Genomic DNA, 72,089 nt, shown 5'->3' with positions numbered 1-72,089 from the left:
GTACGCGCTAGCTGCATTTCCTAGTCATGTACGCTCACTAGCTGCATTCCCTAGTCATGTACGCGCTAGCTGCATTCCCTAGTCATGTACGCGCTAGCTGCATTCCCTAGTCATGTACGCGCTAGCTGCATTCCCTAGTCATGTACGCGCTAGCTGCATTACTTAGTCATGTACGCGCTAGCTGCATTCCCTAGTCATGTACGCTCGCTAGCTGCATTCCCTAGTCATGTACGCTCGCTAGCTGCATTACCTAGTCATGTACGCTCGCTAGCTGCATTCCCTAGTCATGTACGCGCTGGCTGCATTCCCTAGTCATGTACGCGCTAGCTGCATTCCCTAGTCATGTACGCGCTAGCTGCATTCCCTAGTCATGTACGCGCTAGCTGCATTACTTAGTCATGTACGCGCTAGCTGCATTCCCTAGTCATGTACGCTCGCTAGCTGCATTCCCTAGTCATGTACGCTCGCTAGCTGCATTCCCTAGTCATGTACGCTCGCTAGCTGCATTCCTTAGTCATGTACGCTCGCTAGCTGCATTCCCTAGTCATGTACGCTCACTAGCTGCATTCCCTAGTCATGTACGCTCACTAGCTGCATTCCCTAGTCATGTACGCGCTAGCTGCATTCCCTAGTCATGTACGCTCACTAGCTGCATTCCCTAGTCATGTACGCGCTAGCTGCATTCCCTAGTCATGTACGCGCTAGCTGCATTCCCTAGTCATGTACGCGCTAGCTGCATTCCCTAGTCATGTACGCGCTAGCTGCATTCCCTAGTCATGTACGCTCACTAGCTGCATTCCCTAGTCATGTACGCGCTAGCTGCATTCCCTAGTCATGTACGCGCTAGCTGCAGTCCCTAGTCATGTACGCGCTAGCTGCATTCCCTAGTCATGTACGCGCTAGCTGCATTCCCTAGTCATGTACGCGCTAGCTGCATTCCCTAGTCATGTACGCTCGCTAGCTGCATTCCCTAGTCATGTACGCTCGCTAGCTGCATTCCCTAGTCATGTACGCTCCCTAGCTGCATTCCCTAGTCATGTACGCTCACTAGCTGCATTCCCTAGTCATGTACGCGCTAGCTGCATTCCCTAGTCATGTACGCGCTAGCTGCATTCCCTAGTCATGTACGCTCGCTAGCTGCATTCCCTAGTCATGTACGCGCTAGCTGCATTCCCTAGTCATGTACGCGCTAGCTGCATTCCCTAGTCATGTACGCGCTAGCTGCATTCCCTAGTCATGTACGCTCGCTAGCTGCATTCCCTAGTCATGTACGCTCGCTAGCTGCATTCCCTAGTCATGTACGCTCCCTAGCTGCATTCCCTAGTCATGTACGCGCTAGCTGCATTCCCTAGTCATGTACGCTCACTAGCTGCATTCCCTAGTCATGTACGCGCTAGCTGCATTCCCTAGTCATGTACGCGCTAGCTGCATTCCCTAGTCATGTACGCTCGCTAGCTGCATTCCCTAGTCATGTACGCTCACTAGCTGCATTCCCTAGTCATGTATGCTCATTAGCTGCATTACTTAGTCATGTACGCGCTAGCTGCATTCCCTAGTCATGTACGCTCACTAGCTCCATTCCCTAGTCATGTACGCGCTAGCTGCATTACTTAGTCATGTACGCGCTAGCTGCATTCCCTAGTCATGTACGCTCGCTAGCTGCATTCCCTAGTCATGTACGCTCACTAGCTGCATTCCCTAGTCATGTACGCGCTAGCTGCATTCCCTAGTCATGTACGCTCACTAGCTGCATTCCCTAGTCATGTACGCGCTAGCTGCATTCCCTAGTCATGTACGCGCTAGCTGCATTCCCTAGTCATGTACGCTCACTAGCTGCATTCCCTAGTCATGTACGCTCGCTAGCTGCATTCCCTAGTCATGTACGCGCTAGCTGCATTCCCTAGTCATGTACGCTCACTAGCTGCATTCCCTAGTCATGTACTCTCACTAGCTGCATTCCCTAGTCATGTACGCTCACTAGCTGCATTCCCTAGTCATGTACGCTCGCTAGCTGCATTCCCTAGTCATGTACACTCACTAGCTGCATTCCCTAGTCATGTACGCGCTAGCTGCATTCCCTAGTCATGTACGCGCTAGCTGCATTCCCTAGTCATGTACGCGCTAGCTGCATTCCCTAGTCATGTACGCTCGCTAGCTGCATTCCCTAGTCATGTACGCTCGCTAGCTGCATTCCCTAGTCATGTACGCTCACTAGCTGCATTCCCTAGTCATGTACGCGCTAGCTGCATTCCCTAGTCATGTACGCTCACTAGCTGCATTCCCTAGTCATGTACGCGCTAGCTGCATTCCCTAGTCATGTACGCGCTAGCTGCATTCCCTAGTCATGTACGCTCGCTAGCTGCATTCCCTAGTCATGTACGCTCACTAGCTGCATTCCCTAGTCATGTATGCTCATTAGCTGCATTACTTAGTCATGTACGCGCTAGCTGCATTCCCTAGTCATGTACGCTCACTAGCTCCATTCCCTAGTCATGTACGCGCTAGCTGCATTACTTAGTCATGTACGCGCTAGCTGCATTCCCTAGTCATGTACGCGCTAGCTGCATTCCCTAGTCATGTACGCGCTAGCTACATTCCCTAGTCATGTACGCGCTAGCTGCATTCCCTAGTCATGTACGCGCTAGCTGCATTACTTAGTCATGTACGCGCTAGCTGCATTCCCTAGTCATGTACGCGCTAGCTGCATTCCCTAGTCATGTACGCGCTAGCTGCATTCCCTAGTCATGTACGCGCTAGCTGCATTCCCTAGTCATGTACGCGCTAGCTGCATTCCCTAGTCATGTAAGCTCACTAGCTGCATTCCCTAGTCATGTACGCGCTAGCTGCATTCCCTAGTCATGTACGCTCGCTAGCTGCATTCCCTAGTCATGTACGCGCTAGCTGCATTCCCTAGTCATGTACGCGCTAGCTGCATTCCCTAGTCATGTACGCGCTAGCTGCATTCCCTAGTCATGTACGCTCACTAGCTGCATTCCCTAGTCATGTACGCGCTAGCTGCATTCCCTAGTCATGTACGCGCTAGCTGCATTCCCTAGTCATGTACGCGCTAGCTGCATTCCCTAGTCATGTACGCGCTAGCTGCATTACTTAGTCATGTACGCGCTAGCTGCATTCCCTAGTCATGTACGCTCGCTAGCTGCATTCCCTAGTCATGTACGCTCACTAGCTGCATTCCCTAGTCATGTACGCTCACTAGCTGCATTCCCTAGTCATGTACGCGCTAGCTGCATTCCCTAGTCATGTACGCGCTAGCTGCATTCCCTAGTCATGTACGCGCTAGCTGCATTCCCTAGTCATGTACGCGCTATCTGCATTCCCTAGTCATGTACGCGCTAGCTGCATTACTTAGTCATGTACGCGCTAGCTGCATTCCCTAGTCATGTACGCTCGCTAGCTGCATTCCCTAGTCATGTACGCTCACTAGCTGCATTCCCTAGTCATGTACGCTCACTAGCTGCATTCCTTAGTCATGTACGCTCGCTAGCTGCATTCCCTAGTCATGTACGCTCACTAGCTGCATTCCCTAGTCATGTACGCTCACTAGCTGCATTCCCTAGTCATGTACGCTCACTAGCTGCATTCCCTAGTCATGTACGCTCACTAGCTGCATTCCCTAGTCATGTACGCGCTAGCTGCATTCCCTAGTCATGTACGCGCTAGCTGCATTCCCTAGTCATGTACGCGCTAGCTGCATTCCCTAGTCATGTACGCGCTAGCTGCAATCCCTAGTCATGTACGCTCACTAGCTGCATTCCCTAGTCATGTACGCGCTAGCTGCATTCCCTAGTCATGTACGCTCGCTAGCTGCATTCCCTAGTCATGTACACTCACTAGCTGCATTCCCTAGTCATGTACGCTCACTAGCTGCATTCCCTAGTCATGTACGCGCTAGCTGCATTCCCTAGTCATGTACGCGCTAGCTGCATTCCCTAGTCATGTACGCGCTAGCTGCATTACTTAGTCATGTACGCGCTAGCTGCATTCCCTAGTCATGTACGCGCTAGCTGCATTCCCTAGTCATGTACGCGCTAGCTGCATTCCCTAGTCATGTACACGCTAGCTGCATTCCCTAGTCATGTACGCGCTAGCTGCATTCCCTAGTCATGTAAGCGCTAGCTGCATTCCCTAGTCATGTACGCGCTAGCTGCATTCCCTAGTCATGTACGCTCACTAGCTGCATTCCCTAGTCATGTACGCGCTAGCTGCATTCCCTAGTCATGTACGCTCGCTAGCTGCATTCCCTAGTCATGTACGCGCTAGCTGCATTCCCTAGTCATGTACGCTCGCTAGCTGTCTTCCCTAGTCATGTACGCTCACTAGCTGCATTCCCTAGTCTTGTACGCTCGCTAGCTGCATTCCCTTGTCATGTACGCTCGCTAGCTGCATTCCCTAGTCATGTACGCTCGCTAGCTGCATTCCCTAGTCATGTACGCTCGCTAGCTGCATTCCCTAGTCATGTACGCTCGCTACCTGCATTCCCTAGTCATGTACGCTCGCTAGCTGCATTCCCTAGTCATGTACGCTCACTAGCTGCATTCCCTAGTCATGTACGCTCGCTAGCTGCATTCCCTAGTCATGTACGCGCTAGCTGCATTCCCTAGTCATGTATGCTCGCTAGCTGCATTCCCTAGTCATGTACGCTCGCTAGCTGCATTCCCTAGTCATGTACGCTCGCTAGCTGCATTCCCTAGTCATGTACGCGCTAGCTGCATTCCCTAGTCATTTACGCTCACTAGCTGCATTCCCTAGTCATGTACGCTCGCTAGCTGCATTCCCTAGTCATGTACGCTCGCTAGCTGCATTCCCTAGTCATGTACGCTCGCTAGCTGCATTCCGTAGTCTTGTACGCTCGCTAGCTGCATTCCGTAGTCTTGTACGCTCGCTAGCTGCATTCCGTAGTCTTGTACGCTCGCTAGCTGCATTCCCTAGTCATGTACGCTCGCTAGCTGCATTCCCTAGTCATGTACGCTCGCTAGCTGCATTCCCTAGTCATGTACGCTCGCTAGCTGCATTCCCTAGTCATGTACGCTCGCTAGCTGCATTCCCTAGTCATGTACGCTCGCTAGCTGCATTCCCTAGTCATGTACGCTCGCTAGCTGCATTCCCTAGTCATGTACGCTCGCTAGCTGCATTCCCTAGTCATGTACGCTCGCTAGCTGCATTCCCTAGTCATGTACGCTCGCTAGCTGCATTCCCTAGTCTTGTACGCTCGCTAACTGCATTCCCTAGTCTTGTACGCTCGCTAACTGCATTCCCTAGTCATGTACGCTCGCTAGCTGCATTCCATAGTCTTGTACGCTCGCTAGCTGCATTCCCTAGTCTTGTACGCTCGCTAGCTGCCTTCCCTAGTCATGTACGCTCGCTAGCTGCATTCCCTAGTCATGTACGCTCGCTAGCTGCCTTCCCTAGTCATGTACGCTCGCTAGCTGCATTCCCTAGTCTTGTACGCTCGCTAGCTGCATTCCCTAGTCATGTATGCTCGCTAGCTGCATTCCCTAGTCATGTACGCTCGCTAGCTGCATTCCCTAGTCATGTACGCTCGCTAGCTGCATTCCCTAGTCATGTACGCTCGCTAGCTGCATTCCCTAGTCATGTACGCTCGCTAGCTGCATTCCCTAGTCTTGTACGCTCACTAGCTGCATTCCCTAGTCATGTACGCTCCCTAGCTGCATTCCCTAGTCATGTACGCTCGCTAACTGCATTCCCTAGTCATGTACGCTCACTAGCTGCATTCCCTAGTCATGTACGCTCGCTAGCTGCATTCCCTAGTCATGTACGCTCGCTAGCTGCATTCCCTAGTCTTGTACGCTCGCTACCTGCATTCCCTAGTCTTGTAGGCTCGCTAGCTGCATTCCCTAGTCGTACGCTCGCTAACTGCATTCCCTAGTCGTACGCTCGCTAGCTGCATTCCCTAGTCATGTACGCTCGCTAGCTGGATTCCCTAGTCATGTACGCTCGCTAGCTGCATTCCCTAGTCATGTACGCTCGCTAGCTGCATTCCCTAGTCATGTACGCTCGCTAGCTGCATTCCCTAGTCTTGTACGCTCACTAGCTGCATTCCCTAGTCTTGTACGCTCACTAGCTGCATTCCCTAGTCATGTACGCTCGCTAGCTGCATTCCCTAGTCGTACGCTCGCTAGCTGCATTCCCTAGTCATGTACGCTGCTAGCTGGATTCCCTAGTCATGTACGCTCGCTAGCTGCATTCCCTAGTCATGTACGCTCGCTAGCTGTATTCCCTAGTCGTACGCTCGTTAACTGCATTCCCTAGTCATACGCTCGCTAGCTGCATTCCCTAGTCATGTACGCTCGCTAGCTGGATTCCCTAGTCATGTACGCTCGCTAGCTGCATTCCCTAGTCATGTACGCTCGCTAGCTGCTTTCCCTAGTCATGTACGCTCACTAGCTGCATTCCCTAGTCTTGTACGCTCACTAGCTGCATTCCCTAGTCTTGTACGCTCACTAGCTGCATTCCCTAGTCTTGTACGCTCACTAGCTGCATTCCCTAGTCATGTACGCTCGCTAGCTGCATTCCCTAGTCTTGTACGCTCACTTGCTGCATTCCCTAGTCATGTACGCTCACTACCTGCATTCCCTAGTCATGTACGCTCACTAGCTACATTCCCTAGTCATGTACGCTCACTAGCTGCGTTCCCTAGTCATGTACGCTCAGTTGCTGCATTCCCTAGTCATGTACGCTCACTAGCTGCATTCCCTAGTCTTGTACGCTCACTAGCTGCATTCCCTAGTCATGTACGCTCACTACCTGCATTCCCTAGTCATGTACGCTCTCTAGCTGCATTCCCTAGTCATGTACGCTCACTAGCTGCATTCCCTAGTCATGTACGCTCACTAGCTACATTACCTAGTCATGTACGCTCGCTAGCTGCATTCCTTAGTCATGTACGCTCGCTAGCTGCATTCCCTAGTCATGTACGCTCACTAGGTCCATTCCCTCGTCATGTACGCTCACTACCTGCATTCCCTAGTCAGGTACGCTCACTAGCTGCATTACTTAGTCATGTACGCTCACTACCTGCATTCCCTAGTCGTGTACGCTCACTAGCTGAATTACCTAGTCATGTACACTCGCTAGCTGCATTACCTACTCATGTACACTCACCAGCTGCATTGCCTAGTCATGTACGCTCACTAGCTGGATTACCTAGTCTTGTATGCTCACTAGCTGCATTCCCTAGTCATGTACACTCACTAGCTGCATTCCCTAGTCATGTACGCTCACTAGCTGCATTCCCTAGTCATGTACGCGCTAGCTGCATTCCCTAGTCATGTACGCTCATTAGCTGCATTACTTAGTCATGTACTCTCGCTAGCTGCATTCCCTAGTCATGTACACGCTAGCTGCATTCCCTAGTCATGTACGCTCACTAGCTGCATTCCCTAGTCATGTACGCTCACTAGCTGCATTCCCTAGTCATGTACGCGCTAGCTGCATTCCCTAGTCATGTACGCTCATTAGCTGCATTACTTAGTCATGTACGCTCGCTAGCTGCATTCCCTAGTCATGTACGCTCGCTAGCTGCATTCCTTAGTCATGTACGCTCACTAGCTGCATTCCCTAGTCATGTACGCTCGCTAGCTGCATTCCCTAGTCATGTACGCTCGCTAGCTGCATTCCCTAGTCATGTACGCTCGCTAGCTGCATTCCCTAGTCATGTACGCTCACTAGCTGCATTCCCTAGTCATGTACGCTCGCTAGCTGCATTCCCTAGTCATGTACGCTCGCTAGCTGCATTCCCTAGTCATGTACGCGCTAGCTGCATTCCCTAGTCATGTACGCTCACTAGCTGCATTCCCTAGTCATGTACGCTCACTAGCTGCATTCCCTAGTCATGTACGCTCGCTAGCTGCATTCCCTAGTCATGTACGCTCGCTAGCTGCATTCCCTAGTCATGTACGCTCACTAGGTCCATTCCCTCATCATGTACGCTCACTACCTGCATTCCCTAGTCAGGTACGCTCACTAGCTGCATTACTTAGTCATGTACACTCACTACCTGCATTCCCTAGTCATGTACGCTCACTAGCTGCATTACCTAGTCATGTACACTCGCTAGCTGCATTACCTACTCATGTACACTCACCAGCTGCATTGCCTAGTCATGTACGCTCACTAGCTGGATTACCTAGTCTTGTACGCTCACTAGCTGCATTCCCTAGTCATGTACACTCACTAGCTGCATTCCCTAGTCATGTACGCTCACTAGCTGCATTCCCTAGTCATGTACGCGCTAGCTGCATTCCCTAGTCATGTACGCTCATTAGCTGCATTACTTAGTCATGTACTCTCGCTAGCTGCATTCCCTAGTCATGTACGCGCTAGCTGCATTCCCTAGTCATGTACGCTCACTAGCTGCATTCCCTAGTCATGTACGCTCACTAGCTGCATTCCCTAGTCATGTACGCGCTAGCTGCATTCCCTAGTCATGTACGCTCATTAGCTGCATTACTTAGTCATGTACGCTCGCTAGCTGCATTCCCTAGTCATGTACGCTCACTAGCTGCATTCCCTAGTCATGTACGCTCGCTAGCTGCATTCCCTAGTCATGTACGCTCGCTAGCTGCATTCCCTAGTCATGTACGCTCACTAGCTGCATTCCCTAGTCATGTACGCTCGCTAGCTGCATTCCCTAGTCATGTACGCTCGCTAGCTGCATTACCTAGTCATGTACGCGCTAGCTGCATTCCCTAGTCAGGTACGCTCACTAGCTGCATTACTTAGTCATGTACGCTCACTACCTGCATTCCCTAGTCATGTACACTCACTAGCTGCATTACCTAGTCATGTACACTCGCTACCTGCATTACCTACTCATGTACACTCACCAGCTGCATTGCCTAGTCATGTACGCTCACTAGCTGGATTACCTAGTCTTGTACGCTCACTAGCTGCATTCCCTAGTCATGTACACTCACTAGCTGCATTCCCTAGTCATGTACGCTCACTAGCTGCATTCCCTAGTCATGTACGCGCTAGCTGCATTCCCTAGTCATGTACGCTCATTAGCTGCATTACTTAGTCATGTACTCTCGCTAGCTGCATTCCCTAGTCATGTACGCGCTAGCTGTATTCCCTAGTCATGTACGCTCGCTAGCTGCATTCCCTAGTCATGTACGCTCGCTAGCTGCATTCCCTAGTCATGTACGCTCGCTAGCTGCATTCCCTAGTCATGTACGCTCGCTAGCTGCATTCCCTAGTCATGTACGCTCGCTAGCTGCATTCCCTAGTCATGTACGCTCGCTAGCTGCATTCCCTAGTCATGTACGCGCTAGCTGCATTCCCTAGTCATGTACGCTCACTAGCTGCATTCCCTAGTCATGTACGCTCGCTAGCTGCATTCCCTAGTCATGTACGCTCGCTAGCTGCATTCCCTAGTCATGTACGCTCACTAGCTGCATTCCCTAGTCATGTACGCTCGCTAGCTGCATTCCCTAGTCATGTACGCTCGCTAGCTGCATTCCCTAGTCATGTACGCTCGCTAGCTGCATTCCCTAGTCATGTACGCTCACTAGCTGCATTCCCTCGTCATGTACGCTCACTAGCTGCATTCCCTAGTCATGTACGCTCACTAGCTGCATTCCCTAGTCATGTACGCTCGCTAGCTGCATTCCCTAGTCATGTACGCTCACTAGCTGCATTCCCTAGTCATGTACGCGCTAGCTGCATTCCCTAGTCATGTACGCGCTAGCTGCATTCCCTAGTCATGTACGCTCACTAGCTGCATTCCCTAGTCATGTACGCTCACTAGCTGCATTCCCTAGTCATGTACGCTCGCTAGCTGCATTCCCTAGTCATGTACGCTCGCTAGCTGCATTCCCTAGTCATGTACGCTCACTAGGTCCATTCCCTCGTCATGTACGCTCACTACCTGCATTCCCTAGTCAGGTACGCTCACTAGCTGCATTACTTAGTCATGTACGCTCACTACCTGCATTCCCTAGTCATGTACGCTCAATAGCTGCATTACCTAGTCATGTACACTCGCTAGCTGCATTACCTACTCATGTACACTCACCAGCTGCATTGCCTAGTCATGTACGCTCACTAGCTGGATTACCTAGTCTTGTACGCTCACTAGCTGCATTCCCTAGTCATGTACACTCACTAGCTGCATTCCCTAGTCATGTACGCTCACTAGCTGCATTCCCTAGTCATGTACGCGCTAGCTGCATTCCCTAGTCATGTACGCTCATTAGCTGCATTACTTAGTCATGTACTCTCGCTAGCTGCATTCCCTAGTCATGTACGCGCTAGCTGCATTCCCTAGTCATGTACGCTCACTAGCTGCATTCCCTAGTCATGTACGCGCTAGCTGCATTCCCTAGTCATGTACGCTCATTAGCTGCATTACTTAGTCATGTACGCTCGCTAGCTGCATTCCCTAGTCATGTACGCTCACTAGCTGCATTCCCTAGTCATGTACGCTCGCTAGCTGCATTCCCTAGTCATGTACGCTCGCTAGCTGCATTCCCTAGTCATGTACGCTCGCTAGCTGCATTCCCTAGTTATGTACGCTCGCTAGCTGCATTCCCTAGTCATGTACGCGCTAGCTGCATTCCCTAGTCATGTACGCTCACTAGCTGCATTCCCTAGTCATGTACGCTCGCTAGCTGCATTCCCTAGTCATGTACGCTCGCTAGCTGCATTCCCTAGTCATGTACGCTCACTAGCTGCATTCCCTAGTCATGTACGCTCGCTAGCTGCATTCCCTAGTCATGTACGCTCGCTAGCTGCATTCCCTAGTCATGTACGCGCTAGCTGCATTCCCTAGTCAGGTACGCTCACTAGCTGCATTACTTAGTCATGTACGCTCACTACCTGCATTCCCTAGTCATGTACGCTCACTAGCTGCATTACCTAGTCATGTACACTCGCTACCTGCATTACCTACTCATGTACACTCACCAGCTGCATTGCCTAGTCATGTACGCTCACTAGCTGGATTACCTAGTCTTGTACGCTCACTAGCTGCATTCCCTAGTCATGTACACTCACTAGCTGCATTCCCTAGTCATGTACGCTCACTAGCTGCATTCCCTAGTCATGTACGCGCTAGCTGCATTCCCTAGTCATGTACGCTCATTAGCTGCATTACTTAGTCATGTACTCTCGCTAGCTGCATTCCCTAGTCATGTACGCGCTAGCTGTATTCCCTAGTCATGTACGCTCGCTAGCTGCATTCCCTAGTCATGTACGCTCGCTAGCTGCATTCCCTAGTCATGTACGCTCGCTAGCTGCATTCCCTAGTCATGTACGCTCGCTAGCTGCATTCCCTAGTCATGTACGCTCGCTAGCTGCATTCCCTAGTCATGTACGCTCGCTAGCTGCATTCCCTAGTCATGTACGCGCTAGCTGCATTCCCTAGTCATGTACGCTCGCTAGCTGCATTCCCTAGTCATGTACGCTCGCTAGCTGCATTCCCTAGTCATGTACGCTCGCTAGCTGCATTCCCTAGTCATGTACGCTCACTAGCTGCATTCCCTAGTCATGTACGCTCGCTAGCTGCATTCCCTAGTCATGTACGCTCGCTAGCTGCATTCCCTAGTCATGTACGCTCGCTAGCTGCATTCCCTAGTCATGTACGCTCACTAGCTGCATTCCCTCGTCATGTACGCTCGCTAGCTGCATTCCCTAGTCATGTACGCTCACTAGCTGCATTCCCTAGTCATGTACGCTCGCTAGCTGCATTCCCTAGTCATGTATGCGCTAGCTGCATTCCCTAGTCATGTACGCTCACTAGCTGCATTCCCTAGTCGTACGCTCGCTAGCTGCATTCCCTAGTCATGTACGCTGCTAGCTGGATTCCCTAGTCATGTACGCTCGCTAGCTGCATTCCCTAGTCATGTACGCTCGCTAGCTGCATTCCCTAGTCGTACGCTCGCTAACTGCATTCCCTAGTCGTACGCTCGCTAGCTGCATTCCCTAGTCATGTACGCTCGCTAGCTGGATTCCCTAGTCATGTACGCTCGCTAGCTGCATTCCCTAGTCATGTACGCTCGCTAGCTGCTTTCCCTAGTGATGTACGCTCACTAGCTGCATTCCCTAGTCTTGTACGCTCACTAGCTGCATTCCCTAGTCTTGTACGCTCACTAGCTGCATTTCCTAGTCATGTACGCTCGCTCGCTGCATTCCCTAGTCTTGTACGATCACTTGCTGCTTTCCCTAGTCATGTTCGCTCACTACCTGCATTCCCTAGTCATGTACACTCACTAGCTACATTCCCTAGTCATGTACGCTCACTAGCTGCATTCCCTAGTCATGTACGCTCATTTGCTGCATTCCCTAGTCATGTACGCTCACTAGCTGCATTCCCTAGTCTTGTACGCTCACTAGCTGCATTCCCTAGTCATGTACGCTCACTACCTGCATTCCCTAGTCATGTACGCTCACTAGCTACATTCCCTAGTCATGTACGCTCGCTAGCTGCATTCCTTAGTCATGTACGCTCGCTAGCTGCATTCCCTAGTCATGTACGCTCACTAGGTCCATTCCCTCGTCATGTACGCTCACTACCTGCATTCCCTAGTCAGGTACGCTCACTAGCTGCATTACTTAGTCATGTACGCTCACTACCTGCATTCCCTAGTCATGTACGCTCACTAGCTGCATTACCTCGTCATGTACGCTCACTACCTGCATTCCCTAGTCAGGTACGCTCACTAGCTGCATTACTTAGTCATGTACGCTCACTACCTGCATTCCCTAGTCATGTACGCTCACTAGCTGCATTACCTAGTCATGTACACTCACTAGCTGCATTCCCTAGTCATGTACTCTCACTAGCTGCATTCATTAGTCATGTACATTCACTAGCTCTATTACCTAGTCATGTACGCTCACTAGCTGCATTACCTTGTCATGTACGCTCACTAGTTGCATTGCCTTGTCATGTATGCTCACTAGCTACATTACCTAGTCATGTACGCTCACTAACTGCATTACCTAGTCATGTACGCTCACTAGCTACATTACCTAGTCATGTACGCTCACTAGCTACATTATCTAGTCATGTACGCTCACTAGCTACACTGCCTATTCATGTACGCTCACTAGCTACATTACCTAGTCATGTACGCTCACTAGCTACATTACCTAGTCATGTACGCTCACTAGCTACATTACCTAGTCATGTACGCTCACTAGCTACATTACCTAGTCTTGTACGCTCACTAGCTGCACTGCTAAGTCATGTACGCTCACTAGCTGCATTCATTAGTCATGTACATTCACTAGCTCCATTACATAGTCATGTATGCTCACTAGCTACATTACCTAGTCATGTACGCTCACTAGCTGCATTGCCTTGTCATGTACGCTCACCAGTTACATTACCTAGTCATGTACGCTCGCTAACTGCTTTACCTAGTCATGTGCGCTCACTAGCTACATTACCTAGTCATGTACGCTCACTAGCTGCACTGCCTAGTCATGTACGCTCACTAGCTACATTACCTAGTCATGTATGCTCACTAGCTGCACTGCCTAGTCATGTACGCTCACCACTTGCATTATTCATCCTGAGCCACCAGTTTCATGAATAAAGTACTAGCAGTGGAGACTGACCAGGATGCAACAAATGCATGTATAGAGCCGTTGGATATGAACATTGGCTTTTAAGCTGTGCAGGATCTGTGGAAAACCAGCCTTAATTTTATGTCATTTTAGGGGGCTTCTCAAGGGGTCTTATATCCAGAAAAGCAGGCATATTCTCCTCATATTTTAACCCTGAGGGTCCTGAAGCAGGAATAGAATGCCAGATGTGCAGTGTGGACTGACACACACCAATGCAAGTATTAAAACCATAGCAAGGGTATAACAGATGCATCTGACACTCTGGGCAAGGGACATGGCAAGTTACAGTCCCCTGTGGCGACAAGTATTCAACTGTTTTACATATATCTTTATTTTATTTCTATTGTTTCATTATTTTTATTTATTTATGTTTATTTTTACTAATTTATTTAGTTTATTGTATTTACATATTTATCTTAACTAAGTTTTTTGGTTGTTTATTTTCTATTTTTTTAATTTATTAATTTTTTGTTATTTTTTCATTTGTTTTTTATTTATTGTACTTACATATTTATTTTATTTATTTTAATTATTTTTTTTAAAGTTTATTGATTATATTTTTCTCATTTTAGAAAATTCAAGAATGTGTAGAAAAGAAAGAGTTAAAGGGGTATCTCCCAGGCTGGTGGATGACTGGCATCAGGAGGAGGAGGAGAGCGACTCCGCCATTGTTGATCCCGGTTACCATGGGAAGCAGAGACAAAGCAAAATGATCTCCTCCAGGAAACTCAATAGGGCTCAGCCATAGAGGCCAGGAGTTTGCGAGGCGGGGACCACGGCTGCAGTTCCTGCCAGGACACTGGTATGTGGTGCCCAGACCCTTGATAATGCTGCCTCACCAAGCCACCTGCTATATGGGTGCATCCGAGGTGGGACTCCGCAATTTTGGGGTCTCCATTTCTTCCTTCTATGACATGTTGCCCACTGTCACCCAGTGGCATTTCTTGGCACCAGCTTGGGCAAAATATGGGAACTGTGTTTGGGTGTGATTATAATTGGGCACTGTATGGCAGTATTATTGTTTCGGAGCTATCACAATTGGGCACTAAATGGCAGTAATATTTTTAGGTGCTATTCTAATTGGGCTCTGTATATCAGTATTCTGTTGGTGCTGTTTTAATTGGGCATTGTATGGTACTATAATATAATTATGCATTGTATGGCGGTATAATTCTTTCAATGCTGTTTTAATTGGGCACTATATGACACTTTTATTCTGTGGATGATATTATAATTGGGTATTACATGGCAGTATTAATGTTTTGGAGCTATCACAATTAGGCACTGAATAGCAGTAGCATTTTTTTAGCTGCTATAATAATGAGACACTGCATGGCAGTATTATCCTTTTAGTGCTTTTTTCTATTAGGCACTATATGGCAATTTCAATTTTTCAGTGCTATTATAATTGTGATCTATAGCTGTATCATTCCTTTGGAGCTACCACAATTGGGCACTGTATGGCGGTAGTATTTTTAAGTCCTGTTATAATTTGGCACAGTATTATTCTTTTGGTGCTATTTTAATTGGGCGCTGTATGACGATATTATGATGTTCTAATTGGGCACTGTGTACTGTATATATGGCAAGGTGGCTTGTTTGGTTTTCTTATTAGGCCCTTTTATATTTGTGCTCTGAATGGCAGAGTTACAACGGTAAGTTAATTGGCCCTGCATTGTAAAATTATTACGGCACTAATATTGGGACACTATTATGTCCACAATGGCATTGTTTCCTTGGATTTTATGTGATCTTTGTTGTATTTTTATTTGCTACTATATGGTGGAAGTCTTCAACAGGGTAAATTATTAGTACATTTTTTATGTTGGTATCATATACAGTTGTGGCCAAAAGTATTGACACCCCTGCAATTCTGTCAGATAATACTCAGTTTCTTCCTGAAAATGATTGCAAACACAAATTCTTTGGTATTATTATCTTCATTTAATTTGTCATAAATGAAAAAACACAAAAAGAATTGTCCTAAAGCCAAATTGGATATAATTCCACACCAAACATAAAAAAAAGAGGGTGGACAAAAGTATTGGCACTGTTCGAAAAATCATGTGATGCTTCTCTAATTTGTGTAATTAACAGCACCTGTAACTTACCTGTGGCACCTAACAGTTGTTGGCAATAACTAAATCACACTTGCAGCCAGTTGACATGGATTAAAGTTGACTCAACCTCTGTCCTGTGTCCTTGTGTGTACCACATTGAGCATGGAGAAAAGAAAGAAGACCAAAGAACTGTCTGGGGACTTGAGAAACCAAATTGTGAGGAAGCATGAGCAATCTCAAGGCTACAAGTCCATCTCCAAAGACCTGAATGTTCCTGTGTCTACCGTGCGCAGTGTCATCAAGAAATTTAAAGCCCATGGCACTGTGGCCAACCTCCCTAGATGTGGACGGGAAAGAAAAATTGACAAGAGATTTCAACTCAAAATGGGATAAAGAACCTCGACTAACATCCAAACAAGTTCAAGCTGGCCTGCAGTCCGTGGGTACAACAGTGTCAACCTGTACTATCCATCGGCGTCTGAACGAAAAGGGACTGTATGGTAGGAGACCCAGGAAGACTCCATTTCTTACCCCGAGACATAAAAAAGCCATTCTGGAGTTTGCCAAAACTTACCTGAAAAAGCCTAAAACGTTTTGGAAGAATGTTCTCTGGTCAGATGAGACAAAAGTAGAGCTTTTTGGGCAAAGGCATCAACATAGAGTTTACAGGAGAAAAAAAAGAGGCATTCAAAGAAAAGAACACGGTCCCTACAGTCAAACATGGCGGAGGTTCCCTGATGTTTTGGGGTTGCTTTGCTGCCTCTGGCACTGGACTGCTTGACCGTGTGCATGGCATTATGAAGTCTGAAGACTACCAACAAATTTTGCAGCATAATGTAGGGCCCAGCGTGAGAAAGCTGGGTCTCCCTCAGAGGTCATGGGTCTTCCAGCAGGACAATGACCCAAAACACACTTCAAAAAGCACTAGAAAATGGTTTGAGAGAAAGCACTGGAGATTTCTAAGGTGACCAGCAATGAGTTCAGACCTGAATCCCATAGAACACCTGTGGAGAAATCTAAAAATGGCAGTATGGAGAAGGCACCTTTCAAATATCAGGGACCTGGAGCAGTTTGCCAAAGAAGAATGGTCTAAAATTCCAGCAGAGCATTGTAAGAAACTCATTGATGGTTACCGGAAGCGGTTGGTCGCAGTTATTTTGACTAAAGGTTGTGCAACCAAGTATTAGGCTGAGGGTGCCAATACTTTTGTCTGGCCCATTTTTGGAGTTTTGTGTGAAATGATCAATGTTTTGCCTTTTGCTTCATTCTCTTTTGTGTTTTTTTCATTTAAGACAAATTAAATGAAGATAATAATACCAAAGAATTTGTGTTTGCAATCATTTTCAGGAAGAAACTGAATATTATCTGACAGAATTGCAGGGGTGTCAATACTTTTGGCCACAACTGTACCAATGTTATGACGGGTTTTCCACTGAGCACTATATGGTGGAACAATATACAAATGTTATGGAGCTATATATTTAAGACTATATGGTGATAATATTTAGCAAATGCATTTTGGGCACTGTATTGCACTATTATTTGAACATTTTTATGTTGGTACCAAATAATATTGTTATTAAGCTTTTTATTCAGCACTATGTGGTGGTAATATTTATTGAATTTCGTTTGGGCACTGTATAGCACTTTTATTTGGACATTTTATGTTGGTAAGCTATACTAATATTATGGAAGTTTTATATTCAGCACTAGATGGCAGTAATATTTATTAAATGTATTTTGGGCACTGTGTAGCTCTATTATTTGGCCACTTTTACTTTGGTGCCATATAGTAATGTTATTAGGCATTATATTTAGCACTATATGGCAATAATATTTATTAAATGTATTTTTGACACTGTATAGGACTATTATTTGGCCAATTTTATGGTGGTACCATATACTAATGTTATGGGGCTATATGTTTCAGATATTAGTCATGGCTTCTGAGGACTTGCAGACCGAGCCACCAAGCCCTGATGACTCTGGGCTGCCACCTCAGCCTCGACCCATCAAGAAGAAGAAGGTAAATAAGGAGATGAAACTGTCTGGAGAGGAAGGTGGGCGGAAAGATGAGGGCTCCTCCAATTCTAAGGCTGAGATTGAAGGTTTGACCAAGACTGGACACAAGGCGCTGACGGCCGGGGACCTCTCGGTGGCCATGTCCCATTTCAAGAAGGCTTTCCTACTGTCTATCAGCACCAAACAGAAGGCCGTCCAGCGGGCCTGTGCCTTTAACCTAGGGGCCGTGTATGTAGAGACTGGGAAACCAGAGAAGGGGCTGGAGTTCCTCCTAAAGTCCCAACCAAGGGATGGAGAAGAAGAACCCAGTGGAGACCTCTACTTCAACCTTGGCTTGGCCTACGAATCTTTACAAGACTTCCCCAGGGCACTTGAACATTTTAGGAAAGCGGTGCTCCTGTACAAGCCCTCACAGCGAGGCCACAAGGCGGACGCCCACATGAAGATGGGCTACTGCTACCTGAGCATGAAGGACAAGGCCCGGGCTGCTCAGTGCTTCCAAGAAGCTGCAGACTTCTACATGGAAGCCCAGAATCTGGATATGGCCGCCGTAGCGCTCAATGAGGCCGCCAACTACATGCTGCAGAGTCACTGCTACGACTCGGGACACGTCCTACAGATCCTTAACGAGGCCCGTATGGTGTGCGAGCAGCTAACGAGGAAAGACCTGCTAGGTAGGATTAGTATATGTGGTAGAGAATACAGTGTCATGGTGGCGAGCTGGTATAACCTAAGCATCTTCTATGTAATAATATGGACCATACTGGTATAACCTGTGCATTTTTGTATATAATTATATATGCACAGCTGGTATGACCTGGACATCTTCTGTATATAATTATATATGTACAGCTGGAATAACCTAGGCATTTTTTGTATATAATTATATATGCATAGCTGGTATAACCTGGGTATCTTCTGTATATAATTATATATGCACAGCTGGTATAACCTGGGGATCTCCTGTATATAATTATATATGTACAGCTGGTATAACCTGGGCATCTCCTGTATATAATTAATTATATATGTACAGCTGGTATAACCTGGGCATCTCCTGTATATAATTATATATGTACAGCTGGTATAACCTGGGCATCTCCTGTATATAATTATATATGTACAGCTGGTATAACCTGGGTATCTCCTGTATATAATTATACATGTACAGCTGGTATCACCTTGGCATTTCCTGTATAATTATATATTACAGCTGTTATAACGTGGGTCTCTCCAGTATAAATATATATGCACAGTCGGTATAACCTGGGTACCTTCTGTATATAATTATGTACAGTATGTACAGCTGGTATAACCTGGGTATCTCCTGTATATAATTATATATGTACAGCTGGTATAACCTGGGTATCACCTGTATATAATTATATATTTCTAGCTCCTGTATATAAGTATATATGTACAGTTGGTATAACCTGGGTATCAGGCCGGTTTCACATTAGCGCTTTTTCAGCGCGCGCACGGCCGGGGGTAGCTCCGCCCCCGAGCCGGCTCTCTGCCCGGCGTGCCCGCCCCTTGCTTGTAGCGCCGCCTACTAGCGGACAGCGGCGCCTGCGATCGGCGCACCCTATCTTTAGCATAGGGTGCGCAGATCGTGCGCAGGCCGTGCGCTAGTTGCGCTTTGACCTGTGCTGCGCACTTTTGACGGTGCGCCGTGCGCGCCAAAATCAAACTTTTCGGATTTTGGCGCGCACGGCGCACCGTCAAAAGTGCGCAGCGCAGGTCAAAGCGCAACTAGCGCACGGCCTGCGCACGATCTGCGCACCCTATGCTAAAGATAGGGTGCGCCGATCGCAGGCGCCGCTGTCCGCTAGTAGGCGGCGCTACAAGCAAGGGGCGGGCACGCCGGGCAGAGAGCCGGCTCGGGGGCGGAGCTACCCCCGGCCGTGCGTGCGCTGAAAAAGCGCTAATGTGAAACCGGCCTCACCTGTATATAATTATATATTTACAGCTGATAAAACCTAGGTATGTACAGTCAGTATAACCTGGGTACCTCCTGTATATAATTATATATGTACAGCTGGTGTAACCTGGGCATCTCATGTATATAATTATATATGTACAGCTGGTATAACCTGGGCATCTCCTGTATATAATTATATATGTACAGCTGGTGTAACCTGGGTATCTGCTGTATATAATTATATATGTACAGCTGGTGTAACCTGGGCACCTCCTGTATATAATTATATATGTACAGCTGGTATAACCTGGGCATCTCATGTATATAATTATATATGTACAGCTGGTGTAACCTGCCTGGGCACCTCCTGTATATAATTATATATGTACAGCTGGTATAACCTGCCTGGGCACCTCCTGTATATAATTATATATGTACAGCTGGCATAACCTGGGTATCTCATGTATATAATTATATATGTACAGTTGGTATAACCTGGGCATCTCCTGTATATAATTATATATGTACAGCTGGTATAACCTGGGCATCTTATGTATATAATTATATATGTACAGTTGGTGTAACCTGGGCATCTCATGTATATAATTATATATGTACAGCTGGTATAACCTGGGCATCTCATGTATATAATTATATATGTACTGCTGGTATAACCTGGGCATCTCATGTATATAATTATATATGTACAGCTGGTATAACCTGGGCATCTCATGTATATAATTATATATGTACAGCTGGTATAACCTGCCTGGGCACCTCCTGTATATAATTATATATGTACAGCTGGTATAACCTGGGCATCTTATGTATATAATTATATATGTACAGCTGGTATAACCTGGGCATCTCATGTATATAATTATATATGTACAGCTGGTATAACCTGGGTATCACCTGTATATAATTATATATGTACAGCTGGTATAACCTGGGCATCTCATGTATATAATTATATATGTACAGCTGGTATAACCTGGGCATCTCATGTATATAATTATATATGTACAGCTGGTATAACCTGCCTGGGCACCACCTGTATATAATTATATATGTACAGCTGGTATAACCTGGGCATCTCCTGTATATAATTATATATGGACAGCTGGTATAACCTGGGCATCTTATGTATATAATTATATATGTACAGTTGGTGTAACCTGGGCATCTCATGTATATAATTATATATGTACTGCTGGTATAACCTGGGCATCTCCTGTATATAATTATATATGTACAGCTGGTATAACCTGGGCATCTCATGTATATAATTATATATGTACAGCTGGTATAACCTGCCTGGGCACCTCCTGTATATAATTATATATGTACAGCTGGTATAACCTGGGCATCATATGTATATAATTATATATGTACAGCTGGTATAACCTGGGCATCTCATGTATATAATTATATATGTACAGCTGGTATAACCTGGGTATCACCTGTATATAATTATATATGTACAGCTGGTATAACCTGGGCATCTCATGTATATAATTATATATGTACAGCTGGTATAACCTGGGCATCTCATGTATATAATTATATATGTACAACTGGTATAACCTGCCTGGGCACCACCTGTATATAATTATATATGTACAGCTGGTATAACCTGGGCATCTCCTGTATATAATTATATATGAACAGCTGGTATAACCTGGGTATATCCTGTATATAATTATATATGTGCAGCTGGTATAACGTGGGCATCTCCTGTATATAATTATATATGTACAGCTGGTATAACCTGGGTATATCCTGTATATAATTATATATGTACAGCTGGTATAACGTGGGCATCTTCTGTATATAATTATATATGTACAGCTGGTATAACCTGGGTATCTCCTGTATATAATTATATATGGACAGCTGGTATAACCTGGGTATATCCTGTATATAATTATATATGTGCAGCTGGTATAACCTGAGCATCTCCTGTATATAATTATATATGTACAGCTGGTACAACCTGGGCATCTTCTGTATATAATTATATATGTACAGCTGGTATAACCTGGGCATCTCCTGTATATAATTATATATGTACAGCTGGTATAACCTGGGCATCTCCTGTATATAATTATATATGTACAGCTGGTATAACCTGGGCATCTCCTGTATATAATTACAGTATATATGTACAGCTGGTATAACATGCCTCGGCATCTCCTGTATATAATTATATATGTACAGCTGGTATAACCTGGGCATCTCCTGTATATAATTATATATGTACAGCTGGTATAACCTGGGCATCTCCTGTATATAATTACAGTATATATGTACAGCTGGTATAACATGCCTCGGCATCTCTTGTATATAATTATATATGTACAGCTGGTATAACCTGCCTGGGCACCTCCTGTATATAATTATATATGTACAGCTGGTATAACCTGTACAGCTGGTATAACCTGGGCATCTCCTGTATATAATTATATCTGTACAGCTGGTATAATCTGGGCATCTCCTGTATATAATTATATATGTGCAGCTGGTATAACGTGGGCATCTCCTGTATATAATTATATATGTGCAGCTGGTATAACCTGAGCATCTCCTGTATATAATTATATATGTACAGCTGGTACAACCTGGGCATCTTCTGTATATAATTATATATGTACAGCTGGTATAACCTGGGCATCTCCTGTATATAATTATATATGTACAGCTGGTATAACCTGGGCATCTCCTGTATATAATTATATATGTACAGCTGGTATAACCTGGGCATCTCCTGTATATAATTATATATGTACAGCTGGTATAACCTGGGCATCTCCTGTATATAATTACAGTATATATGTACAGCTGGTATAACATGCCTCGGCATCTCCTGTATATAATTATATATGTACAGCTGGTATAACCTGCCTGGGCACCTCCTGTATATAATTATATATGTACAGCTGGTATAACCTGCCTGGGCACCTCCTGTATATAATTATATATGTACAGCTGGCATAACCTGGGCATCTCATGTATATAATTATATATGTACAGTTGGTATAACCTGGGCATCTCCTGTATATAATTATATATGTACAGCTGGTATAACCTGGGCATCTTATGTATATAATTATATATGTACAGTTGGTGTAACGTGTGCATCTTCTGTATATAATTATATATGTACAGCTGGTATAACCTGGGTATCTCCTGTATATAATTATATATGGACAGCTGGTATAACCTGGGTATATCCTGTATATAATTATATATGTGCAGCTGGTATAACGTGGGCATCTCCTGTATATAATTATATATGTGCAGCTGGTATAACCTGAGCATCTCCTGTATATAATTATATATGTACAGCTGGTACAACCTGGGCATCTTCTGTATATAATTATATATGTACAGCTGGTATAACCTGGGCATCTCCTGTATATAATTATATATGTACAGCTGGTATAACCTGGGCATCTCCTGTATATAATTACAGTATATATGTACAGCTGGTATAACATGCCTCGGCATCTCCTGTATATAATTATATATGTACAGCTGGTATAACCTGCCTGGGCACCTCCTGTATATAATTATATATGTACAGCTGGTATAACCTGTACAGCTGGTATAACCTGGGCATCTCCTGTATATAATTATATCTGTACAGCTGGTATAATCTGGGCATCTCCTGTATATAATTATATATGTGCAGCTGGTATAACGTGGGCATCCCCTGTATATAATTATATATGTGCAGCTGGTATAACCTGAGCATCTCCTGTATATAATTATATATGTACAGCTGGTACAACCTGGGCATCTTCTGTATATAATTATATATGTACAGCTGGTATAACCTGGGCATCTCCTGTATATAATTATATATGTACAGCTGGTATAACCTGGGCATCTCCTGTATATAATTATATATGTACAGCTGGTATAACCTGGGCATCTCCTGTATATAATTATATATGTACAGCTGGTATAACCTGGGCATCTCCTGTATATAATTACAGTATATATGTACAGCTGGTATAACATGCCTCGGCATCTCCTGTATATAATTATATATGTACAGCTGGTATAACCTGCCTGGGCACCTCCTGTATATAATTATATATGTACAGCTGGTATAACCTGCCTGGGCACCTCCTGTATATAATTATATATGTACAGCTGGCATAACCTGGGCATCTCATGTATATAATTATATATGTACAGTTGGTATAACCTGGGCATCTCCTGTATATAATTATATATGTACAGCTGGTATAACCTGGGCATCTTATGTATATAATTATATATGTACAGTTGGTGTAACGTGGGCATCTTCTGTATATAATTTTATATGTACAGCTGGTATAACCTGGGTATCTCCTGTATATAATTATATATGGACAGCTGGTATAACCTGGGTATATCCTGTATATAATTATATATGTGCAGCTGGTATAACGTGGGCATCTCCTTTATATAATTATATATGTGCAGCTGGTATAACCTGAGCATCTCCTGTATATAATTATATATGTACAGCTGGTACAACCTGGGCATCTTCTGTATATAATTATATATGTACAGCTGGTATAACCTGGGCATCTCCTGTATATAATTATATATGTACAGCTGGTATAACCTGGGCATCTCCTGTATATAATTACAGTATATATGTACAGCTGGTATAACATGCCTCGGCATCTCCTGTATATAATTATATATGTACAGCTGGTATAACCTGGGCATCTCCTGTATATAATTATATATGTACAGCTGGTATAACCTGGGCATCTCCTGTATATAATTACAGTATATATGTACAGCTGGTATAACATGCCTCGGCATCTCCTGTATATAATTATATATGTACAGCTGGTATAACCTGCCTGGGCACCTCCTGTATATAATTATATATGTACAGCTGGTATAACCTGTACAGCTGGTATAACCTGGGAATCTCCTGTATATAATTATATCTGTACAGCTGGTATAATCTGGGCATCTCCTGTATATAATTATATATGTACAGCTGGTATAACCTGCCTGGGCACCTCCTGTATATAATTATATATGTACAGCTGGTATAACCTGTACAGCTGGTATAACCTGGGAATCTCCTGTATATAATTATATCTGTACAGCTGGTATAATCTGGGCATCTCCTGTATATAATTATATATGTGCAGCTGGTATAACGTGGGCATCTCCTGTATATAATTATATATGTGCAGCTGGTATAACCTGAGCATCTCCTGTATATAATTATATATGTACAGCTGGTACAACCTGGGCATCTTCTGTATATAATTATATATGTACAGCTGGTATAACCTGGGCATCTCCTGTATATAATTATAGATGTACAGCTGGTATAACCTGGGCATCTCCTGTATATAATTATATATGTACAGCTGGTACAACCTGGGCATCTTCTGTATATAATTATATATGTACAGCTGGTATAACCTGGGCATCTCCTGTATATAATTATATATGTACAGCTGGTATAACCTGGGCATCTCCTGTATATAATTATATATGTACAGCTGGTATAACCTGGGCATCTCCTGTATATAATTATATATGTACAGCTGGTATAACCTGGGCATCTCCTGTATATAATTACAGTATATATGTACAGCTGGTATAACGTGGGCATCTCCTGTATATAATTATATATGTGCAGCTGGTATAACCTGAGCATCTCCTGTATATAATTATATATGTACAGCTGGTATAACCTGGGCATCTCCTGTATATAATTATATATGTACAGCTGGTATAACCTGGGCATCTCCTGTATATAATTATATGTGTACAGCTGGTATAACCTGGGCATCTCCTGTATATAATTATGTATGTACTGCTGGTATAACCTGGGCATCTCCTGTATATAATTATATATGTACAGCTGGTATAACCTGGGCATCTCCTGTATATAATTATATATGTACAGCTGGTATAACCTGGGCATCTCCTGTATATAATTATATATGTACAGCTGGTATAACCTGGGTATCTCCTGTATATAATTATATATGTACAGCTGGTATAACCTGGGCATCTCATGTATATAATTATATATGTACAGCTGGTATAACCTGGGTATCTCCTGTATATAATTATATATGTACAGCTGGTGTAACCTGAGCATCTCCTGTATATAATTATATATGTACAGCTGGTATAACCTGGGCATCTCCTGTATATAATTATATATGTACAGCTGGTATAACCTGGGCATCTCCTGTGTATAATTATATATGTACAGCTGGTATAACCTGGGCACCTCCTGTATATAATTATATATGTACAGCTGGTATAACCTGGGCATCTCCTGTATATAATTATATATGTACAGCTGGTATAACCTGGGCATCTCCTGTATATAATTATATATGTACAGCTGGTATAACCTGGGCATCTCCTGTATATAATTACAGTATATATGTACAGCTGGTATAACCTGGGCATCTCCTGTATATAATTACAGTATATATGTACAGCTGGTATAACATGCCTCGGCACCTCCTGTATATAATTATATATGTACAGCTGGTATAACCTGGGCATCTCCTGTATATAATTACAGTATATATGTACAGCTGGTATAACCTGGGCATCTCCTGTATATAATTACAGTATATATGTACAGCTGGTATCACCTGGGCATCTCCTGTATATAATTATATATGTACAGCTGGTTTATACCTGGGTGTCTCCTGGATATATTGTATATACAGCGTCGGACTGGCCCACCGGAGAACCGGAGGATTCTCCGGTGGGCCCTGGCATCTGGTGGGCCCTGGCACCTGCTGGCATACAGGGCCAGCAGTTGCCTAGGGCCCCCGCTGCTCCAGGGGCCCCCAGCCAGTGGTGTGTCGCACACCATGCAGCTGCTATGGGGGCCCCTGCCAGCGGAGCAGCAGCGGGTGTCAGGAGGCAGGAGCCCCTGTCCCCGCTGCTAAAGAGAAATGAATATTCACTGCGAAGCAGTGAATATCATTTCAGGACTCCACCCCCAGAGGCCCCGCCCCCAGCCCAGTAAGCCGCTCTGCATCAGGGCCGGCGCCGCCCTCAGTCCTCTCTGCTCCTGGCTCACAGCCAGTGCGCGATGACGTCACTACATCGCGCACCCGCTGTGTGTCTGGCAGAGGGGGCAGCTCCTGACACTGAAGCCGGGATCAGCGTGGGAGCGAGGAGGAGAGGTGAGTATTGTGTTTTTTTGTTTTTTTTTATATCTCTCTCGCTCTCTCTATCTGTCTCTATCTATCTATCTCTATATATCTCTCTATCTATCTTTCTATCTCTATCTATATCTATCTATTATCTATATCTATTATCTATATCTATCTATCTTTCTATCTCTATCTATTATCTATATCTATCTATCTATCTATCTCTATATCTATCTCTATCTATTATCTATATCTATTTCTATATCTATCTCTATCTTTATATCTATCTTTCTATCTCTACATCTATCTCTATATCTATCTATCTATCTCTATATCTTTCTATATCTATCTCTATATCTATCTATCTTACTCTATCTATCTCTATATCTATTATCTCTATATTTATTATCTATCTAGCTACCATCTATATCTATCTATCTTTATCTATATATATATCTCTATCTAATATCTATATCTATCTATCTCTATACCTACCTATCTATCTATCTATCCGTTATCTATCTCTATATCTTTTCTCTGTATCTATCTATCTCTATATCTATATCTCTCGCTATCTATCGCTCTATATCTATCTCTATATCTATCTTTATATCTATATCTATCTCTATCTCTATATCTATCTCTATATCTATTTCTCTCTATATCTATCTCTATATCTCTATAGCTATCTATCTATATATCTATATCTATCTCTCTGTATATCTATCTATCTCTATATCTATCTTTCTATCTCTATATCTATATCTATCTCTCTATCTATTTATCGATCTCTGTATCTATCTCTCTCTATATCTATCTCTCTCTCTATCTACCGCTCTCTCTATCTCTATCTATCTTTATATCTATATCTATCTATCTCTATATCTATCTATTATCTCTATATCTATCTATCTCTATATCTATCTCTATATCTATATCTGTTTCTCTCTATATCTATCTCTATATATCTCTCTCTCTATAGCTATCTATATATTATCTCTATATCTATCTATCTATATATTATCTCTATATCTATCTATCTATCTATCTATCTATCTCTATATCTATCTGTTATCGCTATATCCATATCTATCTCTATATCTATCTATCTCTATATCTATCTTTCTATCTAACACTATATCTCTATATCTATCTCTATATCTCATTATCTATCTATCTCTATCTCTCTCTCTTTATCTATCTATTGATCTATCCATCTATCTCTATATCTATCTATTACATCTATCTATTATCTCTATTATCTATATCTATCTATCCATCTATCTAGCTATCTCTATCTATCTCTATATCTCTCTATATCTATCTATCTATCTTTCTAACTCTATATCTGTCTATCTCTATACATATCTCTATATCTAGCTATTATCTCTATATCTATCTCTATATCTATCTTTCTATATCTATCTGTCTCTATATCTATCTATCTATCTCTATCTATTATCTCTATATCTATCTCTATATATATATCTCTATCTATTTTTATTTATAGACATCTATCTATATATATTTATCTCTATATCTATCTATATATGTCTATATTATTATTATTATTATTATTATTATATCTGTATATCTCTATTATCTATCTCTATCTATTATCTATCTCTCTATATCTTTCTAGCTATAGCTATGTATCTCTATATCTATCTATCTATCTATCCATTATCTATTTTCTATCTATCTCTATATCTATCTACCTATCTATCTATCTATCTATATTTCTTTCTATATCTATCTTTATATCTATCTCTATCTATCTCTATCTATCTATATGAATCTTTCTATCTATATCTATCCATTATCTACTTTCTATCCATTATCTACTATCTATCTCTATATCTATCTATTTCTACATCTATCTTTCTATCTATATCTATCTAACTCTATATCTATATATCTATATAGCATTATACCCTATGAGGGGGTGCATTATTCCCTATTAGGGGGGCAGCATTATATCCTATGAGGAGGCAGCATTATACCCTATGAGGAGGCAGCATTATACCCTATGAGGAGGCAGCATTATACCCTATGAGGGGGGCAGTATTATACCCTATGAGGGGGGCAGTATTATACCCTATGAGGAGGCAGCATTATACCCTATGAGGAGGGCAGCATTATTCCCTATGAGGGGGGCAGTATTATACCCTATGAGGAGGCAGCATTATACCCTATGAGGGGGGCAGTATTATACCCTATGAGGGGGTGCATTATTCCCTATGAGGAGGGCAGCATTATTCCCTATGAGGGGGGCAGTATTATACCCTATGAGGGGGCAGCATTATACCCTATGAGGAGGCAGCATTATTCCCTATGAGGGGGGCAGTATTATACCCTATGAGGAGGCAGCATTATACCCTACAAGGAGGGCAGCATTATTCCCTATGACGGGGTGCATTATTCCCTATGAGGGGGGCAGTATTATACCCTATGAGGGGGGCAGTATTATACCCTATGAGGGGGCAGCATTATACCCTATGAGGGGGTGCATTATTCCCTATGAGGGAGGCAGCATTATACCCTATGAGGGGGTGCATTATACCCTATGAGGGGGTGCATTATTCCCTATGAGGGGGTGCATTATTCCCTATGAGGGGGGCAGTATTATACCCTATGAGGGGGGCAGTATTATACCCTATGAGGGGGTGCATTATACCCTATGAGGGGGTGCATTATACCCTATGAGGGGGTGTATTATAACCTATGAGAGGGGCAGTATTATATTCTATGAGATGGCTGTATTATATTCTATGAGATGGCTGCATTATATTCTATGAGATGGCTGCATTATATTCTATGAGGGGTCTACATTATATTCTATGAGGGGGCTACCCCAACTCCTGCTACATAATTAAGACATGTACAACCTTATATTATACCCGGATATTAGTGTGTTTTACCGCACAATTGGTGGTCTGGTATTTAACTCTATGCAGCTACATAGTGGGCCCCAAGAATGATTTTCTCTGGTGGGCCCAAGGTGTTCCAGTCCGACGCTGTGTATATATATAGCTGGTATAACCTGGGAGTCTCCTGTATATAGCTAAATATCATACACATTGTATATCCTGATCCCATCCCCTCTTGTTGCCCCACAGCGAAGCTTTACAATGATATTGGCCTGAGTTATGCCCAGCTGAAGGTTTTCACCCTGGCGGTAGACTGTTTCCAGATGGCACTGCCGCTGTGCCAGGAAGATGCTGCAGAGAGACACAAGGAGGCGGTGGTCCTGCAGAATCTGGGGGCTGCGTACAACACGCTGGAGCAGTATGACGAGGGGCTGGAGCACCACAGGAAGGCGGCAGCGTTACACAGTATGGCTGATTCTTCGTGTGTGGGGCGGTCACTTATTGGGTGGGACAGTGTGACTATTGCACAGTATATTGGGATTATATTCAGGGCTGTAATGATGTGACCTGACCACCAGAGGGCGAAGTATGACCAGTGTATGGAGGAAATGGCAGATTGTGGTCGCAGTCACACCCTGCAGGGTATATAGTGTATACACTATAAAGCTATATGCACACGTAGTTTTTTTGGTGTGCGGATTTTGGAGAGAAAACCACAGGTAAATCCGCAGGACTTATCTGCGGTTTTGCCTGCGGTTTTACACCTCATAATGGATGAGGTGTAAAACTGCAGCGTTTCTGCACCAAACAATAGACATGCTGCGGATTGTAAACCGCAGCAAAACCGCGCGGAAAAATCCGCAGCATGTGCACTGCGTTTTTTAATTTCCATAGGAAATAAAGGTACTGTACAACGCAGCAGGATCTGCACCGTGTGCACATACCCTTAGTTACCTGGTGACAGTGGGTGAGTGCTGTGTCTCCTCCTCTTGTGTGTTGCAGGCTTGCTTGGTAACCGCCGGGCGCAGGGCCAGTGTTTTGGAAACTTGGCCTATGCTCTTAGTCAAGTGAACGACCACGAGGCGGCCGGGGAGTATTATCTGCACTCACTGCAGGCATTCAGAGATTCAGGTATGAAGCATGTCTGCTGAACACCGCCGACCGGGGCAGGCGGGAGAGAAGTCATAGTGACAGCCCCATAACAACGACATACACAGCGCCCACATAACAGCGACATACACAGCACCCCCCATAACAGCGACATACACAGCGCCCCCCATAACAGCGACATACACAGCGCCCCATAACAGCGTCATACACAGTGTCCCCATAACAGCGTCATACACAGTGCCCCCATAACAGCGACATACACAGTGCCCCATAACAGCGTCATACACAGTGCCCCATAACAGCGACATACACAGCGCCCCCCATAACAGCGACATGCACAGCGCCCCCTATAACAGCGACATGCACAGCGCCCCCTATAACAGCGACATGCACAGCGCCCCCCCATAACAGCGACATACACAGCGCCCCCATAACAGCGACATGCACAGCGCCCCCCCATAACAGCGACATGCACAGCGCCCCCCATAACAGCGACATACACAGTGCCCCCATAACAGCGACATACACAGCGCCCCCCATAACAGCGACATACACAGCGCCCCATAACAGCGACATGCACAGCGCCCCCTATAACAGCGACATGCACAGCGCCCCCCATAACAGCGACATACACAGCGCCCCCATAACAGCGACATACACAGTGCCCCCATAACAGCAAGATACACAGTGCCCCATAACAGCGACATGCACAGTGCCCCCATAATAGAGACAAACACAGAGCCCCCATAACAGTGACATTCACAGTACCCCCATATAACATCGAGAACCACAGTGCTGTAGACATTTCCACGGAATATTCCTCTGATATCCGCCATGTCCTTCTTGTCCGCTAGATGATGTCCATGGCCAGTGGCAGGCATGTGAAGGACTCGGAGCTGCCAGATTCCGTCTGGGGGATGCGGAGAAGGCCGTTCTGTATTACAAGCAGGCGCTGGCCTTACTCTCTAAAGCCAAGGTCAGTTCTCCTGCAGACCCAGAGCTGCAGATCAGTAACCACAACTCTTAAATGGAGGAAATGACTGATTGTATGTCCAAGTTGTGCTCATACCCCTCTAAGACAATAGCTTGGAAGGGAAATTTCATATTAAGAGAAAGGCATTTTCCTTTTAAATATATCTTGGGGTCCAACCACTGTGACCCCTACCAGTCATAAACACCTTGGCCCAATGAAGCAGTCATGCCCTACATTCACTTCTAAGGAACAACTATGTCTGCCCATCCCATAGAAGGGAAGTGGTGGTCACGTGTGCGCTCTGCTGCTCCTTTCACACCGGACATACCTGGATCTATAGGGGTCTTTGCTGCCAGACATCCCCACGATCATATATTTATCGCCTATCCTCACCGGGGTTGTCAAAGGAGTATAAAGATTGTCATGTTGGTCCTTGCTCACTACAGACTTTGAGTCTTTAATTATAAAGATGTTTTCCACCATCATTGTAATTCCCAAAGTATAGAATATCTTGTCACTGTCATGTAAGGGACACTGGGAATGAGAAGGGTAGAGGTGCCCTGCAGCCTCAGATTTACTCTTTGTTTTGTCTTGCTCTCTGCCTTCCACTTGCTCTTTTTCTCCTGCCTGCTTACTGCCTCCCACTTGCTCTCTATCTACTGACTGCTCACTGCCTCCAGCTTGCGGTCTGGTTTCCAATCGCTTTCAGCCTCCTGTTTGCTCTCAGCCTCTTGCTTGCTCTCAGTCTTATGCTTACGCTCTGCCTCCTGCTTGCTCTCCTCCTTATGCTGGCTCTCAGCCTCCTGCTTGCGCTCAGTCTTCCGCCTGCTCTCTTTCTTCTAGCTTTCTCTCCGCTTCTTACTTGTTCTCAGTCTTCCGCTTACTCTCTGCCGTCTGGCTTCCTCTCCGCCTCCTGCTTGCTCTCCTCTTTTCACTTGCTCTCAGTCTCCTGCCTACAATCAACCTCCTGCTTGCTCTCAGTCTTCCGCTCGCTCTCTGCCTTCTGGCTTGCTCTACGCCTCCTGCTTGCTCTCTTCCTTTCGCTTGCTCTCTGTCAGAGACACCGCACTGCTCTTGCTCATAGAGCCAGTGCACGTGTCCTGAGTACAGAAGCAGTGCTAAAAGATACCTGTGGAGAAGGGCAGCAGAGGTGACCATGCGTGCTTCAGGCTAATAGTGTCAGGGTCCAGTCAGCGCTGGAAGGTGAAGAGGCATAGGACCTGCGGACACTGAAACTGAATAGTCTGCACGGGACCTATGGTCATGTGACTTCAAGGGGGCGGGGCTTAGCGTCCTGTTTTCAGATAGGACAGGACACCATACAACAACTCAGAGTCAGGCAAAACAGAGATCACAGCAGTACGGGCAAACGAGGTACAGGAGGGACAAAGAGACGGGTAGTCAGACAAAGCCAAAGGTCATACACAAGAGGGCGACGTGGTACCAAGGGGACAAGCAGAGAGAAGTCGGGTCACAAGCAGAGAGTCATACACGAGAGGTAGCGCAGTACAAGAGGGTCAGGCAGAACTCGTAACAGGGACAGAACCAGATCACAACCGAACAAGCAAGCAAGATATCAGGCACAAGGCACACGTACGCGCAAGGTCAACTAACTCAGCCGAGGGCAGGAGTATAACTGACACCGGACCCAGGTCCAGTGAGCACTAAATAGCCTCCTTCTTCCAGAGAGAGGCAGCCCAATTATCCCATAGTCTAACCAGGACGGGTCAAAGCGAAATCCCGTCCTGGATCATGACAGTACCCTCCTCTCAATGGGGGGCCACCGGATCCCCAGGTCTCTCAGGGTACGTGGTGTGAAAGGCTCGGATCAACCGATCCGCATGAACTGATCGAGCAGGAACCCACGAGCGTTCCTCAGGACCGTAGCCCTTCCAACTTGGGTCCAAGCTTCGCAGAGGGGACCTTGAGCCTTATATTTTTGGTGGATAACCATACCTTATCTCCGACCTGAAGCACTGGACCCACGGATCGTTTTTTGTCCGCAAAAAATTTAAATTTGTCCTGGGCCTTCATAATGTTATTCTGGACCTCCCGCCATACCTCCCTCAACCGCTGGATCGTCTCATCCGCCCCAGGACACCCAGAATTCAAGCGGGAAAATTCTCCAAAATGAGGATGAAACCCATAATTGCAAAAAAATGGAGATGTACCCGTAGACTGGTTAGTGCGGTTGTTAAATGCAAACTCAGCCAATGGTAACACAGAACACCAATCATCCTGTCGGGCTGAGGTCAAACAACGCAGAATTTGCTCCAGAGACTGATTGGTCCGCTCAGTCTGCCCATTAGTCTCTGGATGGTAGGCGGATGAAAAGGACAGACCAATACCCAACCTCCTACAAAAAGCTCTCCAAAATCTGGACACAAATTGCACTCCCCTATCAGACACCACATTCAGGGGTACCCCATGCAACCGCACCACATGCTCCACAAACAATCTGGACAATGTTTCCGCATTAGGTAGAGCTGCCAAAGGTACAAAATGTGCCTGCTTACTAAACCTGTCCACTACGACCCAAACCACGGTATTACCCTTGGAAGGGGGAAGGTTGGTGATGAAATCCATGGACAGATGAGTCCATGGTCTCTCAGGAATTGGCAGTGGTACCAATTCCCCGGCCGGCCGGTTATGGGGAGTTTTCGCACGGGCGCAAACCTCACACGCAGACACATACTCCCCAACATCAGAGGCTAAAGAAGACCACCAGAATATTCTAGCAATGGCCTTCCGGGTCGCTGAGATCCCTGGATGTCCACCCAGAACTGAGTCATGGAACTCCTGGAGGACCTTGAGACGAAACTGAGCTGGCACAAAAAGTTTATCCACCGGCTTAGCTGGAGGTGCAAGAGCCTGGGCTTCTCGAATCTCCCGTTCCAACACATTAGAAACCTCTGCCACCACCACCCCAGGCTGAAGAATGGAGGATGGAGGTTCTGGGGGGGACACCGGATCTAGACTGCGTGACAACGCATCCGCTCTGATATTCTTGGATCCTGGTCGAAAAGTGATCGAGAAGTTGAATCGGGAAAAAAAAAGTGACCATCTAGCCTGTCTGGGAGTCAACCATTTAGCTGACTCAATGTAAGCTAGGTTTTTATGGTCCGTGATTACCGTTATAGGATGAACAGCCCCCTCCAAAAAATGCCTCCATTCTTCAAAGGCCAACTTTACGGCCAGAAGTTCCCGATTCCCCACATCATAGTTTCTCTCCGCAGGGGAGAACTTCTTTGAGAAAAAGGTGCACGGTCTTAAATTGGTCAAAGTGGTGGGTCCCTGGGACAATACCGCCCCCACCCCCACCTCTGAGGCGTCTACCTCAACAATAAATGGTTCAGAGGGGTCCGGTTGAATAAGAACCGGGGCCGACATGAAAAAATTTTTTCAAAAACTGAAATGCCGCTACCGCTGCGGTTGACCAATTCTTGATATCGGCCCCCTTTTGAGTCATGTCTGTGAGGGGTTTCACCATCTGTGAGAACCCCCTTATAAATTTCCGATAATAATTAGCGAACCCTAGGAAACGTTGCAGACCCTTCAAATCACACGGTTGAACCCACTCGAGAATGGCCTGCACCTTATTAGGATCCATGCGATACCCTTCTGCAGACACGATGAACCCCAGAAAGGACAGTTCCTGAACAAAAAATAAACATTTTTCAAGTTTAGCAAAAAGACAGTTCTCCCTGAGCCTTTGGAGAACTGTCCGAACATGACCAATGTGAGCCTGTTTATCAGGCGAGTAGATTAAAATGTCATCCAAATACACCACCATAAAACGTCCAATCAAATCGGAGAACACATGATTTATGAAATTTTGGAAGACCGCTGGAGCGTTGGTCAGGCCGAAGGGCATGACCAAATTTTCAAACAACCCTTCAGTAGTGAGAAAAGCGGTCTTCCACTCATCTCCGTCCCGGACTCAGATAAGGTTATACGCTCCCCGTAGATCTAATTTCGAAAACCACTTAGCTCCGGACAACTGATTGTATAAATCAGGAATAAGTGGAAGGGGATAAGTATTCCTCACAGTTATTTTATTTAACTCACGAAAATCGAGGCATGGGCGCAAACCACCGTCTTTTTTTTTTACAAAAAAGAACCCTGCCGCCACAGGAGAAACAGAAGGACGAATATGTCCCTTACGGAGGCTCTCGGAAATATATTCCTTCATCGCAGCCCGTTCCGGACCCGAGAGGTTATACAGGCGGGCTTTGGGCAATTTAGCACCTGGAACCAGGTCAATGGCACAATCAAATGGGCGGTGTGGTGGTAAAACCTCAGCCTCTTTTTCGGAGAAAACGTCAGTATAATTTATCAGGCACTCCGGAATGCCTTCTAGACCCACGGACGACACAGACACAGAAACAAGACATTTCTCAGAGCAATAGGGACCCCATTTAACAATATCCCGAGATTCCCAATTAATCACAGGATTATGCAGCTGTAACCAGGATAACCCCAACACCAGTCCCGCAGGCAGGTTGTTCATTACAAAACATGAAATACGTTCCTGGTGTAAGGAACTCACTTTAAGGAGAAACTCTTCAGTACAAAACACAATGTCATTCTTAACCAGTGGTGTTTTGTCAATAGCAACAAGGTGAATCGGAGTCTCCAACCTAACTGTCCCTAACTTACACCTGGCCACCAAGTCAGAGTCAATAAAGTTCAATGATGAACCGCAATCCACGAAGGCAGAAGTGGATGTGGAGACACCCCCACAACAAAGTTCCACTTGAAATGACATTTTAGAAAATGCAGAAAAGGGTACCTGAGAGCCTGGGTGACTTCCACGATAATCACCCGGGCTCAGTCGCTTGTTGGTTAGTGGCCGGGAGGGGCAATCCTTTTTCCAATGTCCAGACTTGCCACTGGGAGCACAGTATTTTCTCACTTGCCGTTGTCTCCTTTCTTCCTCCTTAAGGTGGATGGTTCCCATCTCCGTGATTTTCAATGAAGAACTGGCTCCCCTTCCTTGGGAGAATAATGATGTCTCGGTTTGTATCACTCCCCTTGCCCGTAACCTGCGATCCATTCGGACGGCCTGTGTCATAGCCTCCTCCAGGGCATCAGGTGGGGGGTGGAGAGCCAAGACGTCTTTCAGATGCTCAAACAGGCCTCTACGGAACAACCCCCGGAGAGCGGCGTCGTTCCAGCAGACCTCAGCAGCCCAGCGTCTGAACTCTGAGCAAAACCACTCAGCTGAGTGTTTCCCCTGGCAAACATTCATCAGCCTGTCCTCAGCCATACGCACCCGATCAGGCTCATCATAAATATGCCCCAGGGCCTCAAAAAATGCATCCACAGTCAAACGCTCAGGGGCCGTGGTAGGAAGGGAGAAAGCCCAGGCTTGGGGGGCTCCCCTTAACAGAGACATAATGACCCCCACTCTCTGACCTTCATCCCCAGAAGAGTGTGGTCTTAAGGAAAAAAAAAGCTTACAGCCTTCCTTGAAAACTCTGAAGTCATTTTTATCTCCAGAAAAGGTATCTGGTAACTTCACTGGAGACTCAGGGGAAATTAATGTAACATCCCGAGCCCCCAATGAAAGAACCCCCTGCACAGTGTCAGCGATCAGCTGCTGAGACTGAGCCAGGACTCTTTGTTCTCCAAAGAGTTTCTGAGACATCTGCGTCAGATGCTTAACCTGCTCAGAAAGAGTGTGCACAGGATCCATCACACACACAGGTGAATGGGAGCAGAGAAAAAAAATGGTATGGGTCAGTTATAATGTCAGAGACACCGCACTGCACTTGCTCATAGAGCCAGTGCGTGTGTCCTGAGTACAGAAGCAGTGCTGAAAGTTACCTGTAGAGACGGGCAGCAGAGGTGACCATGTGTGCTTCAGGCTAATAGTGTCAGGGTCCAGTCAGCGCTGGAAGGTAAAGAGGCATAGGTCCTGCGGACACTGAAACTGAATAATCTGGCACGGGACCTATGGTCATGTGACTGCAAGGGGGCGGGGCTTAGCGTCCTGTATTCAGATAGGACAGGACACCATACAACAACTCAGAGTCAGGCAAAACAGAGGTCACACACAGTACGGGCGAACGAGGTACAGGAGGGACGAACAGACGGGTAGTCAGACAGAGCCAAAGGTCATACACAAGAGGGCGACGTGGTACCAAGGGGACGAGCAGAGAGAAGTCGGGTCACAAGCAGAGAGTCATACACGAGAGATAGCGCAGTACAAGAGGGGCAGGCAGAACTCGTAACAGGGACAGAACCAGATCACAACCGAACAAGCAACAAGTTATCAGGCACAAGGCACACGTATACAAGAGGTCACTTAACTCAGCCGAGGGCAGGAGTATAACTGACACCGGACCCAGGTCCAGTGAGCACTAAATAGCCTCCTGCTGCCAGAGAGAGGCAGCACAATTAACCCCTAGTCTAACCAGGACGGGTCAAAGCGAAATCCCATCCTGGATCATGACACTCTCAGTCTCCTGCTTACTGTTTGCCTCCCTCTTGCTCTTTGACTCCTGCTTGCTCTCAGCCTCCCGTTCTTGCTTGAATCACATATGTACAGTAACACTGCAGTCTTTATATGCAATATTACTCTTTCGTTATTGTCTATTACAGGAGGACTCGTCCAACGCTCAGGAACGTTTAGTAAACAAGCTGACTGACGCTCTCCAATACAACCTGTCTGTAAACCGTCACCTCAGCCATGGGGGAAGGCTACCCCCGGCCGTACCTCTGGTAAGTGCATCCCTATCTGCATCGTGTGCGGCTTTCAGAAAAACCTTCCTTATTATCTATCACATTCCTGCGGCCGACCCTGATGAATTCACAGTACGACCTTGAAACCACAATCTGCGAGAACAGCAGCTGATTAACATTAATGCACATAACTGCAGGGTCCTGGTCCTGATAAAACCACCCCAAATAGGTCCCAAATGTAGAATGGGGGGTGTTAAAGGGGGCCGTTCACCAGGTCAATAGTGGTCAGTTTTTGCTCTTATTTTATTCCCGCTGCTCCCTTGAATTTTCCAGCTTTTTTTTTTAATCCAGTTCCATACGGTTCTAGAGATATGAGCCTTTTTTCAGTGCTGATTTTTATGTTCTTCACACGGGGGCGTGGCTCACAGGGTTCTTTGTGGGCATGTCTACATAATTACCCTGTGATCACCGCCCCCTCGATAAAGACAATAAAAAGTAGCACTAAGTAAAAAGCCGGATTAAAAAAATGAAAAAGTGCAACACTCAGGAGAGCAGCAGGAATAAAAAAAGACAAAAAACTGTTCTCTGTTGACTCGGCAACAGGTTCTCCTTAAAGAGATGTTCCTACAATTTAGCTTGTAAGGATGAAACCTAAGGGGATAAGTCACCTACTTCCTCCCTTCCTAAAAAAGCAGCTTCACCCCAAATCTCTTGATTGATTCCGTCCTTCACCGTCTGTTTCTGATTCACCATTTAACAATTTTTCTAGAGAGGATTCGGTGGGAAAATCCCAGGGGCAAAACTTGCAAGACACCCTTCAAGCATGAACTCGGAGTATGCCTCTTTGATGCACATGTCTCCTCCGGTTGCCCAAGAGTGAGTACAAATCTGCACTTTCAATGCCAAAAAGAGGACTATAAAAAAGTATACAACCAGTGGCAAAACCACAATCCCATCATGCCTGGGCAGCCGATGATTGTCTTGGCACACTGGAAGTTGTAGTTTTGTCACAGGTTGGACACCACTTCCAAGCACCTTAGATGATAGCTATACCTCCTATCCAGCTTCTTTGAAACTACAACCATATGTTAGGGCACAACAGCTTGAGGGCTTCAGGTTGCTAATACCTGCAGTAGGTCAAAGAGAGTATTACCTAGGGCAGTCGTATTGATGCCAACAATACTGAAAAAAGAGAAGGCCATACTGATGAGGATTTTCTTTTTGTTGAGCTTAGGAACACCAGCCCAGATGTATTAGCCCAAAACCAGGGCTTTCAAGTTCAGGGGCCGGGACCATTCTCTTCATTTAAAATCTTATCCATTCCTCAGATCCCGAAGAATGTCCCGAAGAATAAGCCGCCCACCACCACCTGAAGAGATGTACGCAACTATAAAAACCAGGATGACCACCACAACCAATGAGCATTCGGCCTCAGAAAACGGAGGTAGGTCATCTGTATCTAATATGGAAAAAGCTGATTACTGGAATTATTTATCCTACAACACTACTACGAAATCTTTCCCACTATGCTTTTTCAAGCCCTCATAAAGATACAGCTCCAAAAAGATTGGGTATTTTTGATGAGATTTGTTAAGAAATTACAGAAATTATGCAATACCTCATTTCTCCTGTGGGGACGCTGCAGAAAAATAAAGCGTCTGTTGCCAGATTCAGTCCCATACTGATAAATATCACCCTATTATGGTTTTTTTGTGCCATCATAATGAAATACCTCCTAAAAGAAGAAATTATTGACAGATTGCTGCAATCCCTCATTTTCCCTGCGGGGGCTCTGCAGAATTATTGAACATCTGCAGCTAAATTCTGTCTTATAATACTATAGATAAATATACCATATTCATTTTTTTCTCAAGACCTCATAATGATATATTTCTAAAAAGATTGGGTATTGTCACTCAGATTTGTTAAGAAATGATGGACAGTTTCTTGCAATACCTCATTTTCCCTATGCAGGTGCTGCAGAAAAGTGAAGCACCTGCTGCCTGATTCCATCTTATACTGATAAATCTCCCCTATTATGTTTTTCTTACGCCTTCATAATGAAATATCTCCAACAAAATTAGGTTAAGAAATAATTGAAAGATTCTTGCAATACCTCATTTTCCCTGTAGAGGCACTGCAGAAAAATTAACAAAAAAAATGTCCAGCTGATTGCTATGGATCCTACCATACTAGTAATAAATATTCCCTATCATGTTTCTCTTGTGACCTAATGAACATCCCCATACAGAACAGGTAAAATTGATTAGGATCATTAAGAAATTATTTATAGTTTCTTGCAATTCCTCATTTTCCCTGAGGGGGCATTGCAGAAAAATGAAACACCTGCTGCCAGATTCCATCTGATTGCCATGGATTCTACCATACTAGTAATAACTCTTTCCTATTGTGTTTTTATCGAGTCCTGGTAATGAAACATCCCAAAACAGATAGGGCACAATCAGAGTCCTTGTCACAGGTTTGACAGGCCAGAAGACTACGATATCAGACTTCTCGTATGTGAGTGTATATTTGTATGATTGGTATTTTCATTTATCCCTGTACGTCTTCTCTTGTTTGTGTAGTTTGTGTATTCGTATAGACTTTTACTCCCCACTTTCCTGGGTGTGGGAGTGGACAGATAAAGGAGTTCAGTAAGACATGTGGTCTCGGCGTCTTCACCATCAGAAGTGGTAATCCAGGAAGCAGGGATAGCTAGGGCACCCCTACCTTTAGGAATAGGGAAGCAGCCTCTAGCCCCAGGAAATCTGGCAACTGTGCTGTGATAGTCCTTAAATAAAAGGGTTTTATTCTTGATGTCTGTTTTGGCCAATCCTTGTTTGTTAAAAAGTTTTCCCGATGATAAGGAGATCATAAGATATTGCACTTTTACAATCCATGGCAATCGGCTGGAATCTGGCAGCAGGTGCTTAATTTTATTTGCAGTTTCCCGCAGGAAAAATTGAGTATTACAACCAACTGTCAATATTTCCTTAAAGGGGTCCACACTGTACAACCCTACTTAATAAATTCAGGGCTCTAGTTAAAATAATAACAATGTATACTAACCTCTTACAGCGGTGATGCTGTACCTGGAGGGTAGCAATCAGTGATCAGCTGCATGAACTGCAATATTGTGTCAGAGCAGATGTTGGTTGGTTGCTGCATTGGGAGCAGAGTAGAGAAGTGATTAAGCAGGGGTTGTCCAGTAATGGACCAATTTAAGAATTTTATTGACAGTTTGTTGCAATACTTCACTATTCCTGCGGGGGAGCTGTAGAAAATGAAACCTTTACCAGATTCCAGCTGATTGCTGTGGATCTTAAAAGTGGGATATCTCATGATCTCCTTATCATTGGGAGACCTTTTTAATAAAGGGGATGCCAAAAGCAGACAATCTAGTTCATTGACCTAGGCAACGACCATTCCCAGATCTTGGATAGTTTACCAAAGTTCTCAAATAACCTGAGGTGTTCGCAGGTGTAAAAGTGTAGAGAAAAACACAGGAAGTTTCAGTCTTCTCACAAATTACTTTAAGTGCCTGTACTGCCGTGTCTCCCGTAGCACCAGATTCTGCTCCACGTGCGGCAGATTTGTCTTTGCACCTGCAGATCTGCGTTATTTTACTGTCGCCTCTGGTAAGAGCAATCATCCTTCCTCCACACAAAGAGCGCAGCTGTGGGATCCACTGCTTTCCTTTTTCAGATGTACCTGGGGACGAGGATGACTCTGATACCCTCACAGTGGTAACTAATGCATACTCTGAGGACTGCGCGGAGACCGCCACCACTGCCGCCGGTTGTTCTAGAAATCATCCTCAAGCCAACAGGTAACAGATCTTCTGATCAGCCAAGATGATTCACTTAGAGACCCTTTGGAGTAAGAAAAAAACATTTTCTGCCAAAAAATAGTACCACCCCAGTCTGCAGGTTGTGTTTGGTATTGCAAGCTTTGCATTATTCATTTCAATAGCGCTGAGCTGCAACACCCAACACAATCGGTAGATAGGGGTGGCATGTTTTTTGGAAAACAGCCCTGATGGCTTACTACATGGCAATGGACTCATGTGGGCACCAGGACCCGCTGCCCCCATGCTATAGAGGATGACCCATGATCCTTTAGGCATCGTTACTTATCTGCAGCTCTTTCTTTCAGCAATCTGAATAATACGTATCTGCATCCAGAACCGTTCTACCAGAACTGCCCCCTGCAGAACACTCAGAAAAGTAAGTGTCGGTATTAGAAGAGTTAAAAAATGGCTCACAGAGGATTACACTAGTCTGGGTCTCCACAGCTTTTGCAAAACTAAAACTCCCAGCATAAATTTTGGTGAAAATATATAACACTGATGACATGGAAGGAGGTGGTATTATAAGAGGAAGTTTCTAACATATTCTTCTATACATGTCAGGCAACCACGACTACGAAACGCTAAAGCTGAAGACATTGGAGGCAGAGAGGTAAGACTAAAATTCTTATACTTTTCCCACAATTTCAGGCTCCAGAGCTGCGCTCACTATTCTCCTGGTGCAGTCACTGTGTACATAGATTACATTACTGATCCTGAGTTACATCCTGTATTATACTCCAGAGCTGCACTCACTATTCTGCTGGTGCAGTCACTGTGTACATAGATTACATTACTGATCCTGAGTTACATCCTGTATTATACCCCAGAGCTGCACTCACTATTCTGCTTGTGCAGTCACTGTGTACATAAATTACATTACTGATCCTGTACTGATCCTGAGTTACATCCTGTATTATACCCCAGAGCTGCACTCACTATTCTGCTGGTGCAGTCACTGTGTACATACATTACATTACTGATCCTTAGTTACATCCTGTATTATACTCCAGAGCTGCACTCACTATTCTGCTGGTGCAGTCACTGTGTACATACATTACATTACTGATCCTTAGTTACATCCTGTATTATACTCCAGAGCTGCACTCACTATTCTGATGGTACAGTCACTGTGTACATACATTACATTACTGATCCTTAGTTACATCCTGTATTATACTCCAGAGCTGCACTCACTATTCTGCTGGTGCAGTCACGGTGTACATACATTACATTACTGATCCTGAGTTACATGCTGTATTATACCCCAGAGCTGCACTCACTATTCTGATGGTGCAGTCACTGTGTACATACATTACATTACTGATCCTGAGTTACATCCTGTATTATACCCCAGAGCTGCACTCACTATTCTGATGTTACAGTCACTGTGTACATACATTACATTACTGATCCTGAGTTACATCCTGTATTATACCCCAGAGCTGCACTCACTATTCTGCTGGTGCAGTCACTGTGCACATACATTACATTACTGATCCTGAGTTACATCCTGTATTATACCCCAGAGCTGCACTCACTATTCTGCTGGTGGATTCACTGTTTGCATATCTGTTTCAGGAGTGATTGCGAGTCCTCGAATTGTCTTCATGTTCCCAGACCAGAACCTCTTGAGAAGCCAAGAAGATCCAAACTACAGTCCCGGATGTGTAGCATCATGTGATTTCCCCATTACCAGGACTTTATAACATCAGCACAACAAAATAATTTTAATCTTGCCACCAAAAAAAAACAACATCTAAGAAGGACTAGAAATGTCTGCCATGTCCATGTCTGCCCTGGAACATAAACGTCTACCTTTTATTCTGGGATCTTTTGTAAATTGGAGGTGGTTGATAGAGGGATAAGCAGGGAAGATGACCAGCACCCTGTGGTTGTGAATACCACCTTTATTAGGGCACTGTGGATGTTAATGTTATGGGGGCACTGTGGTTGTTTCTGTTTTGGGGCACTGTTGGTGTTATTGTTATGGGGGCACTCTGTTTGCCACTGTCATAGAGGCTGTAGTGATGTTACTAACCAATACTTTGTTGTCTTCCAAAATGGCTGCCACCATATAACGTATAGGGCAGGCCTGTCAGCCATGGGTGCCCACAGTAATGACAACAGAAAATCACAGTGGGATCAAAGTCTTTGTTAATCCACCGCCACCCCCATAAATCTGTTCTCTGGGGGCCATCGCCTCCTGAGTGCCCTCTATTTCTGGGATAAGTGTATAATGTCCCGCTGAGGAAGCTTTCAGCCATCTTGTTATTGCCTGCCGTGACTAAAAGACGGCCGTCCTCTCCCCAGGATGATCAGTCTGCTTAGAAAATAACGGTTATTACCACAGCATTTATTTTGTAAGCCAAGTAGATGATTGCTGCGGAATTAATGTGGGCTGAGGATAGACAAGATGGCCGCTGCTGGTGAGGTGATTTCTGAGGAGACTGGTTATTAATGATTGCAAGCTCTTATTTCAATCAGAGTTCCCGTGTAATTTTTTTCCAAGGAAATCACCCGTCATGGCAGCGACCTGTCCTATTTATTACCTTCATGACTTCTCACTGAGTACAGGGCCCAATCGAGTGATCGGTGAGATTAAAACAGACCCAACATGTCTATCAAAGTGACTATATAGCAGCGATTATGGGGTATATTTACACAGGAATCTGTGTTTGACCATATGATCAACAGATCTTGGGCACTAGTGATTACTTTCCCTACAGCACCTCCAGGGGACAAATGAGGTATTACACTGGGGTCATAGAAATCAATGGGCTCTCTGTGTGACGCATGGACATGTCGGGTCCTCCAGAGCTGGTTCTAAGTGAATTTAGGACACGCTCTTCCTCTTTACATTGTAATTTCCTAAGTGTATTGAAAATTTTATTTTAAAAAAAGTGAAGAAAAACAATCTCAGTTTTCTCCTTGGCACCACTAGTGGGTTAACTCTTTCTTAGTCAATTATGAAATAATACGGCGCAGAGAGGGTGTGAGTGTCTGAAGCACTTGGCAGGTGGCAGCCATGTTACACAGCTGGCACCTGCTTCAAACAACAACAATGGCATTTAACCACTTAAATTCTGTTATCAATGTCGGACAACAGCATTTTAGTGACGGGATCCCAGTGGGGGTCTATTATTCAGCTCCACCTCCCTCCTCTCTTTACCGCTATGCGATCAGGAGTTGCCATGGCAATCCAGTTGGCATAAAGGAGACCCCCATTTTGATATTTAACAAATAATACAAATTTGGTATTGCCGCATTCGTCCTGACGCATAGAATTACATTACAGGGTCAGTGCTGGACCTCGTAAATAAAACACCCAAAATAATGGCACAAATGCGTTTGTTTGGTTTTTATTTCACCCAACTTGATTTCTTTCCCCCCCATTTTTCAGCACATTATAAGGTAAAATAAATGGTGTCATCCAAAACTACAACTCGTCCCCAAAAATAGAAAACATTTCTATACCACAATGGGGATAGGAAAATAAAAAAGAGAAAAAAACAAAAACGCAAGAATCAAAATTGTCTGCAATCAATTCAGTCATGTGACCAGGACACACTATTGTATCCCATAAGGTCATGTGACTGTATGTGTATATATTATTAGCACTTTGTATTACTCTCAATGTGGTCTCTAACTTGGCAGGAGCCTTATATATTTTATAAAGTGTTTACATTGTATTTAAATGTGATTTCCATAAAACAAATCTACTTTTTGATTGTATATTAAATAAAATTTTATTTTGTGATATTATTACTGTTTCCATCGCTTTTAGTCACAAAGTTCATAGCGCGCATGCGCGGAACAAAGTCCTACTATGTAATGCGCCTGTGCTTTAGTAAAACCAGGAAGAGGTCGCTGGAGCTGAAGGGGGCGTGGCTAGTGTCGGATGTACGGAATCCGGGCACTTTTCGGCCTCGGCCTCCTGGTTGGGGGTGGTCGCCTAGGACTGAGGTCGGATACCTGTGTCCGGACGGTTGGAGACGGGAGAGTTCAGTACCGGGCCAGTGCTGTAATGGAGGGAGGGCTCAAATACCTCAGGTGAGGGCGCAAATGTTTATTTATTTGTGCTATTCACTCCCTAATGAGGTACATTCTCGATGCTGGAAGAGTTGCCGTTACCAACCAATCACAGTTCAGGTTTCATTTGTCTGGTTCAGGTTAGAAGTTAGTAAGTGTCATCTGATTGGCTGCCGTGGGAAACGCCTCTTGACAATTCCCTGGGCTAAATTTTAAAATGGAGTTACACTGGTTTCCTCTAAAAAAAGGAAATCAGACTCACTTATATCAATAAAAAAGCAATATCTTCTGATTCTTTTCATGGCGGTTGGATTCAGAGACACATTATAGACGAAGACCATGTAATTTATATATAGCTGATGTGACCCTCGGCGTATGATCCCAATGTTCTGCGCTATTGGAATGAATAATTGCGCTTATTACAGACGCCCTTACCCATAGGTACCCGTTATCCCATTGATGCTGTAATGGTACCCTTGTTTTCCCATCTCTTAGTCAGGCGGAGGCGCAAGCGGTGGATGAGGAGCTCTTTAACGAGTACAAGTTCAGTGTGGATCAGTTGATGGAACTGGCCGGACTCAGCTGTGCCACCGCCATTGCCAAGGTGGGGGAGATGTCTGGGCCAGGGTCCTGGTCTGACAGGAGCTGAATGCACAAAACAAGGATCCTTTATTTACCCACTTGCGACTGTCTTGTGATATCTAGTGTATGACATCCCTGATCGTGTTGTATACATGAGGCGTAGCCCTTGTCCAGACCTCTGCTTGCTGTCAGGCTGTTGTGCAATGCATTTGTTTGGTATTTCAGGCTTACCCAGTGAGCTCCTTCACGGCCTGTCTGCCCACCGTGCTGGTTATTTGTGGCCCCGGGAACAATGGCGGTGACGGACTAGTGTGCGCCCGACACCTGAAGCTCTTTGTAAGTTTTGGATTATGACTTCCCCTTTAAGGATCATCTCCGCAGATAGATCAGACATCTAATCATTGATTGATGCCAGAGACAAAAATCGGGCGCCCCACAGATTTTTCCCATTCTAGTGATTTGTTGTCCATCCCTCCCACCATTTACGCTCACAGCGAATGTAGGACATTGTGGTTAAAGTTTGCTGCTTTACAAGGACCTCACATTAAGAGCACAGCCGCCCCCGGGAAAGTGACAGCGAGTGAGAAGCATACACCGGAGAAAGGATAGACTAGGATTAATATTACAGTGCTCCAACAAACAGGCCACGGGAGAAATGTTCAATATGTCGGACCGCAAAATCCAAACAGAAAATACCGCCATATGTCAGAATAATTCTAATGTCAGACTTCGGTACACTGATATTTGTTATCCATTACATTACTGATCCTGAGTTACATCATGTATTATACTTCAGAGCTGCACTCACTATTCTGCTGGTGCAGTCACTGTCTACATACATTACTGATCCTGTACTGATTATGAGTTACTCCAGAGCTGCAGTCCCTGTGTTCATACATTACATTACTGATTGTGTACTGATCATCCTGTATCATACACCACAGCTGCACTCACTATTCTGCTGGTGAAGTCCCTCTATACACACATTACCCATCCTGAGTTACATCCTGTTTTCTACTCCAGAGCTGCACTCACTATTGTACATACAGAGCTCACGTTCCTCCTCTCTCCCCGCAGGGTTATTTACCAGCTGTTTATTACCCCAAGCGTCCAAACAAGACCTTGTTTGAGAATTTAACCACACAGTGTCAAAAAATGGACATACCCCTGCTGTCAGAGTTTCCAGAAGAGGTAAAGTTTTTGTAGTGTGAAAAACATAGCCACATAGTAGACCGCCGGCTGGGAGGAGCTTCTTCCCGCGCTGTTGCCCCCAATGGGGTTATATTTTCTTTAGGGCCATTGTATTTATTGTGGCATTTAGGTGCTGGGCTGGAAATTCTCTTGCACTTTTTCCTCCAGGCCGAGGTCATCGATGAAGCCTATAACTTGGTCATTGACGCCATTTTTGGATTCAGCTTTAAGGGTGCAGTGCGGGAACCCTTTGGCAGCATCCTGAATACGCTGAAGCGAATCACAATACCCATCGCCAGTGTCGACATCCCGTCAGGTAAGGTCTTCACTTCCTCGTGCATTACACTGTATCCATACCAGACTTCTGTAAAAGTGATTATATTCAAGAGCTGCATTCACAATTCTGACCGCTTTAGAGCTGGAATCTTCGAAGAGTCTGTATTCAGTGTCTGAACCCATTCTTGTAATTTGCATTAAAGATAAGTGTTGACTTTAAATGCAGTGCTGAAAACCAGCATCTTCTGAAGATTTTTTTTCTCCAAGATCTGCAGAATAATGAGCGCAGCTCTGGAGTACAATATAGGATGTAACTCAGGATCAGTACAGGATAAGTACTGTAATGTATGTTCATAATGACTGCACCAGCAGAATTGTGAATGCAGCTGTGGGGTATAATACAGGATGTAACTCAGGATCAGTAATGTATGTACATGGTGACTGCACCAGCAGAATAGTGTGTGCAGCTCTGGGGTATAATACAGGATGTAACTCAGGATCAGTACAGGATCAGTAATGTATGTACACAGTGACTGCACCAGCATAATAGTGAGTGCAGCTCTGGTGTATAATATATGATGTAACTCAGGATCAGTAATGTATTGTATGTACACAGTGACTGCACCAGCAAAATAGTGAGTGCAGCTCTGGGGTATAATACAGGATGTAACTCAGGATTAGTACAGGATCAGTAATGTAATGTATGTACACAGTGACTGCACCAGCAGAATAGTGAGTGCAGCTCTGGACTATAATACAGGATGTAACTCATGATCAGTAATGTATGTACACAATGACTGCACCAGCAGAATAGTGAGTGCAGCTCTGGGGTATAATACAGGATGTAACTCAGGATCAGTACAGGATCAGTAATGTATGTACACAGTGACTGCACCAGCAGAATAGTGAGTGCAGCTCTGGAGTATAATACAGGATGTAACTCAGGATCAGTAATGTAGTGTATGTACACAGTGACTGCACCAGCAGAATAGTGAGTGCAGCTCTGGGGTATAATACAGGATCAGTAATGTATGTACACAGTGACTGCACCAGCAGAATAGTGAGTGCAGCTCTGGAGTATAATACAGGATGTAACTCAGGATCAGTAATGTAGTGTATGTACACAGTGACTGCACCAGCAGAATAGTGAGTGCAGCTCTGGAGTATAATACAGGAGGTAACTCAGGATCAGTAATGTAATGTATACAGTGACTGCACCAGCAGAATAGTGAGTGCAGCTCTGGGGTATAATACAGGATGTAACTCAGGATCAGTAATGTATGTACACAGTGACTGCACCAGCAGAATAGTGAGCGCAGCTCTGGAGTATAATACAGGATGTAACTCAGGATCAGTACAGGATCAGTAATGTATGTACACAATGACTGCGCCAGCAGAATATCGAGTGCAGCTCTGGAGTATAATACAGGATGTAACTCAGGATCAGTACAGAATCAGTAATGTAATATATGCACACAGTGACTGCACCAGCAGAATAGTGAGTGCAGCTCTGGGGTATAATACAGGATGTAACTCAGGATCAGTAATGTAATGTATGTACACAGTGACTGCACCAGCAGAATATCGAGTGCAGCTCTGTGATATAATACAGGATGTACTTAGTATCGCTAATGTATATATAATTTGATATCCATTTAAAGGATGGGATGTGGAGAAAGGAAATCCAGACGGCTTGCAGCCAGACATGCTCATCTCCTTGACGGCCCCCAAGCAGTCGGCCGTTCACTTCTCCGGACGCTACCACTACCTGGGCGGGCGCTTTGTCCCCGTGGCCTTACAGAAGAAGTACAACCTCAGCCTCCCGGACTACCCCGATACAGACTGTGTACTTAGACTGCTCTGAAGACGCTGCAGAACGGTAGCGCTGACCAAAGGACAACTTGAGCCACACAGGGAGCAGCAGGCGATCATGGAGCTTCACTTTCATCAGGACTTTGATTAAAATTGAACCTGAGCACTTTGTATAGAACCAATAAATACTTTAAAAAAATATGGACAATATCAAGATGTGCGTTTATTAAAAAAGCCTTCCTAATTTTGCAGTACCCCACCCTCCGATTTTCTAATCCTTCTACTGACAATAAGTTGCTTATCTTCTCACCAGGTATTAGAAGGCACGTAGGAGACTCCATGCTAAAGTTCAGTACCCATGAAACGCTACGGCTACATGATGGAGGTCACTGACGCTTGCTCTGCATGATTTCCCCCCCCCCCCCCCCCCCTCTCTTTAAAAATATCCTTCAGGATGTAATTATGTCCCAATTATTATTCCCAATGCCACAAACGTGGCACATCATCATCTCCAGCTCCCTGACACTGCTCAATTCCTGCGTTTTGACTTCTTCTTGGCTTTGGTGTATTCTTCATGGTCTTCATTGTCCGCCAGTTTCTTCTTTTCCTGCCTTGATATTCCTTCTCCCGCATTCGGATTATCTTCCCTGCCATCCACTTTCCACTTTTTATTTTTGGATTTTTTTGATGGCTCCTCTTTAGAGTTGACCAACTCTTCGTGGTCTTCTGTTCTCCTCTTCTTCTTCTTCGACTTTCTTGCCTCCTTATCTGTAAGTTCAAGTTCCTTTTCTCCATCTTCTGAGTGGTAATTGTACATGGACTCTTCACTGTCGGCTGCTTTCCTTTTCTTCTTTTTCGGTCTTCGATGACCATTTCTGTTGTCACTAATCACCTCTGCTTTTTCAACCAGCTCTGTCTTCTTTGAGGTCCTTGTATTTTCCTCCTTACAAGGAACATGAACATGACCCTTAAGTGCCTTTTCGACCAAATCATCACGGATTTCCTTTCTTTGCTTCTTTTTCAATATTTCAGAAAGATTCTCCTGTTCTTCATCATCAAACTTTCCTCCCCTCTGTTTTTTCTTCTTCTCATCCTCACCATCCATTGACTTTACTCCAGACTTGGACGGTTGCAGCTTAGTTTCCTTCTTCCCATACTTTTCCATAAATGCTTTTTCCTGCTCCTCAATTCTTAAGAGTTTGGCACTCATGGTCAGTCCATGTCTAGCCCCTCTGAGGAGACAGGAAGCAAAACGTTACTCAGGTGGGCAAATAAAACACCGCCAACATTCTCAGACTCTACCATTTTTAAGACCATCTATCGTGTATTGCCATCACTCGAGATGGTGCCTAAACTTTCCAGGTCCCCTCCTCTCTCATAGAAGAATTTCAATGAACCTACTTGTGCGCTGTCCGACCACCGCAGATCTTCACAAGGTCCTCATCAGACAACCTACGGGAAGCAGATGTACTACTAGTGAACACGTAGGATTTTATGGAGGTCACATTTAATCTGGAGCCCCATTGAGCTGATCCTCTCATGGGCTGAAGATGGGTGCAGTCATTGTACAGGAGGGGGGAGGAGGTGAGCTGTGATATCACTTAATGTGAATGGTGGATCCTGTTTTATTTGCTATATATAGAGGTGTTACAGTTGTGCTCAAAAGTTTACATACCCCCAACAGAACTTTTGCTTTCTTGGACTTTTTTTCAGAGAATATGAATAACACCAAAACATTTTCTCCACTCATGGTTAGGTGAAGCCATTTGTCAAACTACTGTGTTTTTCTTTTTAAATCTTAACGACAATCCAAAACATCCAAATGACCGTGATCAAAAGTTTACGTACCCAATTTCTTAATACCATGTATTGCCGCCTCTAACATTAATGACAGATTGAAGTCTTTTGTGGTAGTTGTGGAGGAGGTTCTTTATTTTCTCAGATGGTAAAGCTGCCCACTGTTCCTGGCAAAAAGCCTCCAGTTCCTGAAAATTCATGGACTGTCTAGCACGAACTGCACATTTGAGGTCTCTCCAGAGTGGCTCAATGATACTGATGTCAGGAGACTGAGATGTCCACTCCAGAACCTTCACTTTGTTCTGCTATAGCCAATGACAGGTTGACTTGGCCTTGTGTTTTGGATCGTTGTCATGTTGGAACGTCCAAGTAAGTCCCATGTGCAGATTCCGGGCTGACGATTGCAAATTTGCCTCTGGTATTTGATGATAATGTGTTGCATTCATCTTTCCTTCAACTTTGACCAAGTTTCCTGTGCCTTTGTAGCTCATACATCCCCAAAACATCAGCGATCCATCGCAGTGCTTTACAGTAGAAATGGTGTTCCTTTCATCATAGCCCTTGTTGACATAATGTAACGTTTATGGTTGTGGCCAAAAAGTTCAATTTTGGTCTCATCACTCCTAATTACCATGTTCCAGAAGTTTTGAGGCCTGTCTCTGTGCTGTTTTGCGTAGTGTAGGCGAGAAACTGTGTGGCATTTGCGCAGTAATGGCTTTCTTCTGGAGACTCGACCATGCAGCCCATTTTTCTTCAAGTGCCTTCTTATTGTGTATCTGGAAACAGCCACACTGCTAGTTTTCACAGAGTCTAGTATTTCAGCTGATGTTACTTGTGGGTTTTTCTTTGCATCCAAAACAATTTTGCTGGCAGTTGTGGGCAAAATTTTTGTTGGTCTACCTGACCTTGGTTTTGTTTTTACAGAGCCCCTGCTTTTCCATTTGTTAATCACAGTTTGAGCGCTGCTGACTGGCATTATCAATTCCTTGGATATCTTTTTTGTATACCTTTCCTGTTTTACACAGTTCAACAACCTTTTCCCATAGATCCGTCAACAATTCTTTTGCTTGCCCCATGACTCACAATCCAGAAACGTCAGTGGCTGCATGAAAAATGCAAGAGTGGATCCTAGAAACTCACTCAGCTTTTATGCGCACACACTAATTACAAGCAAACAGGTCACAGGTGAGGATGTTACCTTTAGTAGCCATGCAAACCCATTTGTGTCAACTTCTGTGCATTTTATCAGGCCAAAATCACCAGGGTATGTGAACTTTTGATCAGGGTCATCATTCATATTCTCTGGAAAAGGCCAAGAAAGCAAAAATTCTGCTGGGGTATGTAAAACTTTTGGGCACAAATGTATCAGTCATTGTACAGGAGTGGGAGGAGGTGAGCTGTGACATCACCTATTAAAAGGTGGATCCTATGTCTACTGTAAATTAAGGCATTTTAGTTATGATAAAAGACAAAAAAAAAAACTTGGCAGAAGCTAAGTCTTCTGGAAGTGCTGAGACTTATGGTGCGTAATATTGTGTTTTAACTGGTATATATGTGCGTATGGGAGCAAATTGAACAATGTTAAGGTGACTGACTACTGCTTGCACTTGGCAGACTAATATGATAGTTGGTAAAAACAAAGATTCAGGATTTATTTTTTTTTTAAATCTAGATAAGGTAAATACAAGAAATACTCAAGAAAGAAAACCACAAGACATCAGGACGTAGCACAGAAGGTCACAACATACTTAGTCGCAGACGACAAATCAAGTTTCAAATCCTCATCTTCACTCCCTTCTGAAGATGATGACGACAACTCTTCCACCGGCTTCTCCCCCCCTGACATCAGCGTGGCCGACTGCAAATGCAATGGGACAGAATACACAGCCAATTAAAGGGCAACTCCACCATTATATATTCACGTGATCATCGCTGCAGATACTTGCTTCAATTTGGCTTATACATACTCCATTCACATTCAAAGCAGCCTTCTTAAAGGGGTTGGAAACCTTTTTTTTTTTTTTTTTTTTATATACTTAAATGCATGTATTTGGGGCCAAAAATCATTATTTAAAATGTTCAGTTTGCTTGCTGTAGCTTCTGTATTGCTAGCTGCAGAATGAGTGAACTGAGAATCTATCAGTGAGACAGCTCTGACACGGTGTAGAAGTTTGTTACTCTTTTACTGATCCCATCATTATATTTGGGGTGCTGAGCTATGGCATCGAACCTTAATGAAGCGTCCGTACAGCATGGTGCTGTTGAGCATGGCCTTCCGAGGCTTCTTACTGGACACGGCGCCATCATCTCCAGACACCTTCTTCACCTTAACACCGTCCTGAAGAGAGAACAAGGTGGTGAGATGGCACGGCCCTGGTTGCTACCCCTCGTACGTTCCCCCTCCCCCAAACAAGGCCGCTGAGGAAAGCGTGAGCAGAGGATCCTGCTGCTCACCTCGTCTGTCTCCACCGAGATGCTGGAAGCCGTCTTATTGAACACATGATCCCACCAGTGGAAGGTGAACTGCTCGGCAGAGTTATGTCCCACCTGCAGGGAGAAATGTCATGCTACAAGGGGGTCCGTATACAACACGGCAGACAAAGTGGGGTATCAGAGTCTCAATTTTTGGGGAATCATAAAAACAGAACAAAGCTTATAGGGACCACCTAACAAAGCCTCAACGCTTATGTGAAATGGTTATCAGGGTCCTTTTGGAGACCCCCAGAACCAGGAATATGAGCCCCTTACCCCGGCGGTGTCACACTTCACTTTTACTTTAATAGCTTTGGAAATTCCATCCTCGCGTTTCCCAAGTCCTTTACCTAAAGGGAAGCAGAAAACGGCAGGTAAAGTACATCGACCTCTACATGGAAAGGGTCGGGACCCCCGCTTTACCTGCACCGACTACAATGTATGACACTGCCCCCCTACTAAGAGTGGTAGAAATACCAAGAATGAGGACACACAGACCAGCGCAGCTCTGCTACATCTCTCACCTTCCGTCCAGCCGTGCCGCTGCATCTGTTCCTCCGCAAACTTCAGGCCCGCACTCTTCATATTGGACGGGGCGTCCATGTTATATACGGATCAGCAGCTCCTCAGAGGGCAGAAGCACAAGCCCAGGTTATATCACGAGGAACCGACCACAGGAAGAGAGAACCCCGGGCTCCCTGCGATAGTGACACTACAACTCCCAGCATGGACAGGACACATCAGTCTTTCTACCCACAGAGGTCTTGTCTATGGGGAGGTTCCAAAGGAGGAGTATAAGTAATATGAGGAGTACATGGAAGCAGTCAGCAGAAAAAATAATAATGTGATATAGACATGGCGAGTGTCAGCAGGCAGGAGCAATAATCACATACATGGCGAGTGTCAGCAGGCAGGAGCAATAATCACATACATGGCGAGTGTCAGCAGGCAGGAGCAATAATCACATACATGGCGAGTGTCAGCAGGCAGGAGCAATAATCACATACATGGCGAGTGTCAGCAGGCAGGAGCAATAATCACATACATGGCGAGTGTCAGCAGGCAGGAGCAATAATCACATACATGGCGAGTGTCAGCAGGCAGGAGCAATAATCACATACATGGCGAGTGTCAGCAGGCAGGAGCAATAACCACATACATGGCGAGTGTCAGCAGGCAGGAGCAATAACCACATACATGGCGAGTGTCAGCAGGCAGGAGCAATAACCACATACATGGCGAGTGTCAGCAGGCAGGAGCAATAATCACATACATGGCGAGTGTCAGCAGGCAGGAGCAATAATCACATACATGGCGAGTGTCAGCAGGCAGGAGCAATAACCACATACATGGCGAGTGTCAGCAGGCAGGAGCAATAACCACATACATGGCGAGTGTCAGCAGGCAGGAGCAATAACCACATACATGGCGAGTGTCAGCAGGCAGGAGCAATTATCACATACATGGCGAGTGTCAGCAAGCAGGAGCAATTATCACATACATGGCGAGTGTCAGCAAGCAGGAGCAATAATCACATACATGGCGAGTGTCAGCAGGCAGGAGCAATAATCATACATGGCGAGTGTCAGCAGGCAGGAGCAATAATCATACATGGCGAGTGTCAGCAGGCAGGAGCAATAATCATACATGGCGAGTGTCAGCAAGCAGGAGCAATAATCATACATGGCGAGTGTCAGCAGGCAGGAGCAATAATCATACATGGCGAGTGTCAGCAGGCAGGAGCAATAATCATACATGGCGAGTGTCAGCAGGCAGGAGCAATAATCATACATGGCGAGTGTCAGCAGGCAGGAGCAATAATCATACATGGCGAGTGTCAGCAGGCAGGAGCAATAATCATACATGGCGAGTGTCAGCAGGCAGGAGCAATAATCATACATGGCGAGTGTCAGCAGGCAGGAGCAATAATCATACATGGCGAGTGTCAGCAGGCAGGAGCAATAATCATACATGGCGAGTGTCAGCAGGCAGGAGCAATAATCATACATGGCGAGTGTCAGCAGGCAGGAGCAATAATCATACATGGCGAGTGTCAGCAGGCAGGAGCAATAATCATACATGGCGAGTGTCAGCAAGCAGGAGCAATAATCATACATGGCGAGTGTCAGCAGGCAGGAGCAATAATCATACATGGCGAGTGTCAGCAGGCAGGAGCAATAACCACATACATGGCGAGTGTCAGCAGGCAGGAGCAATAATCATACATGGCGAGTGTCAGCAAGCAGGAGCAATAATCATACATGGCGAGTGTCAGCAGGCAGGAGCAATAATCATACATGGCGAGTGTCAGCAGGCAGGAGCAATAACCACATACATGGCGAGTGTCAGCAGGCAGGAGCAATAATCACATACATGGCGAGTGTCAGCAGGCAGGAGCAATAATAATATACCCACAGGTGTCCGCAGCAAACCAGTACTAATCTATGGAAGACGTCATACCCCGGGTATTTACCTCACACCTCCCGGTTGTGGGATAATCCCGGCACTCAGCAGCACAGCAGCACCGGCGTGGAGCACAGCATAGGCGCCGCCATCTTCCGGAAGTGACGTCACTGGGGCGCAGCTCAGCCTCCAGTTCCCGCGGGAAGCTGTGTTCAGTGTATACCGCTCACTGTGACGTCAGCACACCGGCCAGACACCGCACCTACAGCTTCATAATAGAAACAAACTATTAGGGGCGCCAGAGCTTCCTCTCTGATAGGACATTGTGATATGGAGGAATTCCCGAAAGACCCAGATACATCTATGGCTGAGATTCCTCGGCTATGTGCACACCTAGTTTTTTTGGTGCACGGATTTTGGATGAGGTGTAGTTTCTGCACCAAACAATTGACATGCTGCGGATTGTAAACCGCAGCAAAACCGGGCGGAAAAATCCGCAGCATGTGCACAGCTTTTTTTAATTTCCATAGGAAATAAAAGGGACTGTACAACACAGCAGAATCTGCTGCGGACCCTTAGGGTGTGTGCACACGCTGCAGATTCTGCTGCATTGTACAGTACCTATTTTCAATGGAAAATGAAAACCGCAGAATTTTCCGCAATTTTAAAGCCGCAGCATGTCACTTCTTTGTGGGGAATCCGCAGCAGTAAGGCTAGTTTCACATTAACGTTTACGGCCGCAGTGTCGGGCTGCGCACGGCCGCTGCTAAGCCCCGCCCCCTGCCGCGCCTCCGCCGGTAGCTCTGCCTACGGGCGCATGACGCTGCATGCGTCCTGCGTCCCCTATCTTTATCACTGGGGACGCAGGCCGTGCGCAGTATGTTTGGCGGCGCATGCATCCTTTTGACGGTGCGCCGAGCGCAACCAAATTGCAATAGGTTGCGTTTGGCGCTGGTCGGCGCACCGTCAAAAGAACGCATCGCCGCCAAACATACTGCGCACGGCCTGCGTCTCCAGTGATAAAGATAGGGGACGCAGGACGCATGCAGCGTCATGCGCCTGGAGGCGGAGCTACCGGCGGAGGCGCGGCAGGGGGCGGGGCTTAGCAGCGGCCGTGCGCAGCCCGACACTGCGGCCGTAAACGCTAATGTGAAACTAGCCTTACAGGTGTCAAACCGCAGGCTAATCCGCAGATACACAGCAGGTCTTTTGACCTGTGGATTTTGCAAAATCCGTGCGGAAAATTCCGAAGCAGAATCCGCAACATGTGCACACACCCTAAGGCTATGTGCACACGCTGCGGATTGGCCTGCGGTATTGCCCTGCGGTTTATCACCTCTACAATGGAGGAGATGGTAAACCGCAGCAGAATCCGCAGAAAAGAAGTGACATGTCATTTCTTTCTGCGGATTCAAAACCGCAGCTTTTCCGCAGTTAAAAATCCGCAGCATGTGCACAGTGGCTTGTAAATCCCATAGGATAACATGCTACTGTACACTGCAGGTCCGCAGCAAAAATCGCAGCGTGTGCACATAGCCTAAGGGTGAGTGCTCACACTGCGGATTCAGCTGCTGATTTTTCCGCGCGGATTTTTTAGGTAAATCTGCAGATAAAATCACCTGCGGTTTATCTGCGCATTTGCCTGCAGTTTGCCCCTGTGTTTTGACACCTGGACAATGGAACAGGTGTCAAACCACAGCGGAATCCGCAGAAAGAATTAACTTGCTGCAGATTTAAAACCGCAGCAAATCTGCAAGGAAAATCTGCAGCATGTGCACTGCAGTTTCAAAAAGCCATTGGATAACACCATGTGCACATACCCTAAGACTGGGTTCACACGTAGCGGAATTCCCGCGGAAGTTACCATGAGAATTCCGGAATTCCATTCCGCGGGAAAATCACATTTTAAATTCCCGCGATTTTCCCGTGGAAAAACTAGCATTTTGCAAGTGTAATTAGCTTGCAGTATGCTAGCGTTTTCCTAACGATCTGGAGCATCACTTGGAGGACTGATTGACAGGTTGGTCACAATCGTCAAACATAGTGTTTGACGAGTGTGACCGACTTTTTACTACTGAGGCCGCCTATGCAGCGTCAGTAGTAAAAAGATCTACTGTTAAAAATAATAATAAAAAAAAAAAATCGGGTTATATTCACTTTCCGACGTCCTGCGCAGTGTCCCCAGGCCTCCACGGTGCTCCGGCAGGGCCTGTTCCCAGTGATGCATTGCGGCAATTACCTTTGATGACGTCGCGGTCTCGCAAGACCGCTACAGCATCGCGAGACGCGACGTCAGCAAAGGTCATAATTACTGGGAACGGGACCTGCCGCGTGTATCGCTGAAGCCTGGTGATGCTGCGAGGGACATCGGAAGGTGAGAATATCACCATTTTTTTATTTTTTATTCTATTTTTACAGGGATATGGTACCCAGAACCCGGAGGACAGTCTCCTCTCCTCCGGACCGTGGGTACCATCCGCAAATGTTCTGCTTACTTATCGCATGGTGGCCACAGCCACATGCGGAAAGTAAGCAGAACAATGCATTCCTATGTGGGCGGAATTGCCGCGATTCCGCAAAATAATGAGCATGCTGCGGATTTTTCCGCAATGCGATTTCGCTGCGGGAAAATCTGCAGCATTAGCACAGCATTGCGGAATCCCATAGGATTGCATGGGATGCTGGTTTTTTGCATTTTCGCGGCAAAATCGCGTGTTAAAAACCGTTGCGAAAAAAACGCGACGTGTGAACACAGCCTAATAGTTACTGACCCATTGTTATGGGGATCTGTGGATGACACACTGTTATGGGGATCTGCGGATGACGCACTGTTATGGGGACCTGTGGATGACGCTCTGTTATAGGAGATCTGTGAATGACGCTCTGTTATAGGGGATCTGTGGATGTCACACTGTTATGGGGGATCTGTGGATGACGCTCTGTTATAGGGGATCTGCGGATGACACACTGTTATGGGGGATCTGTGGATGACGCACTGTTATGGGGATCTGCGGATGACGCACTGTTATGGGGATCTGTGGATGACACACTGTTATAGGGGATCTGCGGATGACACACTGTTATGGGGGATCTGTGGATGACGCACTATTACGGGGATCTGTGAATGACTGTCTGTTATAGGGGGATCTCCGGATGACGCACTGTTATGGGATCTGTGGATGACGCACTGTTATAGGGATCTGCGGATGACGCACTGTTATGGGGATCTGCGGATGACGCACTGTTATGGGGATCTGTGGATGACGCACTGTTATGGGAATCTGCGGATGACGCACTGTTATGGGGATCTGTGGATGACGCACTGTTACGGGGATCTGTGGATGACGCACTGTTTCGGGGATCTGTGAATGACGGTCTGTTATGGGGGGGGATCTGCGGATGACACACTTATGAGGATCTGCGGATGACGCACTGTTATGGGGATCTGTGGATGACGCACTGTTATGTGATCTGTGGATGATGCTCTGTTATAGGGGATCTGTGGATGACGCACTGTTATAGGGGATATGCGGATGACACACTGTTATAGGGGATATGCGGATGACACTGTTATGGGGATCTACGGATGACGCACTGTTATGGGGAACTGCGGATGACGCACTGTTATGGGAATCTGGGGATGACACTGTTATGGGGATCTGGGGATGACGCACTGTTATGGGAATCTGCGGATGACACACTGTTATGGGGATCTGCGGATGACACACTGTTTTGGGGATCTTGGAATGATGCGCTGTTATGGGGATCTGTGGATGTGTGAGATAGCAGGTACGTGGGGTGCAGTGACAAGCAGGAGGCATAGCAAGAGTTAAAGGGTTTATTACAGGGGATACTCCACGCAGGGAGAGAATGAGTTATCAGGAGGGTATAACTGAGTATTGTACCAGGGTAAGAACAAATGTTTATGAAACAGGTAAACTTATCAGTCTGATGGTTTCCTGGCGGTGAAAGCTTGAAATCCCATTGAAATCCCACAGTGGCGCCGCAAGTGACGCGTGAAGTTTCTGGCCTGATCCTGGTGAAAGTTGAGGCACTGTCTCCTGATGGAAGCAGTGTATCCTGGCTATCCTAGGCGAGGGCATGCGTTCCCGGAGCGACCTACGTGATGTGGAGTAGTCTGTGGTGCCGCCAGAGTGTGATTCAGCTCAGTGGCGGAGGCAGGGGTGAAGCTACCCGGCTCTGTATGATTCATCTGGTCAGACTTAGGCCGTGCACTCGCGGCAGTCAGCGGAATGGTACGGGAAGAATTCTCAGTGACAGGGGTGAGCGGACACACAGATACACGTTGATCACAGTGTGTGCATAGGCTGGGGATCTACAGCGCGGGACTGGACTTTGCGTCGCTCCACGGAGAGTGAATCAACCTTCTCTTGCTGCACACTCTGTCTTCCTGCCAAGTCTCCCGCTTTCCCGTGCATCGTCCCTTTTATCACTGACCCACTCCCTACATTTGAGTGCAAAGGTCTGTCCGGGTCAGAAAACTTTCCTCCTTGCGACATTGGTGTCAGCCCCGATAGTTCTAGAAACGACGCGAGAGAGGTACCACCAGCCCGGTCTATCTTCCTACACTCCTCCTCTCCTTTTGCTCACCATTCCACAGGCGAGTGTTCTTGTAAAACGCGTTGTGGTTTTCTTTTTCTTGGACAGTTTGCTACCAAATATATTGGTCCTGATTGTATCGAATGGGGGGTATTCCACCTGTTCGTTCGGAGCACAGTAAGTCAGAAGGAGTAGTTGAGTCGCCTTGGGTGGTCGAGTCAGGTTGCATAGGGGAGGGCGGTAGTGCGTCCGTTTCCACGGGGGCAGACTCCTCCGGAACTTCAGGTACTTGTCCCTCCCGTAAATTATCGGGTGACCGTTCAGGACTTTCTTCTTCACAATTCATTACGACTGGTGGAGGTACTTCAGGAGCATCTTGCACCTCTTCCCCTTGGACTGGATCCTTTGACAGACAGGGCCGAAGCATATTCTGGTGAACTATACAAGAGGCGGAGTTCTCTCCCCCTTCAGGCTGAATTTCATAAATGGGTCCTACAGAGCTGATTTGCCGTTTCACCCGATAGGGGTTTCTCTCCCACCGGTTCTCCAGTTTGTCTCAAGGACGTTTTTTTCGTACTAGTACACTGTCCCCAACTTGGAGATCTGTCCCCCGCAGCGGAGTTCCTTCTGTACGCTCTAACTCCTCAAATGTGGTCCGCACCAGGCGATGTAATGTTCTCGAACCCATGTGGACACTCCCATCCATGGGTAGTCCTCTGGATCCAGCTTCAGCACGGTGATCTCTTTCCCTGAACGACCAAATAGCAAGGTATATGGAGTATAACTGGTGGCTTGATGTGTTCGGTTGTTGTACACCCATACTAACTCAGCTACGAACTCGGGCCATCGGGCCTTGTGGTCTTCCAGTGTTCTCAGCATTTGAATTAGAATGCAGTTGAACCATTCACAGGCTCCATTTCCCTGAGGATGATACGGCGTTGTGCGAGACTTCTCAATCTGGTACAGACGCTGTTATTCTTCCATCACTTTCCTTAGGGAACAGGCCCCCTGGTCAGAATGAATTCACTTTGGGCAGCCGTGGAATGAATGAATGAAGCTCTTACAGATGGCTTGCGCAGCGGATTCAGCAGTCTGATCAAGTGTTGGGGTCACAACAGCGAACTTCGTGAAGTGGTCCATCATTACCAGACAATGCTTGTACCCTTGATGAGCTGGCCCAATAGTCAGGTAGTCTATCATTAGCACCTCCAGAGGGGCAGAAGTCACGATGGTTTGTGTAGGAGTTCTCTGCTCTGGTGGTTTTGCCAACTCACAACTCCTGCATAGCCTACAGGACTCTTCCACTAAGGCTTTCAGATGAGGATGGTAACCTAATCGTTGTAACCACTGAAAGGTTTTCTCTTGGCAAAAATGTGCTCTCCTTTCATGCGCCTCTGTGGCCACCTTAGATAACAGCGTCTCCAGAATTACTACTTGCCAGGTGACACCCAGTTCCCGTGGTAGTTGAATCTTTCGATACAGCAGTCCATTTCTCATTTGGAGTCTTTCCCACTGTCAAAGATTCCACAGAGTCTCTGGAGATAGGGCATTTCTCTCTCCTTGACTGGGAAGTTGCTTAGACATCACCCACTGTCTCAGTTGGGCAAGTTCCCCATCTTTCTGTTGTAACCGAACCCACTCATCACGGGATTGTCCCAAGACACCCTCCCGGGCCAACACTTGCACCTGTTCCTGCGTAGCTACCACCATCCTGGCAGAATTTCGTAACTTGGGAATCTCCTCATCTTCTAATTCCTCATCTCTGTTTCGCCCAGGTTTCCCATGTTTCACCCTGGATAAGACATCAGCATGAGTATTCTCAGCCACTCTTATGAAGGCGAATTTATATCAAAACCTTGCCATTCTAGCCACCCACTGTTGCTCCAGAGCTCCTAGTTTTGCATTGTCCAGATGAGCCAAAGGGCTGTTATCGGTGCGCACCAGTTCTTCAGACCCGGATAGGTATTCTGCAAACTTCTCTGTCATAGCCCACAGCGACATCAGCAGCTCTAGCTTGAAGAAACTGTAATTGTTGGGATTTCGTTCGGAATCATGAATGGACTGACTCGCATAAGCAATCACCTTCTCCTGTCCTGCATCTGCGACAACACAGCCCCAAGTCCACGCAGGCTTCCGTCGGTGTGGAGAATTAACGGTTGAGAGTAGTCCACATAAGCCAACACCGATGCTTCTGTCAACTCCTTCAGTTCTTGAAATGCCTTTTCCTGACGGTCTTCCCATTGTCCAGTTCTTGGTACCTGAGGGTACTCCCTTTAAAAGTTCTAGCAGCGGGTTCACTATGCGGGTAAAGTTTTTCACGAAACGCCGATAATACCCGGTCAGCCCCAAGAATGCTCGGAGGTCTTTCACTGTCGTCGGGGTAGGCCAATCCTGTACTGCAGCAATTTTCTCTCAGGATGGTTTCACCCCTTCAGCAGAAACGACGTGACCCAGGTACTTGATTTGAATGCGAAACAGATGACATTTCTGAGGCTTCACTTTATGGGCTCATACTCGCTTGTGAGAGACTCGCATGATTCTCGTGCGAGTCTCTCGCATGAAAACCTGGCACTGCCCCTGGCACTTGAACAGGATTGCGCGACTACATGTATTTCTATGCAGCCGCACGCTCCGGTCCGAGTGCCGGCAGCAGTGCCAGGTTTTCATGCGAGAGACTAGCACGAAAATCATGCTAGTCTTTCACAAGTGAGTATGAGACCTTAGACCGTGTCTTTGAAGGCGACTCACCACCTGTTCCAGTCTTTGTAGATGGTCCTCAAACAAAGTGGCGTAAACTATGATGTCGTCTAAATAGATGAGCGTGACTTCAAAGTTTAAATCACCTAAACATCTCTCCATCAACTGTTGAAACGTTCCAGGGGCGTTGGCCAAACCGAACAGCATCCGGTTATATTCTTACGGTCCCATAGGAAGTATAAAGGCAGTCTTTAGCTATATAAGATGTCATATTCTTTCTGTATTGATTCCTGAATGTTTAATAAAAAAGATCTGATTAAAAAAAAAAAAAATAAAGGCAGTCTTTGCCAGGTCCTGCTCCAATATCGGTACTTGCCAGTAGCCACTGGCTAGGTCCAACGATGAAAAGAATTTTGCATTTTCTAGTGCAGACAAGGATTCTTCAATCATGGGCAACGAATAGGAATCTCGCACGGTGCAGGCATTAAGTTTACGATAGTCTACACAAAAACGCAGTGTGCCATCCTTTCACATTAGCACAATAGGGGCGGCCCACGGACTTTGACTCTTCCTTATGACACCTTTCTGCAGCATCTGAGTTAGCATACCTTTTGTGACGTCCGTCTGGTGCGAGTCTGAGCTGCAAGTAAGACCACCCCGAGACGCTTTACCCCTATACAAGGATCTGGAATTACAGCAGAGCCCAAGGGGTAGCTGCCTATGAGAGCAGCGGACTGGAGCAGGACAGTTGCCAGGAAGGGATTAATAAACGGGACCGAAAACTTAGGCTGGTTTCACACTTGCGTTTTTTTGCGCTGGATTTTAGCGCTAAAAAACGCATGCGTTTTTTCCCTATATTTTGCATGGGATGCGCTTATGTGCGCATACACATGCGTTTGTATGCGTTTTTCCGCGCATGCGTTCTTTTGTGGTGTGCGCTCGGGCGCACAAAATGCATCCTGTTGCATTTTTTGGGCGTCCGACTTGCCTCAAAAAAACGCATGCGCGCAATGCGTTTTTTTACAGCAAGACACCCATTATAAGTCTATGGGTGCGCATATGTGCGCATGGCCATGCTCATGTATGCGTTTTTTTGCGCATGCGTTTTTTTGTTGACCATTAGTTAGACAATGGAATTTAGGGGTTTGGGTTATAGTTAGGGTTAGTTAAGGGGGGTTAGGGTTTGGGTTAGGGTATGGTTTGGTTAAGGGTCAGGGACAGGGTTAGGGTTAGTAAAGTCATGGTTTGGGTTAGTGTGAGGGGCCAACTAATGTTGGAAAAAACGCAAACGCGGTATAAACGCACTAAAAACGGATACAAACGCATAAAAACGCTGCGTTTTTTTCATGCATGCTCATAAAAATGCTTGAAAAAAACGCAGCATTTGTATGCGTTTTTTCCATGCGTTTTTTTGCCGGAAAACCGCGCTGCAAAAAAAAGCAAGTGTGAAAGTAGCCTTAGTCAGGAGTTCAAGTCAAAACCGGGCGGGCAGCAGAGGTACAAAATCGGCAGGCTGAAAAAGGGTAAAAAATACAGGCCAAGGTCAGAGTCAAAAACCGGGAGAGCAGCAGAGGTACAAAATCAGCAGGTTGTCAAAAATCCAGGCTAAGATCAGAGTCAAAATAGTAATTTAAACACTAGCACACTGGGGAAACCAAGACTATGTCTGGCGGCCTGCAGGACAGGCTCCAAAGTATTTGAAGGATACGGCTATCCCTCACAGGCTCACAGCCTGATGACCTAATCTGGACCGCCCACAGAACCAGGCCAGATGGCGATGCACCAACTCCTTCACCTCTGACAGAAGAGCGAAGCCTGCGCCCACCAGACGCCTGCGTAGGGGCCCCTTCACTGTCTCCACCATCACCCACAGGAGAAACACGGCAATGCCAAAAGACAGAGGCATGTGTCAAAGGAGCGGGACCACATGAGGACATAGCCCTCCTGTCGCCGGCACCACCAGTCAAAGGAGTCCGGCGCCTCCCAGTGGCCGGGGCAGGAACACCAACCCCCGAGTCCGATGGCGATGTGACAGTCCGGCGCCTCCCAGTGGCCGAGGCAGGAACACCAGCCCCCGAGTCCGACAGCGACATGACAGTACTCCCCCTTCTAAGAGGGGCCTTCTGACCCTCAAAACCCGGTTTGTTGGGATGAAGGAGATGAAACTTCCTGATCTAAACCCTTGGCATGAACGTTACTGGCAAGCACCCAGGACCTGTCTTCTGGACCGTAGCCCTTCCAGTGCACCAGATACTGCACGGATACTCTCACTAAGCGGGAGTCAAGGATTCTTTGAACTTCATAGTCCAAGGCACCCCCGACCAAAACTAGAGAAGGAGGGGACTGGACAGGATGAGTCGGAGAGCGGTACAATTTGAGAAGGGACTTATGGAATACATTAGGCGGTTTAAATGATTGAGGGAGTTTCAGACGAAAGGCTACTGGGTTAATCATCTCAATAATTTCATATGGACCAATAAACCTGGGACCCAGTTTGGCAGACGGCACTTTAAGCTTAATATACCTGGTAGAAAGCCAGACTTTGTCTCCAACTCCCAGGTGCAGGCCCTTGGCGCGCCGTCTATTAGCAGAAGAAGCTTGTCTAGCCTGAGCCCCTTTTAAGTTTACTTTTATGAACAGGTCACCGAGGAGGATGGCAGAAATAGGCTAGGCCACCAGGAAACCAGAAAGGTTGGAAACTTAGCGGATTGCAGACCCCTATTCCTAACAACACAACTAACAGTAGCCGTGGAGCGTACCTACGATGCCCTAGACGCCTCGACACAGCCGGAGAACTAACTAGGCCTAAAGCAAGAAAGGTGAAATCTAAACTGCCCCGGAGTAGAACCCCAAAGAAATAGATAGGCCCCAAACATATATTGTCGGTGAGACCAGATGAGGGACATACACAGGCAGAAACTAGACTGACCAAATTATGGGGCCCAAACTGTCTAGATAGGATAGGAAAGGAAAGACACTGCCTGCAATCATGCAAAAACCCTAAAAAATCCAATACGTCTGAGGTACAAAAAAACTCAGGTCTCACGACCTCTTCCCGACTATATGAGCATCCTGGTGCAAACTGGCAGCAAAGCAAAAGAGACTAATATAACACGGGACTGAACAAACTGACACAAGCTGTAACATATGGAGCAGGGTCCAACATATCCACAGCAGGGAGCACTCTGAACCCGCAAAGCAAAGCAGAAAGAGGCAAAACCAGATCAGAAGCAAATGATTAGCAAATGAACTTAGCTGAAAAATGCAGGATCAGGCAGGAGACAGCAGCCCTCAAGTTGCACAAGAAGAACTAATCACCAGCAGGGATTGAAGGAAGCCTGCTGACTTAAATACTCCAATCAGTAACCCCAGATCTCCAATCATCATCATCAGGTGGCAGACCTCTGTCAATCTGGCCAGCTCCACTACCCACAGCAACCACCAGAGGGCGCCCCGACTCAGAAGTAAGAGAATTCACAACAGTTTACGTTGACTTCTGACCAGATAGTTTTAACAGATGTATGGACCTTTCTACCCCAGGGAGCTCTGACATCTTAGAAGAGAATGAACCAAAGCGCGGGTGCAGCCCATGATTACAGTAAAAAGGGGTAGTCTTGATCGACTCCTGGTACTGATTATTCATGGCAAACTCTGCTAACAGCAGGTGTTCCACCCATTCGGACTGATGCTCAGAGACATAACAACGGAGATACTATTCAAGAGCTTGGTTGGTGCGCTTGGTTTGACCATTGGTTTCAGGGTGATAGGCAGAGGAGAAGGACAATTCAATTCCAATCCGTTTACAGAATGCCTTCCAAAATTTCTAAACGAACTGGGTACCCCTGTCGGACACAATATTCACAGGGGTACCATGCAATCATACAACATGAGTAATGACCAGTTTGCTCAGGGTCTCGGAATTAGATAATCCAGACAGAGGAACAAAATGACACTGCTTGCTGAATCTATCCACCACCACCCAGATACACGTCTTCCCTTTTGAGAGCAGTAAGTCAGTAATAAAGTCCATGGAGATGTGAGTCCAAGGATCCTCTGGGGTAGGTAAGGACTGGAGCCACCCGGCAGAGTGATTATGGGCAGACTTAGCGCGAGCACAAGTTTCACAAGCCAGTACTTAGTCCTTACAGTCCTTTACTATAGTTGTCCACCAAAAATTCCTGGTTTCAAGTCTGATGGTGTTATTGATACCTGTGTAGGAGGAAGGGCCAAGGTTCCTAGGGGGTCTGTCTCCGGGGGACAGAAATAGAGGACGGACGGGAGAGACTTCCAGAATGGTTGGGGAGGAGCTAATATAAAAGGGGCGGAGCTGGAGTGAGTCAGCAGATCGGCAGAGGAGGAGCAGGAGACCTCAAGGGCGCCAGAGAACGAGAGCCTCCAGCAGCCACCAGAGAGGAAGACAGCGGCAGGAGAGACGGGAGAGAGACTCGCTGTGGACCGTAGGGAGACGGCACCGAGCCGACCGACAAAAGATCACCGTTTCACTCCAGCCCGCGGCTGCAGCCTGCCCGCTGCCGCCCGCGGCGGTTGCCGCTTCACTCCAGCCTGCGGCTGCGACCTGTCCGCCCGCGGCCGTTGCCGCTTAACTCCAGCTCGCGGCTGCGGCCTGTCCGCTGCCGCCCGCGGTCGTTGCCGCCTCACTACAACTCGAGGCTGGGGCCTGCCCCTTGCCATCCGTGGGACTCCTAGTACAGCCCCAGGCTGCGCCAGCGGCCTACCAGCCGCCATCCTGCATAACTGCGGCCCGTCCCTGCCTGGAGGCTGCGGCCTCCATTCTCCCGCTAACAGGCGGTGTCCCGCTGCCTCCGCGGGGAGCTACCCTGCCAAAGGACTCTCCGAGGGCCTGTAGTGCCCCCACCTCGCCGGGGCTTTGGAGCGCCCGAAGCCTTTGCCAGATCCTTGGCGGCTGCGACGCTGAAGCACCATCGTACAGCACGCCGTGGGATGTCAGGACGGCTAAGTGGCACATAGTAACTAAGGACCCGGAGTCGGCCATACCGCGGCCCTATAGTGACCGGCCTTTGCCGGATTAGTCGTGTTCACATTATTCGTGTTTCTTTGTGTTTGGTCCCTGCAAGGACAATTGTCGTTATCTTGTTTGGTTGCTCAGGATAGCCCTATCGGCATCCATACATATAAAAGTCACCACCGAAAGTTACATCGGTCTCGTGTCTCGTCACTGCATCCCTCGTACCTGCTGTACCTACATTTGCCGTAGTCGACAGGATGCAGTCTCCGAGCACGGACGACGATGCCGCGGACCAGAGTGGGGCCGCAAACTCAGGTCCAGTTTTTCCCTGGGGGCTATGCTGAGCAACCTGCCCATGTTCTCCGGCACTAACACCATGCTGTGGAGCTGGACAGAGCGGATGCGAGGGCTCTTTCGTATGCATCCGATGACCCCTGACCTAGAAGCTGAAGTAGCTGTCATGGCATTGGATGGGGAGGCCCGGGATTCAGTATTGTTGAGGCCCCCGAGACATCGCAACACCTTTGGGAGGGTCCTGCGAATCCTGGAAGAGACCGTTGGGGATCTGACGAATGTGGGGGAGTTGAGGACCCGGTTGTTCAGTCGCATTCAGGGAGAGGGGGAGACCATCACCCAGTATATAAATGTCCTCCAGGAGCTATACCCCGCCATCGACCGGAAAGATGGCGTAGGTGTAGGACTCATCAACATTACCCTACACGACCTGTTAGTGGCTGGACTTCGAGACCCTCTGACGAAGCAGGCATTACAAGAGCAAGTCCGGGTGAACCCGCGTATGGCTTTCTCCGAGGTGGGGAGTCAGGCGTGCACTCGAGAGCAGGAGCAGGGGCTGACGGTCCCCGTGGGGAAGGTCCGGAGCGTGGAGGCCTCCGTGAACGCTGTCGGGGAGCCCCAATGGATAGAAGAGATGAAGCAAGAGCTGAAGAACAGGGGCAAGTTGGCTGAAGTGAAGAGAAGGGCCGAGACCGCGACTGGGCGGCCTAGTTCAAACCCGGGGCCCTGGGGGCCTCGCAACCCCAGTGTTATGAGTGCGGGGAGCTGGGCCACTTCGCAGGAGAGTGTCTGCGGCGTGGGAGATGCCCACCTCGGTGGCCATTAAACTAGAGGGCTCCGGGCTGGGGGGACGCCGATCGGAGCCAGAAGCCATGATATGGGGTGGTGGAAGTCCCGAAGACCTGGTCGCAAAGTGTCCGGTGATATGGGCAGAGGTCGAGGTCCGTGCTGTACGGTACCTGGTAGACACGGGGTCGCAAGTAACGACCATGCCTGCCGCTTATTTTCGACAGCATTTTCCGGAGGCAGTGAGACCCCAGTGGGGGTCCATGATAAGACTGGTAGCCGCCAACCAACTGACGGTTCCTGTTGCTGGAGTGGTGTTGATGCAGATGACGCTGTGTGGCAAATCCCTCGGCCGCCGGGGAGTGAGCCTAACCCAGGGGGAGACCAACAACAAACACCCAGTCACCCTGGGTATGAATATACGGGCCCTGGTACCTCTGGAAGGCGCTACAGAGCGAGAGCCTCCAGCAGCCACCAGAGAGCTCCACCGCAGTCGAACCAAGACGCTCCAAGCGGTCAACAGTCGGCAAACTCCCAGAACGTTACGAACAAGATCAGTTCGTATGGCAACGAGAACTTTCATCTCAAAAGGCCAACCCAGGCCCATTTAAGCCCACGCCCGAGGACTGGCGAACATACAGGATGGGGGAGTGTAGGAGGAAAGACCCCTGCCGCGTGTCCGAGCCGGAACCAAGGGGACCGTCACCAAGGTTCCTAAGGGGTTTGTTTCCGGGGGACAGAATTAGAGGACGGAGGGGAGAGACTTCCAGAATGGCTGGGGGAGGAGCTAATATAAAAGGGGCGGAGCACGCTAGCCGGAGTGAGTCAGCAGATCGGCAGAGGAGGAGCAAGAGACCTCAAGGGCGCCAGAGAACGAGAGCCTCCAGCAGCCACCAGAGAGGAAGACAGCGGCAGGAGAGACGGGAGGGAGACTCACTGTGGACCGAGGGAGACGGCACCGAGCCGCCCGACGAAAGATCACCGCTTCACTCCAGCCCGCGGCTGCAGCCTGCCCGTTGCTGCCCGCAGCCGCTGCCACTTCACTCCAGCCCGCCACTGCGGCCTGTCCGTTGCCGCCTCACTACAACTCGCGGCTGGAGCCTGCCCCTCGCCATCCGCGGGACTCCTAGCACAGCCCCAGGCTAGGCCAGCAGCCTACCAGCCGCCACCCCGCATAACTGCGACCCGTCCCTGCCTGGAGGCTGCGGCCTCCATTCTCCCGCTAACAGGCGGTGTCCCGCTGCCTCGGCGGGGAGCTACCCTGCCAAAGGACTCTCCGAGGGCCTGTTGTGCCCCCACCTCGCCGGGGCGTAGAACGCCTGAAGCCTTCTCCAGATCCTCTGTGGCTGGCTCCAGCGGCTGTGACGCCGAAGCACCATCGTACAGCACGCCGTGGGACGTCAGTACGGCTAAGTGACACATAGTAACTAAGGACCCGGAGTCGGCCATACCGCGGCCCTATAGTGACTGGCCTTTGCCAGGTTAGTCGTGTTCACATTATTTGTGTTTCTTTGTGTTTGGTCCCTGCGAGGACAATTGTTGTTATTTTGTTTGGTTGCTCAGGATAGCCCTATCGGCATCCATACATATAAAAGTCACCACCGAAAGTTACATCCGTCTCGTGTCTCGTCACTGCATCCTGCGTACCTGCTGTACCTACACCTGGATGCCCTGCAAGGACAGAATCATGCGATTCCTTCAGAACCTGAAGGCGGAATGTGGCCGGGACATGGCCGGGACAAATAATTTTTCTTTTTCTCGCGCCTGCGCTGTAATATTCTTTCTTGGGCATGCGCAATTAGTGCTGCCCGTCCTATGACATCACATAATGTGACACCATGTGACTAGGAGGGGCGGAGCTCAGCAGAGCAGTGGTGCAGTAGGACCTTTGATGACGTCAGCACCATGTGACCAGTAGGGCGCGGAGCTGAGCAGG

The 72,089-nt window shown here is 46.5% G+C and overlaps 3 protein-coding genes across 6 annotated transcripts; 2 read left to right on the top strand and 1 right to left on the bottom strand.

Moving 5' to 3' along the window:
- The first annotated feature begins 14,310 nt into the window (after window positions 1-14,310).
- On the top strand, window positions 14,311-46,029 carry TTC24 (tetratricopeptide repeat domain 24). The gene is made up of 12 exons (XM_073567133.1): window positions 14,311-14,416; window positions 17,605-18,370; window positions 29,897-30,112; window positions 30,650-30,778; window positions 31,612-31,733; window positions 38,337-38,456; window positions 39,187-39,293; window positions 39,746-39,861; window positions 42,123-42,246; window positions 42,573-42,643; window positions 42,829-42,877; window positions 43,846-46,029. Exons 2-12 carry the CDS (start codon window positions 17,614-17,616, stop codon window positions 43,946-43,948), a joined length of 1,914 nt encoding a protein of 637 aa, XP_073423234.1. The 5' UTR covers window positions 14,311-14,416; window positions 17,605-17,613; the 3' UTR covers window positions 43,949-46,029.
- Window positions 46,030-46,056: 27 nt separating this feature from the next.
- Window positions 46,057-50,358, top strand: NAXE (NAD(P)HX epimerase). 3 transcript variants are annotated; one of them, XM_073567130.1, is made up of 6 exons: window positions 46,120-46,317; window positions 46,792-46,900; window positions 47,104-47,214; window positions 47,956-48,069; window positions 48,238-48,385; window positions 50,007-50,358. In XM_073567130.1, the coding sequence occupies exons 1-6, from the start codon at window positions 46,166-46,168 to the stop codon at window positions 50,207-50,209; spliced, it is 837 nt and encodes a 278-aa protein (XP_073423231.1). In that variant the 5' UTR covers window positions 46,120-46,165; the 3' UTR covers window positions 50,210-50,358. The 3 variants fall into 3 exon arrangements, with proteins under 3 accessions (XP_073423232.1, XP_073423233.1, XP_073423231.1); XM_073567131.1 differs by lacking the exon at window positions 46,792-46,900 and having other exon boundaries at window positions 46,057-46,317; XM_073567132.1 differs by lacking the exons at window positions 46,792-46,900; window positions 47,104-47,214 and having other exon boundaries at window positions 46,057-46,317.
- Window positions 50,359-50,360: 2 nt separating this feature from the next.
- Window positions 50,361-57,069, bottom strand: GPATCH4 (G-patch domain containing 4). 2 transcript variants are annotated; one of them, XM_073567129.1, is made up of 8 exons: window positions 56,887-57,069; window positions 54,951-55,194; window positions 54,703-54,776; window positions 54,409-54,501; window positions 54,185-54,292; window positions 53,703-53,812; window positions 51,559-51,609; window positions 50,361-51,389 (listed from the first exon to the last, which is right to left on the bottom strand). In XM_073567129.1, the coding sequence occupies exons 2-8, from the start codon at window positions 55,027-55,029 to the stop codon at window positions 50,687-50,689; spliced, it is 1,218 nt and encodes a 405-aa protein (XP_073423230.1). In that variant the 5' UTR covers window positions 55,030-55,194; window positions 56,887-57,069; the 3' UTR covers window positions 50,361-50,686. The 2 variants fall into 2 exon arrangements, with proteins under 2 accessions (XP_073423230.1, XP_073423229.1); XM_073567128.1 differs by having other exon boundaries at window positions 56,900-57,069.
- Between the last annotated feature and the right edge of the window lie 15,020 nt (window positions 57,070-72,089).

The sequence above is a fragment of the Dendrobates tinctorius genome, unplaced genomic scaffold, assembly GCF_039654945.1.
Source record: "Dendrobates tinctorius isolate UK_male_01 unplaced genomic scaffold, ASM3965494v1 ptg000019l, whole genome shotgun sequence".
NCBI classification, from domain to species: domain Eukaryota; kingdom Metazoa; phylum Chordata; class Amphibia; order Anura; family Dendrobatidae; genus Dendrobates; species Dendrobates tinctorius.
The sequence above is the reverse complement of the archived record's forward strand: the minus strand, read 5'-3'. Positions and strand labels throughout refer to the sequence as shown.

Coding starts and splice junctions, on each gene's coding strand:
- GPATCH4 (XM_073567129.1), bottom strand. CDS start 55,029: ATGGACGCCCCGTCCAATATGAAGAGTGCGGGCCTGAAGTTTGCGGAG. Junction 54,502..54,702: donor TGAAGTGTGACACCGCCGGG/GTAAGGGGCTCA, acceptor TTCTCCCTGCAG/GTGGGACATAACTCTGCCGA. Junction 51,610..53,702: donor GATTTGTCGTCTGCGACTAA/GTATGTTGTGAC, acceptor TGCTTCCCGTAG/GTTGTCTGATGAGGACCTTG.
- NAXE (XM_073567130.1), top strand. CDS start 46,166: ATGTACGGAATCCGGGCACTTTTCGGCCTCGGCCTCCTGGTTGGGGGT. Junction 46,318..46,791: donor GGAGGGCTCAAATACCTCAG/GTGAGGGCGCAA, acceptor CCCATCTCTTAG/TCAGGCGGAGGCGCAAGCGG. Junction 47,215..47,955: donor CCCGACACCTGAAGCTCTTT/GTAAGTTTTGGA, acceptor CTCTCCCCGCAG/GGTTATTTACCAGCTGTTTA.
- TTC24 (XM_073567133.1), top strand. CDS start 17,614: ATGGCTTCTGAGGACTTGCAGACCGAGCCACCAAGCCCTGATGACTCT. Junction 30,779..31,611: donor GCAGGCATTCAGAGATTCAG/GTATGAAGCATG, acceptor CTTGTCCGCTAG/ATGATGTCCATGGCCAGTGG. Junction 38,457..39,186: donor TACCCCCGGCCGTACCTCTG/GTAAGTGCATCC, acceptor CAATTTTTCTAG/AGAGGATTCGGTGGGAAAAT.